At 35.7% G+C, this 51,651-nt stretch overlaps 2 protein-coding genes across 3 annotated transcripts; one reads left to right on the plus strand and one right to left on the minus strand.

Moving 5' to 3' along the window:
- Positions 1–4,599: 4,599 nt before the first annotated feature.
- LOC128550927 (transmembrane emp24 domain-containing protein 7-like) lies at positions 4,600–28,860 on the minus strand. Of its 2 annotated transcripts, none has more exons than XM_053530996.1 (3): positions 28,586–28,860; positions 19,822–20,082; positions 4,600–6,215 (listed from the first exon to the last, which is right to left on the minus strand). In XM_053530996.1, exons 1-3 carry the CDS (start codon positions 28,733–28,735, stop codon positions 5,979–5,981), a joined length of 648 nt encoding a protein of 215 aa, XP_053386971.1. In that variant the 5' UTR covers positions 28,736–28,860; the 3' UTR covers positions 4,600–5,978. The 2 variants fall into 2 exon arrangements, with proteins under 2 accessions (XP_053386971.1, XP_053386972.1); XM_053530997.1 differs by lacking the exon at positions 4,600–6,215 and adding an exon at positions 11,644–16,087 and having other exon boundaries at positions 28,586–28,858.
- Positions 28,861–34,094: 5,234 nt separating this feature from the next.
- Positions 34,095–47,354, plus strand: LOC128551153 (myoneurin-like). Its single transcript, XM_053531631.1, has 7 exons — positions 34,095–34,251; positions 37,050–37,203; positions 37,855–38,011; positions 39,157–39,246; positions 40,934–41,155; positions 41,698–42,440; positions 43,267–47,354. The coding sequence occupies exons 2-7, from the start codon at positions 37,123–37,125 to the stop codon at positions 44,230–44,232; spliced, it is 2,259 nt and encodes a 752-aa protein (XP_053387606.1). The 5' UTR covers positions 34,095–34,251; positions 37,050–37,122; the 3' UTR covers positions 44,233–47,354.
- Positions 47,355–51,651: the final 4,297 nt, after the last annotated feature.

A 51,651-nucleotide genomic window follows, 5' to 3' on the forward strand; every position in this document is an offset into this window, starting at 1 on the left:
AGAAAGTCTTGTTAACAGAGTCCACAGTTTTAAGTTTGAAACTCATGAGCATTGGTCAGAATGTTTGTCTTGATGACCTCTAGTTCAAGTTCGAACCTTTGTCATGTGAGGTCAAAAACTAGGTCACCCAGTCAGATCAAAGGAAAAGCTTGTTAACGCTCTAGAGGCCACATTTATGACCCTATCTTCATGAAACTTGGTCAGAATGTTTATCTTGATCTTTAGGTCAAGTTCGAAACTGGGTCATGTAGGTTCAAAAACTAGGACACTAGGCCAGATCAAAGGAAAATCTTGTTAACAAGCTAGAGACCAAATTTTAAGTTTGAAACTCATGAGAATTTGTCAGAATGTTTGTCTTGATGGCTTCTAGATCAAGTTCGTGTGTGGGTCAAAAACTAGGTCACTTGATCAAAAATCAAAGAAAACCCTTGTGTATGCAATAGGGGCTGCACTTTTTCACTCAATCTTCATGAAATTTGATCAGAATGTTTGTCTAGATGAAATCTAGGTAAAGTTTGAATATGGGTCACCCAGTCAAATGAAAGAAAATCCTTGTGTATGCAATAGGGGCTGCATTTTTCACTGGGTGTATGTGAAATTCAATCAGAATGATCTTGATGAAATCTAGGTCAAGTTCGAATATGGGTCATCTGGAAGGATATGCAGGAAGGACTTGAAATTTTGTGTTCCTCATACTGGAGAAATATTCGAGTTAAAGTCATGAAACCATATAAAAATGTTTTTCATTAATGTGAAGTAGTGTATCAGCAGTTGAGTTGCAGATTTCGCTCGGACAACTTTTTTTGCCCCCAAATGCGAAAGCTTTGTGCTAGACACAGGTTGGGAAGTGACATACAATGATAAACATAGAACACAGAAATCAATCATTTTTTTATTACTATATTCATATATGAACAATATTACTCCAAACACCATTCAAACAATATCTCTATTACCATTATAACACGTAATGTAAAAATGAGCCGCACCATGAGAAAACCAACATAGTGCATTTGCGACCAGCATGGATCCAGACCTGAGCCTGCCCATCTGCGCAGTCTGGTCAGGATCCATGCTGGTCGCAAATGCACTATGTTGGTTTTCTCATGGTGCGGCTCATATGAATACAGCTGAGATGTAGAACAAACTACAGTTGAACTTGCTTTAGCGGTCACCTATATTTAGCAGGCACTTGTCTTAAGCAACCAGTCTGCTAACTTTCAAAACTGACCTTTTGTTCAAATTTCAACTTGTAATAAGCAGCCAACTGCCATAAGCAGCCAGATTGTGTGACTCCCTTGGCATGCTGTTTAAGAAATAATTTATAGCAAAAGAGTGCTTTAACACTATTTATGCACAATGGGGGGTTATACGTCGAGCATAATAATTTCATGAGGGCGCAGCCCTCGTGAAATTATTTGTACGACGTATTACCAACTGAGTGTATAAATAGTGTTAAAACATGGTTGTGCTATAAATTATTTCAATTCAAATATGCCCTTAATCTAAAACAGTAGATAAAATATAGAAGCGCTCTTTCTTGGTTGCAACAAAAACTTTGACGTCACCGCACGTTAACGGGACGTCTTTCTAGCGCGAGTGTTTTAACAGAGACAAGCATATTAGAATACAGGTTTGACTGTATGTGTACATAGTCAAACCTGGCTTACACAGCCAGTGAAGGAAATAAGCAAAAGTGACCCTTTAAGAAAGGTTGTTGTATAATACAGGCTAATTTGCTCTGAAAGTATTGAAATGGGAATCAGCAAACATGGCTGCTTAAGACAAGTAGCTGCTTAATAGAGGTGACCACTTTAAACAGGTTTGACTAGAGAACATTTGTCAGATAGAAATATTTTTCACATGCGATTTCACAAGTAGTCCTTTCATAACTGAAAAAGAAAAACCTGTTTTCATAAGTTAACGATATAAATTCTTGCAATTTTTATTGGTATCTTTCACTTGGTTTCAGTACATTTAAATAATGAAAACAGTCACTTGCAACATCACAGTGTTAATGCTAAATCTGTCAAGATATGAGATTAACCTCCAACTGGTATAAGAATGAAATATTTTAATCCAGGTGAAAAATAATTTGCCTCTTGATATAATTTTACAAACATTAATGTTGTATGCTCTATAAATCTGTCAGGTACTGTTTGGTAAAATTTAGCGCTGTTGATTTGTACGTGTGATTTAGCACCCATTCCTCCAATTTTAGTAGAAAAGAACGACATTAGACACATTTTCCTCTTTCTCATTTTCACAGATTTCCCCCCTCATTACACTGAACTCCGGCCCTTGCATTTCTAGTCTTATGCTCTTCCTACTGCAGTAACCAGTCTGGCCCTAATATTGCACACACTTCAGCTTACCTCAAATGTCCAACCATCCCCCTGTGGTTGCTGTTCAGGGATTTGGCTGTCCTCCTCTGTATAGAAAGTAAGCGAGTGAAATCCATCAATACAAAATGACTGGTTCCTGTTCTGCTCATGCAGTTCAGAAAGGGGACAAGTAAACACTGGTTACACTGCATGGTGGGACCATGGAGTCTGTGTTACTAAATTAACAAGTGCACTTCTGTTGCTAAAAGTGTCAATAATAATCATGTTAACTTGTTAGGACCTAAATAATTAATGCTAGGTCACATTTTGTGAATAGGGTATAAAAACCTTTGTCTTGCATAAAGTGTAAATGGAAAAAGGAAGCGTTCTGGCAAAGATCTATATACAAATGTTTGAGGGATATAATTAATTAAGTCACTAGTGTATTTTATGTGAAGAAGCAAAGCTGGTGAATATATATATGCATTTAGAATTGTTTAAGGTACCTTTAGAATTGATTAGAGTACATGTGTAAAAAAAGTCCTTGTCTCAACAAATCTGTGCCATAGAAAACGACTGCAGTCCTTATATAATCAATTATAGCAGTCCAACTTGGAATGTTGGTAACAAATGATAATAAAATCCTGGAATTTTATAAGGGAAACACATTTTGGCAGATGTATTTTCTTTAATACAAAACGTAATACTCTATATTTTTTTAATAAATATACTATATAATCTTGAATGATGTGTTAACATTGACAAGATTAAATAATTGAGAAATAATTTATAGCAAAAGAGCGTTTTATCACTATTTATGCACGATGGGCGTAATAATATCACAATGGCGCAGCCCGAGTGAAATTATTTGTTCGACATATCACCGCCCGAGTGTATAAATAGTGTTAAAACACGATTTTGCTATAAATTATTTCGATTCTAATATGCCCTTAATCTAAAACAGTAGATAAGATATAGAAACGCTCTTTCTTTGTCACAACAAAAAAAAACTTTGATGTCACAGCACGTTAACATGACGTCATTATAGCGTAAGAGTGTTTTAACAGAGGCAAGCATATTAGAATACGAAATTCACCATTTCAATAAAAGTATTGCCACTCTTCATAACTAGGTCTTAGTGCACTGTTATACATTAAGAACAGAAGATCCGAGTTTCGCAAGATGGTGTAGAAATTGTCAATATTGTTCTAAAAATTTACAATATTTCTTTGGCCTAGATAAATCTAGTTTCAAGCAACAAATTAAAACATAGTATATCTGCAAATAATATAACTGATAAAAAACCTCATCATTTCCATTCTGAAGCATTTCTTTGATTTTAAGCCACATTAACATAATTTGAAGGTCATGTGGCAACCTTTCAGCCTGTAACTGTACAGCAAGACACCTCAGGTGCCCCTCCAGAATAAATTTCATGCAAAGGTAGATCCATCGACCTTCACTACGCCTTCTGCCTTCCATTAGTAAGAAAGATTCTGGTTACGTCTGGATGTATTCTGAGCAGGGTAAAATAGACGGTAAGCATGAAACAGACGGCTATGGAGTAGCTACAGGTGCAGCTCCAATACACCTAGCGAAAGGAGACATGTACATGTCTGTGTTACAGTCTCACTGGAACTCACCTTTACTACTCTTCATTTAGTGGCTTTCTTATCAGTCCTGATCCCTAAGCTTATCATATTATATATATAAATTTGTAAACAGGTCTTCCTTATGTGACACAAGCAGAGCTAAAACCCACAGAGCTAGGGTGCTGAAGGATTAAGTTACCTTTTTATAATATTATTATTATTATGGAGGAAATTATTACTACAATGTAACTCTCTAATATGGAGGGAAGTAACTCTCCTAAATGGAGGGAAGTGACTTCTACATGGAGGTAAGTTACTCTTCTACATGAAGGGAAGTAACTCTTCTATATGGAGGGAAGTAACTCTCCTATATAGAGGGAAGTAATTCTTCTACATAGAGGAAAGTAACTCTCCTATATAGAGGGAAGTTACTCTTCTATATAGAGGGAAGTAACTCTCCTATATGGAGGGAAGTAACTCTTCCACATGAAGGGAAGTAACTCTCCTACATAGAGGGAAGTAATTCTTCTACATGGAGGAAAGTAACTCTTCTATATGGAGGGAAGTAACTCTTCTACATGGAGGTAAGTAACTCTCCTATATGGAGGAAGATTATACACAGTTCAAGTATAATCATACTCCTTTTCTATAAAAGTGGGAACATAAAAATATCAAACTCACTATCTAGTCTATGTTTACAATGAAATGTTTTGGCATATAAAAAGACATAAAAAATTAATTTTTTGTAAATAAGGAAGTGTTATAAAATGTAAGCTTTAAAAGGGGAGGTTGTCTTGGAAGATTTTGCGGAATGTCATAAAACTTATTAAGTGACTTGATATATCTGAAAATATCTCAAAAAATGATAAAGTTGGTGATAATAAAAGTTAATTACTAAAAATGCAAGAATGTAAATTTTTTGCATTATTTCAGAAGTGTTGCAATGTTTTACTACCTTCTTCACATTATTTTTGGTTATTTATAAGAATTCCTTGCTAAAAATCTTTTGTCAATATGTTTGTATCACTAGTCACATTCAGAGTACTCACTTTTTTCAGTTTTTGAGAAAAAATATTTTTCTCCAAAAATATGCGGATTAGTCACTTTAAAATAGTTTTGAACTGCAGTAAATTTGGTTCAAATATTGACTGAAGACAAACAACTAAATCAACTGTCAAAAACTGAAAAATAATCTCATGATATGCACTTCATGACTGGCTTGCAGATCAATAGTCAAAACTGTTGCCCGAGGTTTGGAGAACCGTGGGCAAAGATAGTTTTGACTATTGACCAGCAAGCCATTTAATAGGTTTTATTACTTCATATCTGAAATAAAGTTCCATATTATTTTTTCTTCAAGTTTGGCTTTAGCCCAGCAAAATTTAGTGTTGATTTATAGACCAGTCAATAACACAAACTATTAACTGGTAATGTATACTGTAAAAGCAGAACTTTTTGCAAGGGTTTAAATTTCTTTATATTCGTGTCAGAGGCCCTACATATCATGAAAATTAATCCTTGCATAAATATTCACCATTAGTATAATTCAAATTCAAGCAGGATACGATTTTTACAATTGTGCAAATATTAAACCTCACGAAAATACTCAAAATTTCAAATTCACGAAATTTTGACCCAGTGAAAATAATGTGCTTTTACAGTATATAGGGTCATGTTACAAGACAACATTATTCCCCTAGACTCCTAAATAAATGTTACAAGATAGTACATACTAAATGACTAGCAGAGTATTTGCTTTTGATTACTGACAGACAAATTGTCTATGATCTGGCTATAGCTGATATTGAGCAAAGTCAAAAATTTTCTTGAACACTTAAAATTGCACTGTTCATTGAAAGTACTCCTACCATGTTTTAAATTAACAACGAATCCATATTCATTTCAATCCTAGGTTAACTTTACAATTTTTATCACTATTGCAGTTCAATATTTCTTTATCTGATTTTTAATTCAGATTTAATGACTACACCAAATTTTTTAGTACCACATTTTAAATTTCTTTAACAATTTGTTCTAAATAATTTATTCATCATTTCAGTCATCAGTGAATGTTTGGCAAGCCTGATGTTTTTTTCTCTGTGAAGAAACTTCGCAGCACAAGCACCTGTCCAATACCAATTATCAACACAATAACTGACTCGCCAATAGACCAGTACATTACACGTTGATTAAGGTCCTCCGCGAAAACACGGCCTCCTGCCTCCCGCAGCTTGAAGTGAGTTTGGTCATCCAAGACGTCACTTAGACTTTCATATATGTTCTGTCCTGTGCTCTCCATCTGAAAATAAATACATTGTACAGTAAATCTAGATCATATTACTGAAAATAAGATTATTATGAAACCATTAATATTCATTGTGGACTATGTTTTGGTGATTTTGTGATAGAGTCAGTTCATGAATTTAGACACTAACAAACAATAAATTTCCAATTCATTGTTAAAAATATGAAATCCACAAATTCCTATCCCAAAGAAAAAGCAGCTTGGGCTCGAAACAGACTTTTTTTCCCCACAGTATTAAATTTTACTGTATATGTTAAACTGGAAGCTCAGAAAAAGAGAAAAAGCCTCTTAAAGTTCGGATTCTAACTTAAGATTTCCAGTCCTGATGCTAACTGAACATTGTCCAGTCCTGATGCTAAATGAACATTGTCCTGTCCTGATGCTAACTGAACACTGTCCTGTCCTGATGCTAACTGAACACTGTCCAGCCCTGATGCTAACTGAACATTGTCCAGTCCTGATGCTAACTGAATATTGTCCTGTCCTGATGCTAACTGAACACTGTCCAGCCCTGATGCTAACTGAACATTGTCCAGTCATGATGTTAACTGAACATTGTCCAGCCCTGATGCTAACTGAATATTGTCCAGACCTGATGCTAACTGAACATTGTCCAGTCATGATGCTAACTGAATATTGTCCAGCCCTGATGCTAACTGAACATTGTCCAGCCCTGATGCTAACTGAACACTGTCCAGTCCTGATGCTAACTGAATATAATATTGTCCAGCCCTGATGCTAACTGAATATTGTCCAGTCCTGATGCTAACTGAACATTGTCCAGTCCTGATGATAACTGAATATTGTCCTGTCCTGATGCTAACTGAACACTGTCCTGTCCGGATGCTAACTGAACACTGTCCAGTCCTGATGCTAACTGAACATTGTCCAGTCCTGATGCTAACTGAACACTGTCCTGTCCGGATGCTAACTGTCAATGTCCAGTCCTGATGCTAACTGAACATTGTCCAGTCCTGATGCTAACTGAACATTGTCCAGTCCTAATGCTAACTGAACACTGTCCTTTCTGGATGCTAACTGAACACTGTCCAGTCCTGATGCTAACTGAACATTGTCCAGTCCTGATGCTAACTGAACACTGTCCTGTCCGGATGCTAACTGTCAATGTCCAGTCGTGATGCTAACTGAACATTGTCCAGTCGTGATGCTAACTGAACATTGTCCAGTCCTAATGCTAACTGAACACTGTCCTGTCTGGATGCTAACTGAACACTGTCCAGTCCTGATGCTAACTGAACATTGTCCAGTCCTAATGCTAACTGAACACTGTCCAGTCCTGATGCTAACTGAACATTGTCCAGTCCTGATGCTAACTGAACATTGTCCAGTCCTAATGCTAACTGAACACTGTCCTGTCCGGATGCTAACTGAACACTGTCCAGTCCTGATGTTAACTGAATATTGTCCAGTCCTAATGCTAACTGAACATTGTCCAGTCCTGATGCTAACTGAACATTGTCCAGTCCTAATGCTAACTGAACACTGTCCAGTCCTAATGCTAACTGAACATTGTCCAGTCCTAATGCTAACTGAACACTGTCCTGTCCGGATGCTAACTGAACACTGTCCAGTCCTAATGCTAACTGAACACTGTCCAGTCCTAATGCTAACTGAACACTGTCCTGTCTGGATGCTAACTGAACACTGTCCTGTCCGGATGCTAACTGTCAATGTCCAGCCCTGAAGCTAACTGAATATTGTCCAGCCCTGATGCTAACTGAATATTGTCCAGCTGTGATGCTAACTGAATATTGTCCAGCCCTGATGCTAACTGAACACTGTCCTGTCCGGCTGCTAACTGAACACTGTCCTGTCCGGATGCTAACTGAACACTGTCCAGTCCTAATGCTAACTGAACACTGTCCTGTCCAGATGCTAACTGAATATGTCCAGCCCTGATGCTAACTGGACACGGTCTAGTTCTGATGCTACCACATAGCACAGTTTCAGGCATAGGCTGATGCCTAGGTAGTACCATCAATTTTTTTAAACCCATCTGGATGGTTTTACTTGCACAAATAATTCTATACCCTGAGCAAGGTTTTGAACCCACGTCAGTGACGGGCAAGATTCAGAGCTGGCAGCCTTAATCAGTATCAAAATCATAACATCTAGTGGTCCTGTAATCTGCCTAGTTTAAATTTGCGGGCATAAATTTAGTAATACACAGACTAAACCTTAACCTTTACCCTGCTAGATTTAAAAACTTTTAAAGTGAACTGGTCTATCATTCAATTTGGGCAATACCATTTATTATTGGATGGGGTGTTCCCTGAAAATTTACAGACTGAATAGGAACTGTGCAGAGCAAGATGAGCCTGCACGGACATGCAGGTTGATCTTGGTCTGCACTGGTCACAAAGGCAAAATTTATTACTTGCTAGGTTAAAGTTTTGCATGCAAGTCACTATCTCAACAAGAGATCACAGAGTGATCTTGGCGCCCACCAATGTGCCATTTTTGAGTGTTCCAAATTTCAAGACTTATTGACTAGCTCAAGGTCAAATTTCATTTTCGTACATAACACAAATCTATGCATGTGGTCCAAATTTGAAGCCTGTACCTTCAAAAATGTGAAAGCAGGTCACTAGGTCAATGTCAAGGTCAAAGTTTGTTTCGGTATACAAAACTACGCATGTGGTCTTTAATTTGAAGCCTGTAGCTACAGAAATGTGAAAGTAGGTCACTAGGTCAATCTTAAGGTCAAAGTTCATTTCGGTACATAAAACTATGCAAGTGGTCCAAATTTGAAGGCTGTAGTTTGAGAAATGTAAAAGTAGGTCACTAGGTCAAAATCCAGGTCAAATTTTACTTCGGAATACAAAACTATGCATGTGGTCAAAATTTGAAGCCTGTACCTTCAAAAATGTGAAAGTAGGTCACTAGGTCAATGTAAAGGTCAAAGTTTGTTTCAGTACACAAAACTATGCATGTGGTCCAAATTTGAAGGCTGTAGCTTGAGAAATGTAAAAGTAGGTCACTAGGTCAAAATCAAGGTCAAATTTTATTTCGGAATACAAAACTATGCATGTGGTCCAAATTTGAAGCCTTACCTTAAAAATGTGAAAGTAGGTCACTAGGTCAATGTAAAGGTCAAAGGTCATTTCAGTACACAAAACTATGCATGTGGTCCAAATTTGAAGGCTGTAGCTTGAGAAAAGTAAAAGTAGGTCACCAGGTCAAAATCAAGGTCAAATTTTATTTCAGAATACAAAACTATGCAAGTGGTCCAAATTTGAAGCCTGTACCTTCAAAAATGTGAAAGTAGGTCACTAGGTCAATGTCAAAGTTTTTTTCGGTACACAAAACTATGCATGTAGTCCAAATTTGAAGGCTGTAGCTTGAGAAATGTGAAAGTAGGTCACTAGGTCAAATCAATGTCAAATTTCATTTTGAAACAAGAAACTATGCATATGGTCCAAATTTGATGCCTGTACCTTCAAAAATGTGAAAGTAGGTCACTAGGTCAAAATAAAGGTCAAAGTTTTTTCCAGTGCACAAAATTATGCATGTGGTCCAAATTTGAAGGCTGTAGCTACAGAAATGTGAAAGTAGGTCACTAGGTCAAAATCAAGGTCAACTCATGTCAAGGTTCATCTTGCCACTCAAAAATATACATGTGGTCCAAGTTTGAATGTTGTAGTTACTGACAAGAACATTTTAAAAGCTTTTCCCTATATAAGTCTATATGAACCATGTGACCCCCGGGGTGGGGCCATATTTAACCCTAGGAGGATAATTTGAACAAACTTGGTAGAGAACCACTAGATGATGCTACATTACAAGTATCAAAGCCCTAGGCTTTGTGATTTGGACAAGAAGATTTTCAAAGTTTTTCCCTATATAAGTCTATGTAAACCATATGACCCCCAGGGCGGGGCCATATTTGACCCTAGGGGTATAATTTGAACAATCTTAGTTGAAGACCACTAGATGATGTCACATACAAAATATCAAAGCCCTAGGCCCTGTGGTTTTGGACAAGAGGTTATTCAAAGTTTTTCCCTATATAAGTCTATATAAACCATTTGACCCCCAGGGCGGGGCCATATTTGACCCCAGAGAAATAATTTGAATCATCTTGGTAGAGGACCACTAGATGATGCTTCATACCAAATATCAAAGCCCTAGGCTCTGTGGTTTTGGACAAGAAGGTTTTCAAAGTTTTTCCCTATATAAATCTATATAAATTATAAAAATAAACAAAGGGCCATAACTCACTCATAAATTGTTGAACCAGTCTGATTTTCAGGGGGACACAACTAGGGTACCAATACATCATTCTGACAAAGTTTGGTCAAAATCCCCCCAGTAGTTTCTGAGGAGATGCGATAACGAGAAATTGTTAACGGACGGACTGACGGACGGACGGACGGACCACGGACGCAGAGTGATTTTAATAGCCCACCATCTGATGATGGTGGGCTAAAAACTAATGCAAATATTGAATTGAAACTTCACACATGTCTTTGGGTTTATAAAACTAGGTCCAATAACTCTGACATGTATTTTGCAAAATTATGTCCCCTTTTGAACTTACAAATAGCAAACTCTGTAGACATTTTAACATTTAGGGTAATATTACTGCTTCTGGGACAACAATTTGAATAGTCAAGCATTGGCTGTCTTACGGACAGCTCTTGTTGATAGATCAAGTGCCTTTACTGTTGTTATATAACTTTGCCTTTTCTTTCCCCATTCCTATAACCAGTGTGGTACTTGTACCAAATACATTGATATTCTGTTGTCTGAACTTTAAGGAAAAATGGTAATCAAGGAAAAATGTTACAGTATTCTTGCATTTGTACTAACTTCCTGAATGCGTAGAACCAGTGACTTAAAATGTATCGTCTCAAAAATGAGGTCACCTAGACGAAGACTCAAACTACTCTCTCTAATGAGCCAAACTGATGGAAATTCCTTTTGAAAAATTGTTTTTATAGGATTTTAATCACACTGACACTGCGTAGGTCTAACTGTCATGTTTTCAGCAGTGGAGAAAGATCCTAGGTGCTCCTATGAGCATTTTTCAGGGAAGGGCTATTGCCTTGGTAGAACAACAGGCACCAGCCTTCTCTAAGACAACTGGAAGGCTTTTCCACATGATGATATGAGCAGGTCTCAACTTACAGAAGATAGGGGAAAGTGATAGTGATAATATATTATAAAGTCAGCTAAATTTCTATAATGAACTTTTCCATCTTTCAATTTGGACAGTACCATTAACTGTTAAAAGGGGTGCTTACCAAAAAGATACTGACTGAATGGCAAACAATGCAGATCATGATCAGACTGCACGGATGATCATGATCTACACTGGTCGCAAAGGCAGAATCAATCGTGCCCAGCACGATAAGGGTAAACCACTCAGACAATTCCTTGTAAGTAAAACATAAGATGCTTGCGCTGATAGAACGACTTTACTCAGCTATGAGATATGTACAGATGGCATTTATATCAAGTTACTGAAAAAAACTGTGTAAATTTTTCACAATTACATCTAAAATCTCACACCGCACACACAAAACGTACTTAAATACACACGTATTTACAAATTCATCATTTGTACAACTATTATAATACATTCATTATCAACACAGTTCAGTATGGCATCAACTTTTTCCTGATTTTCAAAGTCAAAAATTAAATCATGAATGAGGAGTAAACAAATACAGGCAAATAAAAAAGAACATATAACCTGCCCTGGCACAATTTTGAGGGTCATTCCAGATGCAAGATTTTTTTACATTTCGGTAAAATAATTTTTTTTACTAGTAAATTTTTTTCCTAATAATTAGTTGTTACTTAATATGTAATCTTTACCTTTGCCAGTTAATATACTAAGAATCGTTGACATTTTGCTATATTTTGTTGATTATTCTAAACAAAATTATCTATAGATAGATCTATAACAGTGACAAATGCCCCCCGCAGCGCCTTGACCTTTGACCTGGTGACCCCAAAGTCAGTAGGGGTCGTGTACTCAATAAGTACTATCAGCATGTGAAGTTTGAAGGTTCTGGGTGCAGTGGTTCGCGAGTAAAGTGCCTTCATGAAAAAAGTTAACGTTGTGACGAAAGAACTAACGAACGAACAGACAGACTGTTGAAAACTAATATGCCTCCCTTCGGGGGCAAAAAAATGACAAGGGAGATAATTTGTACAATACCGGAAACCATCTACAGCATAAACTGAACTTATGTTAAAAATCTGAGCAATAATGAAAAATCTAACCGCAATTAATAATATCTGCTAAATATATCTAAAAGCAGTGGATCTATAACAATGATCGGCAATTTCTGTTCAATTGCATACATTGTGCACCAGTAAACAATATAACCAACTAGGACTGATAAAACCGGTACATGGGTGAATAACCCGTATTCCTTCTAGCACATGAACATTTTTAGAATAACGTTACATGATACAAGCAAAAGTACTTTAAAATGTTTGTCTTAAATGATATCAATAAATTAGATATAACTAAAATTGTGTCCATAGGACACGGATACCCCCACATACTGTGCCATCCTCTATATAGCAAAAACTATCAAAGGGCCATAACTGCCATAACAGTAGTCAAAGAAAAATTCATTCCTTTTTGGTCATCTGCACATCAAGCTTGTTCATCTGTGAAAGTTTGAAGCAAAACAGTTGGAAACACAAAACTTTTCTCTATATTCTAAATAACAAAACTATCAAAGGGCCACAACTGCGGTAAAAATAGTCACAGAAAAAATTCGTTTCTTCATTAACATCTGCAACTGTAAAAGTTTGAAGCAAATCAAGCTAATAGTGTGGGAGGAGTTGGACACACAAGATTTCAGGACGTACGTATGTATGTATCATGTATGTAAAAACGTACAAACAGACAGCAGTAACGCAATATGTCCCCCATAACAAAGCTAGACATAAGCCAACAAACATTAAGTGTATGGAATGCTTAAACATTGAAAGAGTATCAACATCTGGTTTAGGAAAAAGTTCAACTACTTTGTTAGAAACTAAGCTCCTTAATAATGTATACTATTCTAAGTTTAAGCAAAGCAGTAAACATAAAGAAACACTGCTAAAAAAAATTACCGTACTTATAGTAGTTCTCCATTTCAATAATGGCGTAACTCAAAGAGCAAATTTATTTAAACTGCAAAATAACTATCTTTCTAATGTTAAAATTCCCCTACTGTAAATAGTTCCAAATAAAGTCTTCAATCAGCTGGAAATGTGCGAATATCTTTAATCAAAGGTAAATACCTCGAAAACAAGCAAGATACATTTTATCTCATCACATTTCTGAACATCTATAGGTTTCTTTATGATCATGAGAAGTTTCAATATAATTTACATTGTATTAAAATTTTTAATGCTAACAAAACTTCATCAAAATAATTATTAATGTGATTTTTCCAGGGACTTCAATGATGAAAACTTGCATAAGGACAAAAGTTTTTAATTCAATCTGGTACAGTCAAACATGCAAACCTATTTTTTTTATTTGCCAGATTTTCTAACTATATTCAAAAGTTTTGAAAAGTCAGTGATCAATCAATTTCTAAACTGTATAAAAAAAAAAATTGATTTATACTTGCAGAACTACCTTAAAGGCTCATAATGGATTTGCTTGTAATGTGACTGCCATATATTTTTGTTACAAAAATAAAATAAGGTTTTGTTAAATCTTTCATTCAATAGTTGTTTTCTCATATATCTGTCAAAAGTTTGAATATCTGGTTCAGTTAGTTGGAAGTTTTATTCAGTTAGTAGCAAGTATTTCTGAATCTTTTCTTTTTGATTATCTCCCTTTATTGCACTGATTGTATCAGATTATGTGCAATATTGAAAGTAGTGCTTTTCTAACCATGTTATTATGCATACTGTGTATTTGGACAGCCGATTTATTCACCTTTAACACAAAATTAAAAACCATATGGGACTTTAAAAGTAAGGAACGAAAACAAGCCGCTTCAACTTGAAAAAACACTTAATCATTGCAGAAGAAACACAAAATCAAATAACTAGTCTATGAAACAAATCATCTGGATTTTTTCCTGGGAAAAACATCAAAACTTTCACACTCTGATTATAATTTGCATTCAAGAAATACTTAATTTCAGTACATAATAAAAATTCACTTAATGGGACATTCTGGGCCCAGTTGTTCAAAACTTTAACAGGAGATTAAGCTAACGGCTGATTAACTTTATGGGATAGTTTTCAACATTTTAGAAGACTTAGAAAAACAAATGGACGAGTTAAGAATTGTGAAATTTGAAAATTCTTTACAATAAAATCAAAACATCATACTAGTGTTTCCCACCAAGACTAGTGTTTTGAATCAAAATTTAAACAGCGATCAGTTTAACAGCCGGTTAAAGTTTCGAACAACTGGCCCCTGGTATTCTTACATATCAGTAACTGGTTTGTTTGGATTTGCCCAGTTAATTTATGGAAATAAGATAAAAGTTAGTTAATCAAATAAAATTTTGTTGTCACAATCGCTTTTTAATAGTAAACTATGAAAGGGCACTAAATTTCTGACAAAATCCCTGCGGCAAATTACTCCTGCAGACAAATACAAATGCTTCACACATAATAACCCGTTTTGCGACTTTTTGTGACTTTACCACGTTTACTGTATTCTTTTGTTAAATAAATACTCTTCATTATTTTAAAATATTTCAACTTGTTAAGTACTTTTTCTTTTAACATTTACAACACAAAAACTGCTGAAATTCATGTTACACAAATGCAACATTCTGAATAGTATCTGAAACAGTAGTTAAATTATCAAATAACAAAGGTCTTCACATTTTATATCAACTGATTATCCATGGTTCAGTGTTCAGATGTGTATGGGCGTTAGCCTCAGTGGTTATACATCCAAACATCTGAAAAACGAACTGTGGTTAATCAGGTGATAAAGCACAAGGAGGCATTGTTTATTTTCATTCTAACATCCTAACTGAAATCATGATGACCTTCATTTGTAAAAGAAGTTATGGACATAACCTAATAATGTTCTCTCAGTGATCTGTTCATCAACCATTGTTTATTGCAGAATTTACAATGCTTGAATTAATTCTGTGTTTAATAGTGAGACAAATCAAACCATGTAATAATGATATTTTAACACGCTGGTACAAGCACATTTAATCTTATCCTATACCTGCAGAATCCTGTCTATGATGAACACAGTTCATAATTCATTAAAGCACACACTTTTGATATGATAATCAAATAACTCCAATTCTTGAAGTCTTTCAGGTGTCCATTACACCTTCTGGGCAAAATTTATCTTCTTCACTTTTCAACTAATCCCTTAATATTTTGTCTATTGTCAAAGTTGTTGCAAGTCACACGGAATTTTTCACAACTGAATTTTTGTGAGCGATACCTTTCCTTTTTTTCAACACACAACTAAGTTTCATTTCCTTTCCCTAAACATTAAAATTTTTAATATTCCAACATGTCTCTGCATAGATATTCGATGTAAATAAATACAAAACATTCCGCTACATTTTCTACAATCTCGTTCGTAATTTGTTAGTTTCGATTAAATTAATTTCATCAATCCCTATTATCTTTCTTAATAAACATTTATTAAACTAATATTTCCTAAATGTTCACGGTCCTCGCCTTTTATCAGTGAAAAAGCTCCTTAAGACTAAAACCTGTCCGATTCCGATAATCAGTATAACAACAGTTTGTCCTAATGACCAGAATAAAACCCGTTCGTTAAGGTTCTCGGCGTGCACCCGACCTTGCGCCTCTCGTAGTTTATGATGGGTCTGTAGATCTAAAATCGTCTCCAGCTGATCATGAGTGTTCACCGCACTTGATTCGAGCTACAAAAGAGAACATGGATTATAGAAATTGTCAGTATTTCGAAGTTAGATTTCGTGTAAAACCAAAATAATTATATGCTGTAATGAACATGCATCCTGTAATCTTATAAATATTTATTCATCTTACAGAACCAGTCTGTTTCTTCACTTTGGGTTAAGCATAGTTTTTCAGCAGTATTTCAGTAATGTTACAACAGAAACATTCATATGACCAAGAAGACCCTCTAACAAAATGGACATACATACTGTTTGAGGAAGGTTTAGACAAACAACTTGATTTAGGTAAGTTAGATAGGAGACACAAAATCATATTAATTTATGTACAGAGAACAAATGTTCACTTCAGCATTGTTGAATCTAGTACAAGACATCAGCAACTTATTTGGTACCCCTGCAGACTTTCACACATGTTCTATATTAAGATCACACAAAACCTTTGGCAACACTGGCGATTTACTCATCCCACTGTGACTTCAAGCCATCAGTATCATACTGTACAATCTAATTAGCATGAATTCCTCTAAATAAAAGGGTCAAGATGACCCCATATTGCGCACCTGTTAAACCTGACCTTGGAATCATCAAGATAAGACATTCTGACCAAGTTTCATGAAGATAGTCACAGGGTCATAAATGTGGCCTCTACAGTGTTAATAAGCTTTTCCTTTGATTAGAGTGGTGACCTAGTTTTTGACCCCACATGACCTAGTTTCAAACTTAAGATTTGAATCATCAAGATAAACATTCTTACTAAGTTTCATGAAGATAGGGTCATAAATATGGCCTCTAGAGTGTTAACAATGTTGGTACTCTTGGGAAGTTATTTTACTAGGAATTTGAAATAAAGGGAAATAAGATTTTTGTTTCATGATGAAGTACTGAAGGAGAAAAAAATTGCAAAATATAGTGGGGTCCTCCCATCTGCAAGAGGAAAAGTAGCCACGGCTTGAGACCACTACAGCAGGGGGACATCCCCACATCCAAACCCTTAATGAAACCCCAGGCAGCGAGGCTTTGCAGAGGAGTTTGTAGTTTGGATTGTGGTTACGAGAGGTTTTACTCATAAAATGAATTTATCTGTTAACTCTTAACAGGATCCAGTATGTTTTCCTATTAAACACAGAAGATTGAAGGTGTGACATTATTATGAGATAAAACCATTGTTTGAATGTGACAGATATTATACAAATATTTGGAAGATGCTGTCAAGGATGTAGATAAAAATCCTTGATGTATCACATTACAACTAAAGTAATACATCTCAACCAGCGATTTTCTCTTTACTTAATATATTTGTTTGTCAATTTGTTTGTATAATATATCACTGATTTATTGTCTGAAGCTGTTGTGGTATAATTCCTTCACAATATGGTTTTATTCAACAATAAAATCACTGTTTTGATTATATTATACTTTAAACAAGAGCTTGTAGAACATGAAATGCCATGCCCCCACCCCCACTGTGCACTGGACATTTCACATACTGACCTCAAGTCCATGATTATAGGTGATTTGCCCGTCATAAGCAGGGGTTTTTTTGGGCCGTTTTTATAGCCGTTATTCGGCTATATTCCCAATGCCAAAAAGTATGTATTTTTCCCAAAATAAGTGGGAAAATTCCCAATCTTCATTCTGAAAAAAATTTCATCAAAATTGCACAACTATTGACCAAATTATGGACAATTTTGTAATGGAACTATGTTAAATAGGTTGTACAATGTGAAACAAGTGTATGAGAAAGTGCTTAAACACATCCTTTCTATATCTTATGTCTATGTCTATGTTATACTGCTTAACAATCGTTATCGATTATAACTGGGACTAAATATTTCCCAATTTGGAACATTTAAGGGTCAAAATTCCCAATTTTGGGGGTATAGGCTATGTTCCCAAATTAGCTAGAAAAAACCCTGATAAGTGACCTCCGTATCAAATATGATCTTAGACTAAAGCATTCTCTAGTTATTTGGCGAAAACAGTTCTACTGTTCTGGGTCAATGTGACCTTGACCTTTGACCTACTGATTTCAAAATCAATAGGGTCATCTGCTTGTCATGGCCAACCTTCCTATTAACTTTTATGATCCTAGGCCCAAGTATTCTTGAGTAATCATCCGGAAACCAATAGGTCTACGGACAGACTGACCGACACCTCACAACAATATACCCCTCCTTCTTTGAAAGGGGGGCATAATAAGAGGTCTGCATGTCGTTTCTGTGGTGATTTTGATATTGAAAGTTCACTAAATCTACAGAATGTACCTTTCATACTGACAAAGACATAATCCATGTTCTATTTTGTAACATGACAATAGAATATTCTTAAATACTAGCATTCATAAATATTTATCATAAATAGTAAATATTTCTAAATAAATTTGTTCAAGAAAACACAACACCAATAAGCAGTCAAAGTTCAAACTTCACCCTTTAAGGCCTTACCCAGCTAATAATAATACACATATGGTGTAAAAAACATACAACCTGTCAAACCAATTTTTAAATGTTACACCTATTCTATAAATAGTAACACTTGCATATAAGAAAAAAAAAGGATTTCAGACTTTGCATATGAATACAAATTCTGCTTATTTGTTGGGAATTTTGGGGATTTCCTCAAGCACAGAATCCACAAAATTTAGCACCCCAAGAATAACATTCACAGTATGTGCATTAATTAAACTTGGTCTTTACCAAGTTACGAATGTACTGAAGCAATTAAAACCGTCTAAAAATTCAACTGAAATTATCAAATTTCTTGCTAAAATAAACTACTTTTTAAGTACGTATTATCCAACCAGGTTAAACTTCCTTGCTTAAATAACATGTCTTTAAGAAATATCTTAAGCAATACACATGATGAAACAAAGCTAAAATCACTTTTTCTTTTAATTTAAAGCCACGCATTTATTTTAACACAGTTCAATACAGTAAAAGCAGAGGAAAAGCTTGTCATCAATAAATGACCATCACCACATCAATACAAAAACCACCACAGAAAAAGGCATGCATGCAATTATACAGGACAATACGGTAGCTCTACATACTGTCTGAAGGCCTCAAAGCGGATTTATTGTAAACCTCTTTTTCGTATATTTCAAATCAATGGTGCCTGACATGTCAGCGGCTTGACTTGAAGCCCACACTATCCACCTCCAATACTACTATTTAATATTTGATAATAATTACTACTCCAATAGTTATGAATACTGTGAAATCATTTAATTTCGTGGGCACGAAATTTCGTGGTTTTGGTCAAAACGGCAATTTTGTGGCGATATGAATTCGTGGATTTCTACTTTTGAACATAAAATGAATGGGAATTTTACTTGTTCGTTGGGATTAAATTTTGTGGATTGACTCAACCACGAAATCCACGAAAATTAGTCCCCCACGGATATTAATGATTTCACAGTAGCAGCAATGTGGCCGTATATAGTTCAGGCTCTCAGGGCACTAAAATAAGTCATTTTAACACAGTCCACCCAAATGAAAAACCCAACTGACACGAAAAAAACCCACAAGAAACTTGCCCTATCCCACAGACATACTGACAGAAGAGTGAAAAATATGAAATAAATACGGTACCAGGCTCTCAGGGTACTAAAATAAGTCATTTTAACACAGTCCACCCAAATGAAAAACCCAACCGACACGAAAAAAAAACACAAAAAACTTGCCCTATCCCACAGACATATTGACAGAGGAGTGAAAAATATGAAATAAATACGATACCATCGTCATTGCTGTAGCTTGGGCATCTCCTGTCCCTTTTTTAGCAACACTCAGTGGATCGTCATCCCCAACCTCCAAGTCGAAATACACCACTTTATGCGTAAACGTTGAGAACTCATTACTAAAACAGAACTTGTGGACACCCTTTGACTCTGCTGTCCAAGTGAAACTGTCGTACTGTTTTTTGACATCTTTGTATAACGACTTTCCATTTGGATCTGTCAGCTCCATGTCCACATCATAATGTCCTCCAGTAATTACCTATAGGATAGTACAAGATAATATAAAATAGGATTCATTCCCTTGCCAAAATAAACCTTACCTTCTTAGTTCTAAATAATACTAACTGTACAGCAGTCAGTCGTCATTGCAATAAGGTTGTTCCCTATATGAGCCGTTAACGTTAACAATTTCTCAGAGAGACTCTAATTGCAATAGGGTTTGAAACTGAACAGTATGGATCCTGACCAGACTGCACAGTTTATTATTAAGTTGATTATTTTTATTTATCAGTCCCGAGAACAAGAGCTGTCTGATGACAGCGCGCTCGACTATTCGAAGAATTGATTGAAGAATGGGGTCAAAATATTTCCACGGAAATTCAGACAAAAGAAATAAATAAGATTAGACAAACAATGTTCCTGTATTACTTTGATTTCGGTAAGTCTTGCACTAAATGGCAATATATGAGCCAATTTCAAAGTCCAAAAAGGGCCATAATTCAGTCAAAATAGTTATGTACTCTTGCCTACAGATGGAAATCATAATGATAAACAAGTGTTCAAAGTTTAAAAGCCATATGTCAAATAGTTTTGACAAAACATGGATTTGTATGAAAACAGAACCAATTTTAAAGTCCAAAAAGGGCCATAATTCAGCCAAAATAGATGAAGAGTTATGTTCTCTTTCCTACAGATAGAGACTATTATACTAAACAAGTGATAAAAGTTTCAAAGCCATATGTCAAACACTTTACAAAAAATATGAACTGGTACGAAAAACTTAACCAAGATTTCTAAGTCAAAAGGGGTCATAATTCAGCCAAAATCCTTGATGGAGTTATGTACTCTTGCCTATAACTGGACATGGTGATGGTAAACAGGTGCTGAAAGTTTCAAAGCTTTATCTCAAAAGACTTTGTCAAAATATGAACTGGTACGAAATATTAGCCCAGATTTCTAAGTCAAAAAGGGCCATAATTCATAATCCTTGATGGAGTTATGTGCTCTTGCCTATAACTGGACATGGTGATGGTAAACAAGTGTTGAAAGTTTCAAAGCTTTATCTCAAAAGACTTTGTCTAAATATGAACTGGTACGAAAAACTTAACCAAGATTTTTAAGTCAAAAAGGGCCATAATTCTGCCAAAATCCCTGATGGAGTTATGTACTCTTGCCTATAACTGGCCATGGTGATGGTAAACAAGTGTTGAAAGTTTCAAAGCTTTATCTTAAAAGACTTTTCAAAATATGAACTGGTACGAAAAACTTAACCATGATTTCTAAGTCAAAAGGGGCCATAATTCAGCCAAAATCCTTGATGGAGTTATGTGCTCTTGCCTATAACTGGCCATCATGATGGTAGTTTCAAAGCTTTATCTCAAAAGACTTTGTCAAAATGTGGACTGGTACGAAAAACTTAACCAAGGTGTGACGCCGACGCCGACGCCGTGGTGAGTAGGATAGCTCTACTTATTCTTCGAATAGTCGAGCTAAAAATCAGAATTTGATAAAAGCTTCCGATTACAGGGTACAAATTGGTATTTGTTATTTATCGAATATGGTGTCCTATTTTTCCAGGGACTCAAGAATTACAAAAACTTCTGTTTCCTGTCACTTACATTTGTATATAAAAGTAAACCAAGAAAAATACGATAGCAAACTTTCTAAATAATCTCCAGTTCTTAAAGATGAAATATAGTCTCCTCTTTGTAAAAAGCATTCTCAGTATTCATACTGATTACTGGATCTCTTGACAGCTCTGTATAGGTTGTCAAGAGATCCGGTTACCGTTACTGGACCCCTAGTCCAAATTATTTGAGGTAAGAACTGATTCCGAGATATTTTCGTGACAGGGCAGAATCCCTCTCTTTACGTCAAAACCAGTAAAGACCTTTTCTGTGGTGAAAATAGATTTAGGTAAAAACACGATCAGGCAATATGCTTAAATGATGAAATCGTAAAACAAAATAAAATTGAATCATATTATGGTTTAAACATAACAGTAAAACTGCAACTTCGCTGTATTTATATGTCCCCCATTATACTCAGTAGCTGCTGAGTCAGTACAACTGACAGTGCGGTGCGGCATTATCCAATGTGATACAAGGCGGAGCCATGTTTTACATGTGTAAACTTTCAGGGCTAGACACTAACTTTTTTGCAGTGGTGGTCCGAAGGACCAGCAGCTTTTGCAAACTGATGGTCCGACAGAATTTCAGGTGGTCCTACCTAGATATGTATTTTTTTAAGTTAACGCAACCAGTAACAACTAACATACGAGACCCCCTCTTTTTCCATGGAGTACTTTTTACAAACACTGCAAAACATATGATTTTTATATTATTATTTTGATAAAAATCTGCCATTTAATTATTAAAAATAATTTTGAAAATCAAATTTAAAATAAAGAAGATTCTTTTCAGCAATTCATATTTTAAGTTGTCTTATTTTACACATTGCCTAAAAGTGGGTGTGGTTCGGTGCCTTTTCTCGAAAAATACTTCAGAATAAGAGCTTTTTTTTGCAACAGTTGTCATTGTTTCTTTAATGCAGACATTTTATTGACTTTTCATTAAGACTGCACTAGAAAATCTCGTTAACAAGAGGACCATGATGGTCCTGAATCGCTCACCTCTTCCCACATGATCCAGTTTTGAGTATGACGTCGTTTTTTCTATTATTTGACATAGTGACCTAGTTTTTGAGCTCATGTGACCCAGTTTTGAACTTGACCTAGATATTATCAAGATAAAAATACTGACCAATTTTCATGAAGATCCATTGAAAAATATGGTCTCTAGAGAGGTCACAAGGTTTTTCTATTATTTGACCTATTGCCCTAGTTTTTTAAGGCACGTGACCCAGTTTCAAACTTGACCTAGATATCATCAAGGTGAACATTCTGACCAACTTTCATGAAGATCCATTCAAGGGTATGGCCTCTAGAGAGGTCACAAGGTTTTTCTATTTCAAGACCTACTGACCTAGTTTTTGATCGCAGTTGACCCAGTTTCAAACTTGACCTAGATATCAAGATAAACATTCAGACCAACTTTCATACAGATCCCATGAAAAATATGGCCTCTAGAGAGGTCACAACGTTTTTTCATTATTTGACCTACTGACCTACTTTTTGAGGGCACGTGACCAACTTTCGAATTTGATCTAGATATCATCAAGATGAACATTCTGACCAATTTTTATGGAGATCCATTCACAAGTATGGCCTCTAGAGAGGTCACAAGGTTTTTCTATTTTTAGACCTACTGATCTAGTTTTTGACCGCACATGACCCTGTTTCGAACTTGACCTAGATATCATCAAGATGAACATTCAGACCAACTTTCATGCAGATCCCATGGAAAATATGGCCTCTAGAGAGGTCACAAGGTTTTTCTATTATTTGACCTACTGACCTAGTTTTTGATGGCACGTGACCCACTTTCAAACTTGACTCAGATATCATCAAGGTGAACATTCTGACCAATTTTCATGAAGATTTCATGAAATATATGGCCTCTAGAGAGGTCACAAGGTTTTTCTATTTTTAGATCTACTGACCTAGATTTTGAAGGCACGTGACCCAGTTTCGAACTTGACCTAGATATCATCAAGATGAACATTCAGACCAACTTTCATACAGATCCCATGAAAAATATGGCCTTTAGAGAGGTCACAAGGTTTTTCTATTATTTGACCTACTGACCTAGTTTTTGATGGCACGTGACCCAGTTTCGAACTTGACCTAGATATCATCAAGGTGAACGTTCTGACAAATTTTCATGAAGATCTTGTGAAATATATGGCCTCTAGAAAGGTCACAAGGTTTTTCTATTTTTAGACCTACTGACCTAGTTTTTGACCGCAGGTGACCCAGTTTCGAACTTGGCCTAGATATCATCAAGGTGAACATTCTGACCAATTTTCATGAAGATCTTGTGAAACATATGGCCTCTAGAGAGGTCACAAGGTTTTTCTATTTTTAGACCTACTGACCTAGTTTTTGACCGCACGTAACCCAGTTTCGAACTTGACCTAGATATCATCAAGGTGAACATTCTGACCAATTTTCATGAAGATCCATTGAAAATTATGGCCTCTAGAGAGGTCACAAGGTTTTTCTATTTTTAGACCTACTGACCTAGTTTTTGATGGCACGTGACCCAGTTTCGAACTTGACCTAGAATTTACCAAGATGAACATTCTGACCCATTTTCATAAAGATCCCATGAAAAATGTGACCTCTAGAGATGTCACAAGGAAAAGTTTACGCACGCACGGACGGACGCACGGACGACGGACACCGCGCGATCACAAAAGCTCACCTTGTCACTTTGTGACAGGTGAGCTAAAAATGTCCCAAAATCATGGCCGTGATAACGGGTGACAAATATGGAAAACGACAATAACATTAAATTCTTGATAAAATACGTGTTATAAATTTCTTTTTTTTTCCATTATACCTATTGAATACTTATAATTTCTGCTTATTTAAAGCATTTTATTTCTTTTTGCCCAAACAAAGCCTTGGAAATGACAATAAGTTAAATAAAATGCTATAGATCGTAACATCCGATCGGCTCATATAAACGTGTGAAGCACATAAAATAAATAATTTTAGTTATCCAATTTGCTGTTGAGTAATAATCGGCAAGACATAACAATACAGCATAAGCTGTATACCGCTAATTAACAAGTTGTACAAACACGATAATAGGCTGCTTTACGCATTGTTTATCAATTAACTTTTAACTTTTTGATCAATAAACACTTTTGATAATGACGGGCATTATAATTATACTAAATACAAACCGCGAGATGACACATGTATGTCAGTCGGCGCGTGGCGTAATTGACATATGTCAGTAGCTAATTAATATACGACGCTCCGCCTACTGCCATACTTCCACTTATGGCGGCAAACAATATTTAAATTCACTGGGATTTTGATTGGCATAGGGGCAGAACTTTCGAACTCGAGACGCATCAAAGAAAATTTCTGCGGGTCACGCCGACGCATGGGGCATTTTCTGTGCGAGTTAGATACGAGTTTTTCTCGATTTTCGTGGGTCAAAATCCGGAACCTCGGGTCTACCGAACGCTGGATACTGTACTGATACCTCAATACTTCGTAAATGAATACTTCAAGCCGATAGATAAGTTACTGTGATCCGTTCCCGGGTTTTAGTACCAGCATTACATCCGGGCATTCCAAATTTCAAGAAAAAATACACGGGGAAAACCAAATTCTATTTTAAACTGCAGTAACGTGAACAATTTAATGTTTATTGATTTAATTTAAAAATGACTTGCTTGTAATTTTCGGTGGTCCATAGGACCACACAAATTCGAGAAGTTAGTGGTCCTCCCTGAAAAGCACAGGTCTCGGACCAGCGTTAGTGTCGAGCCCTGACTTTAGGGTGCGTTGTTTAATACAGTGACAAACTCGTGTTTTGCCATTTATTAACATAAACATCAATTGAATCACAGGAGCCTGAAATTCTATCCAAATGCCACGAAAAGTCTGTATATGAAAAAAGACCCCCTTCTATATAGGAAGTGTCTAGGGGTACAGATCCGTACTTCTAGAATCTGATTCTAGAGGTACGGATCCGTACCTCTAGACAAGCCTGTTAGGGGTATTCTAGGGGTACGGACCTCCGTTTTTCTAGAAATTAAGGGTCATTTACATTTCAAATTTTGTTGAAAATGAAATAACAAATAACATTTCAACAGAATTCACCTTAAACTTGGATCTAAATGGTTTACAGATAACAACGTTCATCCGATTTGTTACATTTCTTTCGGAACGTAAATAACCGAGGAACACCAAATAAAGCACGAGGATTCGAACTGGCAGAAAAAAGATATAAAAATTAAATAAAATAAGGTTAAATATGTTGGGGAAAAAAACTATTTTTAATTGATAATTAGATAATTAGGCTAACCCTTAGTGTATTTATGTTTTTCACACATTTGGTAGCCGTTACGATCGAGATACATGGGACGTTTTTACAAACAGTTTCTTTTACTTAATATCACTTAATTGATTATTAAGCAATCAGTTCCGTGCCGATTATCATTATACCTTGTTAAATAACAAAATAAATTGGTGCATATTATTATGCCTAATTTATTTATTTTTTTGTTTTTTGTTTTTTGCTGAATTTCAAATAGAATTCATTTAAGGGATAGATTCATTCATTAATCTAGCTGTTATCAACAGTTTATTTGTGTATTCATTTGGAGTTCCTTGGTTATTTAGGTTTTGAAAGAGAATGTAAACAATCGGGTGAACGCTGGTATCTGTAAACCAATTAGATCCAAGTTTTAAGTGAAGACTGGTTAAGACTTATTTGTTATTTCATTTTCAACAAAATTTAAGATATAAATAACCCTAAATCTCTAGAAAAAGGAGGTCCGTATCCCTAGAAAACCCCTAACAGGCATGTCTAGAGGTACGAATCCGTACCTCTAGATTCAGATTCTAGAGGTACGGATCCGTACCCCTAGACACTTCCTTCTATATAATATAAAATAGAAGGGGGGTCTTTTTTCATATACAGACTTTTCGTGGCTTTTGGACAGAATTTCAGGCTCCTGTGATTGAATACAAGGAAAAAATGGATATTCTTTCCAGGTATCTTAAAATTTCACAGGGTTCCCGCTGTCGGTCGCCAATGGCGCCAAATGCGACAAAATGAAAATTCTGGCGCTAAAAATATTCAATTGGCGAATTTCATTGGCGCCTACAAGATAATCGTCGATCTGATCTTCTGATCTTTCTCAATGATGCAATAACGGATCATCCGATATTTAACACTACACGAAGACAATACACAGCGTGTCAATATCGATTTACACCTCGGGGCATAATTTAAAACTTCGCCGAGTCACTAGAGCATTCCTCCACGCAAGAACGATTATCAGTCAATCTGATTCGCCAAATTTAGCCCCGCCTACTTACACGAAAGCAAATGAAACGAAATATTAGCTGCGTGCTTCGTCTAATGCACCACCTTTTTTATGATGCAAAAAAACGCGAGATAAATTTACAGGTTATTTTAATGACAATCCGATTCGCCGAAGTAATTGAGACCAAGAAAATGCTGGAAATAAAAGCGCGATCAAAAGATACACATATATATTCTCCGATCCTAAATAGATAAATTTTGCACAAGCGTTGTTAAATAAATCTACGCGTTCGTAAATTTCAGTCGCGGTCGTATAATTTCAATCGGAGAATTTTTGAGATACAAATGAACTAAAGCAGTTCTTTTGGTTCTTTTACGTGCCCAACGTAAAGCATTGATACACGGGGGATAATTTTAAAAAGCTCAACCCCAGAGCTTCGAAACAAAGTGCTAATAATACCTGTAGGTGGTATTTTCGCTATACATTAGTATGTATGAAAGGAAATAGAAATTTAGTTATATATATAATGAAACTTAAGCATTTTAAAAAGCTTTTCAAAAGATATAAAATAATATAAAACAACACTGTTTTTGATAAATGACCTAAATTAATTTTGAAATAAAAAGTTAAAAGAATAAAGAGATAAACATTCATGTTTTAAAAACATCTATTTAGTGAAAATGACCATTAAAGGGAGATAATTAAAAATGGCAAACTATATAAAGGGATAATTTTATAGATCGAGCAATTACTTTTGTTTAGAAAATGTTCTTGAAAATGGTTGAGAAGATTAAAAACTTTTTTTGATTCAGTGTGACATTAGGATAAATATTCATGTTTTAAAAACATCTATTTTGTGAAAATGACCCTTAAAGGGAGATAATTAAAAATGGCAAACTATATAAAGGGATAATTTTATAGATTGAGCAATTACTTTTGTTTAGAAAATGTTTTTGAAAATGGTTGAGAAGATTAAAAGCTATTTTTGATTTAATGTGATATTAGGATAGACTGGTTCAAGAGCAAATTGCATGGTTACTGTAAAGAATCAAATGAAAAAGAGATTGAAAAAGAAAATGGTATGTCGCCCATCACAGACTATTGGCTCCAACTTGAGAGCCACTGGCGCAAACTTTTCCTGATTGGCGAATTTGTTGGCGCAAAATGAAATTGACCCAGAGGAAACCCTGTTTCACTAATCTTGTTTTTTAAATAGTTAAAATGCAATTTAAAAATCACCGCGTAGAATCGTTACTAAAGGTTCACCACAGATCTAAAAGGTCCTTCCTATCTATCTATCTATCCATAAATACTGCATGACACCCTTGCGAGTATTTTATGCAGGTGCGCATCAGACTTATGTTGTACATGGAAGAGAGATATAGACCTGTGCAACAATTATCACAATATCACGACTCACGTATAATTAGATGGACTACCAGATCCCTAGCCGCTGTCAAAAAAGTAGCGGCAAAAAATCAGCAGAAATAACATCAGCAAAAAACATTGACATCTAGACTTGTCTACTGTTCGACCATTGAATTACACTTTCCCCCAGCAGTGGATCTGGTAAACCCAGGTATAGACCTTTTTATGTCTGAGTTAGTAAAAAAGTAACTAGTTTGTACCTGATATTCAAGGGTACTTTCAACACCCTTGTCTATCTCCTCGAAAAAACACTGTTTTTCATTATCCGGAAGTTCAAATGTCATTTCTCCGGCATATGAAACGCTCACACAAATCGTGATCAATGAAAATATATAAAATATATGCCCCATAACTATTTTCCCTAGAGTATTCTGCTATAAAACTAAAAAATACGGTTTGTTTTTGTTAGAAACCAATATTGCCGGTTTGTTTTCTTCCAAGATGGCGGCCTCCAGCGTGGCAAACGGTGTTCATGTAGTTTGTACCTCGTCACTTTTGTAATGCTACGTGGCCTGAAAAGTATAAATAAAACACGGATCGGAAGAAAAAACTGTTGATGCGGCAGCGGAGCCTGTTTTTTTTTTTTTTTTTTTTTTTTTTTGCTTTTTTTGTTGTTGCTTTTTTTTGTGTGTTTTTTTAAAGCACGTACCGAATACTCAAAGACTTCCATTTGATCAAATCAGATTTTAAAAAAGTAGCAGCCCTTGTGCTTAAGGTAGTTCTGCACGTTCGGATCGAAAAAAAAATTCTACAAAGTAGAATTTGATTAAACTCTGATTTTTCAAACCTTCAGAATATACTTAGAAAATTCAACAAATAAAAAAGATAGGGTGGTAAAAGTGGAGGAATTGATTGTTTAATCACTGAGATGTTTATTGAATGTTTCGCCATTATTGTGTAAACTGTTTAACCAAATATACTTCTTTGATTTTACTATATGTTTTCTTATTGTATATATCCTGAGAGTTGGACTAAGGGTGTTATTGTTCCTGTTCCTAAAAAACGTGATCTAAGTAATGTCAATAACTATAGAGGTATTACTTTAAGTAGCATTTCTGCAAATATTTTCTGAACAATACTAGATTCAAGACTGCGAAAGTGGGCGGAGGAAAGCAGTATGTTAAGTGACTTTCAGTTTAGATTTCGTAAAGATAAAAGCACCATTGACTGTACTTTTGTTTTAGCTTCAATAACTGATAAAGTAATTTCGCAAGAAAATAAGAAATCATAATGTGCATGTGTTGATTTTCGAAAGGTGTTTGATGTAGAATACAGGAATGGTATATGGTATAAATTATTAGAATGCGGAGCTTCCACAACATTTGTTAAAATGATACAGAAAATTTACGAAAATGTTAAAACATGTGTGCGGGCTAATGGAAAACTGAGCGAAAGTTTTGACAGTTTAAAAGGTGTTAAACAAGACGAACCATTGTCGCCTTTGTTGTTTTTATTGTTTATAAATGATATATATCAATCTTTATATGACGAATCTATTGACTCGTTTAGTGTTTTTACTTCTTTTTGCTGACGATGTCTTATACAAAAGAAGGGTTACAAAAATTGTTGAATAATTTGCATTTGTATTGTAGCAATTGAGGTATCAGTGCAAATAATGATAAAACTATTGGGATGGTTTGTAAGATGGTAATAGGCCGGAAAATATTGATTTATATTATGTTAACCATAAGCTTAATATAGTTACGAAGTTTACTTATTTAGGCGTTACATTGTCAGCTAATGGCGCAAAAGTCACTACCTCAGCAAGCTATGAAAGCACTTTTTTCATTAAATTCACTGTTTGAAACGATATCCTTGGAAACAAAGAATAAACCTAAGTTATTTGATTCTGAGATTACATCGATTTTAAATTATGGATGTGAAATATGGGGTTTTCATAGGGCACCCGATATAGAAAGAATACATATAGAAAGAATACATCTAAAGTTTTTTAAACATATTTTAAAAGTTCGCCAACAGATAGCCAGCGCCAAAATTTACGGAGAATCTGGACGAGTTCCATTACATATAATTCGTAAAATAAAACTGATTAAATATTGGTTCAGAACTATTAAAACCTCAGATTCTTTAGTTTATAAGTTATTTGATCAACGTAATGATCACGGAAGTTTTGTTAATAAATGGGCCAAAAGTATTAAACAACTACTCGACAATTCACGATTTTCTTATCTGTGTTAGCAGTTTCGAATATGCAAATTCAAAGTGCAAGTAGAAGTAATTTTAACATGTCTAAAACATTGCGGAATGATACTAATTTCACCTGGGCATTGCTTACATTCTACTCGGACTTTATCATAGACTCCCTGTGTAAAATATCCTACTTTGAACTAAAATAAAGGTATTAAATCGATATAATATTTCAGTGAAACTTCAAAGTTTTGTTGTATGTAGCATCATCTGGGGCATGTGCAGTGAAAAATCTTAATTTGATTTCTAAAATAGTGTGACATTTATTTCTAAAGTCACTATATGTTCATTGTAAATATACTTCGTTATACCAAAGTGGAAACTGGCAGGTACTCGAAAATGCAGCTCTCTGATTGGTCAGTTAGAACTCCTCATGTATCGTGATGTCATGATAAAGTTATGACCAATATTTACAGCAGTGGTGTTCAGAAATTAGAGATTTGCCTATAGTCCGAACTTATTGCATATTTAAGATTAGTTTTGAAACTGAAAAGTATTTGAGTTGTGTTAAGAATGATTATTATAGAATTGCTTTATCTAGGCTTAAATGTTCTGCACATAATTTACTTGTTGAAGAAGGAAGATTCAGAAATATAGAGAAACCAAAGAATATGCACTAAATGTAATATGAACTGCATCAAAAATGAATATCATTTTCTCTTAGTATGCCCTTTGTATAGACAGCTTAAACTTAACTATTTACCAAAATTTTACTGCCACTGGCCAAATTTTGTCAAATTAAAATCACTTTTAAATTGTTCACAGAGTAGTCTGATTAATAAATTAGCTAAATATGTCTACGAAGCAAACATTCTATGAGGATAATACTTCCCTAGAATATAGAAAACTTTTCATATACATGTATAAATTATGATTTGAATATTGTATAATTTTGTATTGTACATGTCTTTCCTTTATGTTGTAAAGTTGCAATAACTTCATATTTTGCTCATACAATTGTGTTTATACATTATATCTAATTTCATTCATTTCTCTTTTGTAACCATTGTGATGTATCGTGTTGTACGCCACTGTATTGGCGATGAACATTCATTTATCTAAATTCAGCATAGGTGAATTATCACCTCGTTAACATCGCTAACATAGAACAGTGATTGAATTAAATTGTGGTCAAAGACAGGTTTGTCACACCTTTAAACACATGAAAAGGCCAATATAATTGAAATTTAGCAGTTAAATATGGTTAATAAAGATAAACATTGAAAAAATAAGGTTACAATAAAAGAGCTTCAATATAAATACATATTGAATGATGGTCTACATAGGTCGTCCGCGGTATAGTCCAGGTCGTGCATAACATTTATCGGTAACAGAAGTTTGTTGACAATGAATATTATTCATCTATGACACTACTGGTAATTCTAAGACATCAAAATAATATATATTTCGAAGTAAATAGTTTCCTAGAACTTTCAGAAATATGGTCCGGGTCATCCTAAAACGTGGTCCGGGTTGTCCCTAATATACCTACCTACCTTTTGTTGACAGGGGAATTTTCGATGCCCTGGAATGGCGTATATTCCCAATTCAATTTCTGTTATTTCCCGCGTCGACGGTTCCGGTCTGTGTCGATTATCTATTTATAGAGTTGATAACTGGTGTGCTGAAACTTTTCCTTAGTATATATGCTTCTTATATTAATTTTATTGTGTATTTTTGCACCTGGTCAGAAACATTATTTAAAGTTCAAAACTTCTCTCAGCAGGTAAATTGTTCCATAGTGTTACAACTCGATGAGCGAATGAATTTAACCTGATGGGTTTCTTTGCTCTTGGTTTCTGGTCCGGGTTGTCTGGTCCGGGTTGCCCCTAATTTTAGAATTTTGAGATCGCTCCTACGCCAATGTGATATTCAATGGCGTTGTACATAATAATAATGATAATAATAACAATATTAATAACGACAATAATAACAATAATAATAAAAAAAGAAAAAAATATCATCTTTCCATATAAATTACATAATCAAGAACTAAAAACCACAGAAAATGCTAAATATCTTGGGATTACTATTAGTGATGACTTTAGTTGGAAAAAACATATTGAATTTACATCTTCAAAAGCTAGTAACACCCTCAGATTTATAAAAAGAAATGTACAATGTAATAACCGTAATATCAAAGAAACTGCCTACAAAACATACGTTCGCCCACAATTAGAATACTGTAACACCATATGGCATCCATGGCAGAAAAACTTAACATATGAGATAGAAAAGGTACAAAGAGCTGCAGCCAGATATGTCATGAATGACTACTCCTACCAAAACAGCGTAACATCAATGCTTGAAACATTTAAATGGCAGACATTAGAACAAAGAAGAATACATGCATCTTTGATTAAAATTTGTATAAAATATCACACAACCTCGTCTCTGTAGATCATAACCACCTGACAACCTCTAGAAATTTAAACTTTATCATTCCATCTTCAAGAACACAATATCATATTAACTCCTTCCCCCCCCCCCCCCCCCCCCCCCCCCCCCGCACAATCAGATACTGGAACGCCTTACCTTATAACATCAAGGACAGTGTGAACCTTCAGTGCTTCACATCTGACCTAGACTCGTATATGTACTAATGTCATCATCCTGTTTTTATTTTTAACAAACTGTATATATTACTGCTCTTACTCTCTTAACAACATGAATATCATGTATAATGTAACATAGCAACATGCTTTTAAACAACTGCCCCGACCTCCCAGTTATGATCGGAAATTGATTGTTGGGAGTATCTCCGTAGATGTAGATGTAGATAACAGCCTTATTTTAACAAACAGTCATGACCGCACCCCTCCCATTGAGGTCATTTTACCCCTATTGCGAATACCAGTGCTTAAAGGATTACATAGTACGCCCAGACGGGCTGCATATAGAGGTTCAAACCCCCCGGTTAATCGTGCCATCATATACTATTTAAAAAAGAAATACTACACACTACCCTACCCATTGAGCCTGTACCTACAAGTGCGTTTAATTAAACAAACCTTGGAAATATAAATGTTGAAATGTAAAACCTTTTACAAAAATTTAAGAACTATCAGCTGCTGTTATCGCATAATAAGCAGTTATCAAAAAATTTAAAACAATGCCACGAAATCTCTGAAATATAGTGTCTTCAGATTTTTTTTTGAATGTGTCAAGTGATTCACTTTTGCGTAATTCTAAGGGCAGTTCTTTTCAAAGTTTAAATGTTTTGCACTTGTTGTATAGAATAACATAACGACATTCAGAATTTTCTGACGATCTCATACCTTGTCTACTAGGAATATACTCTGTAAGCAATTCTGTTATATAGTGCTCTGCCAGTGTGACAGCTATATACATGAAAGAAAGTATCTTGAACTCAATTTTTGCTTTTACCGGCAACCAATGTCATTGCTACAATGCTTGTTTAGAACTGAAACTGTGAGTAGTAAGCAAAGCAAAACTAGGACAGTATATTATTGATTAATACAAACACAGATAACATAGATGTTTGTGTTGGACTATAATACTGTCTGTAAGCTGATACAATGACTGCCAGATGTAGAGTACAGTAAACCTTTTAATGTAAACGTATGGTATAGCTTTTGTATAGTTGGGGAGATTTACTTCCGGTCAAAATTAGTCCCAACAAATAAAAACTTTCATGGTAATTCTCCTTTTATCCTTAGCATGTTTTGAAAATTCGTATATATTTAAGAGTTGATAGAAACCTATAGTATTGAATGATATTGTCCATAATTGTTCAATTCGTCACTTGTACAAAAATGAAAAGCTAAGAACATTGTTACAACATATCAACATGTAGCCTACAGTACAAGGCATAATTTGGGCCAATTCGTTTCACTCAACCCGGGGCACGCCAGTCACGTGGGCGGCAAGATAAAAAATCTCGCCGATTTATTGATAAACCAACGTTTCGGTGTACGCCGGCCACATGAGCTGCAAATACAAAAAAAAAAAAATACAATTTATTATGATTTTCTCTGCGGCATGTTCTAAATAAGTTAATTAGCAAATAGTTCTTGCAATATGTTTCTACATCTACTGGTACTAACCCAAATTTCCAAATGTGTACCCGATTTTATATTGCGAAAATGTATGATTTGCCGCTTTGCCTATCTCGCAAGATCGGCGTACGCTGGACGAACACCTAGCCGATTGCACGTGGCGAAACGGCGTACGCCGCCAATGTTTTATTTTCAGCTGTTTTTATAGCCGTTATTCAGCTATATTCCCAATGCCAAAAACTGTTTTTCCTAGTGACTGCAAAAATTCCCAATCTACATTCTGAAAAAAATTTCATCAAAATTGCACAAACATTGACCAAATTATGGACAATTTTGTAATGGAAGTATGTTAAAGAGGTTGTACAATGTGAAACAAGTGTATTAGAAAGTGCTTAAACACATCCTTACTATATGCTATGCGACTAAATATTTCCCAATACGCGTCAAAATTCCCAATTTTGAGGGTATAGACTATGTTCCCAAATCAGCTAGAAAAAACCCTGGCCGCAAAAGTGAAACGAATTGGCCCAATGGCATGGGGTTCCATGGTCAGATGGTTCGGTAATTTTGCCCTCGTTCCTTTTTGTGGTATTAAATATACAGTATTGCAAGTGACAACACACAGAGGTATTTTTGTTATTTGGACGGTGATCATGCCTGTAACTACAGTGAAACACCGCTCGCTCGAGCATCGATGACTTGAGTACCCAGGCTCGCTCGAGCAGTTCATGTGGTCCCGGCCGATTTCCTTCTATTTTCTATGTGAAATTACCATGGCTGGGTCGAGCATCGATAACTTGATCGCTCGAGCATGACATCTGGTCCCTATGTATTAATTTACTCTTTGTTGCTTCTGGCAAACTCGAGCAGAGGTGTCGAAATTTTTCACACCTTCGTTGGTCAGAATATATCGGGTTAATTAAAAATTTTCACACACCGTGAGAATTGCGTAGTCTATTCCACGACTATCCTAAATGTTTGTTTGTCAGTATATTTGATCTGATAATGGGAATAATTATTGATAAAAGATTGAAGAAAAGTTTTATTGATCAGAGATGAAATACTAATTACTTAAATCTTCTCTTCTGCGGGATCGAGAAGATTGTCATGAGATCTTAGTATTTAATCCAGAAATTTTTTAAGGCTGATTTTGGGACCAAATTTCAGCCCCATCCCAATTACAGAAATTTGCTTATTTTCCCAATTTTGAGGTTTAAATTTCCCAAAAACCTGCCAAAAAGTACCAATTTTGCTGTAATCTCAATTTTCAGGTTTCCAATTTTTCATTTTGATTCTTGTTCCTTATATTTTTTCGAGTTAGCGCTGTTCCTGTTTTAATGGAATAACCGCTCAGGTACCGATTCGATTAAATCTTGCGAACTGTTCTATGTTCCATACATGCGACCGCGATCAAGCTCGCTAATTTTTACCAGAAATAAAAATATGTTGATTAATAAATAGTAAATATTATACAAATGTAGGCATAAAAAAGTATGCTGCTGACAACAAAAAGCTGTCAAGCTTTGGCTTTGTCAATAAAACAAGTGCTGAGAAACATACTACTATGATAAAGTCCCAGGATTCGTTAAGATAAGCAAACGCTGATGACGAATTAAACACATCCTCGGATCAAGCCTGTTTATAAAACATAGGATAAAACACTGTACACAAGTGACCCACTGAATACTGAAGGTTTTTGCTGACCCTTCTTTGTCCTAAGAGTTTTTTGTGACTTTCATTGTGCAAATTTATAGACACTTTCAAGAGACAAAAAACAACCGAAAAATTGACTTGTAAATTTGTAATGTGACATACAATGCTGAATTAAATTTCATGGAAGTGACTGTGACCTTGAAAGTTGTTCATATCAGCTTAAGGTTTCCTCACCAGGGAGCTGAAGTGAATTAGAACTTTTTGTTTAGTTTACAATGATTTGAGCCACACCATGAGAAAACCAACATAGTGCGTTTGCAACCAGCATGGATCCAGACCAGCCTGCATATCCGTGTTATCTTGTCAAGCTCCATGCAGTTTGCTAATGGTTTCTCTAATTGCAATAGACTTTGAAAGCGAACAGCATGGATCCTGACCAGACTGCGAGGATGTGCAGGCTTGTCTGGATGCATGCTGGTCGCAAACACACTATGTTGATTTTCTCATGGCGCGGCTTATTTATGTTGGCTCGATTGTGATGAAAACTTAACCTTATTGTCAACTTCCTGGAAAGTCAAGTACTGGTGTCATATAATATTAGGAAGTGTGGTTGTAATCCCAGTGGGGCTCGAATCCACAATCGCAAGGTTGAGCCGCTGACACCTTTACAGTTTACCACTAGTTAGAACACAACTCCCATAATTAGAACCTTTTTAACACAGGTTAGTACATATACTGGTGCTGGATTGTATTTCTTATTATTCTGACAATCGTATATTTTCAGTTAAAGGCCGAGCGCTAGCAGTGATGATATCAGTTCAAGACAGGAGCTAGCGTACTGCAAGGGTGGCGGAAGGATGAGCTTGAATCCCGACTGGGGAAATGATGAGAGTCACACCTCTCTGAAGACAGTTCTAAAATGGGAAATACAACATTTGGTAAAAACTGTTTAGTTATTAATTTCTCAACTCAATGGGTGGTGCATTGTTACTTGGAAACAATGTTTTTGAATTCACTTGTCAAGTTGAGTCAAAGGCTAGACGAGAGCTGTCAAAAAGTTTTTTAAGTTTATGAAAGGAGAACAGCTGATTTCAAAATTTTTAGGGAAAAAGAAAGTGTTTTCATTTGTACTTGTGATTAATTGATACAATCAAAATTTGTTTGCTGGAACTCGGGATAGCTCATTAAATAACATCCTTCACTTGAAATCACCGTCAGGTCACAGCAAAATTCCTGTGTAAAGTTAATTGTTTGATAATTCAAACTACCGATAACTCGAACAAATTTTGTCAGTTCTGACAACTTCGAGTTAACGAAGTTGGACTGTATATTTCTATCTGAACCACTTAGTGCTTGTCTTGTTGGACATGACAGATTCTACCTCTGCGACTAGTGCAGACCAAGATCAGCCAGCTGCCTGCACATTTGTGCAGTCTGATCTTGGTCTGCACTGTTTGCCATTCAGTCAGTAACTTTTTGGTATGCACACCTTTTATCAGTTAATGGTTCTGTCGAAATTGAAAGATGGACAAGTCCATTATAGGAATTTAGCAGGGTAATGGTTAAAAAACAACTTCATTTTCCTTTAGCTGCAGAGATTGGCAGAAGTGGGAGAGGAGGCTTTCTTATTTACTGTCTGTTTGAAAGATGGCGGAACAACAGAAATGGGGTCACCAAGGGGACAGGGGTTCCTGTCCATGTCGGATCTACAAAATGTGAAGTCACAGTTTCAGTCTTATTGCCAGGGTAAGTGTCTAGAATTTGTACAAGTTAAAGTTGTCTTGTTAGCGCTTTTTTTAGTCCAGCTAATTTTACGCAATTCTAGGAAATACTGAGATATTATTCTTATGGGCAGTATCTCCAGTCGCATCAAACACTCAAAAGACCAAAATAGATTAGTGTAGAAAATTTTCGATAAAATTGTAATTGCTGCCGATTTGGGTTTAAATGCTGATTATGTTGCGAATATGAGATCAATTCAAATAAAACTTGCATGTAACAAAAGGGGATTCACTTCCTTCTTGATTTATGAGTATATATATAAAAATTATCAAATTATTTCCAAAATTACGAGTTTTTTGGTGATTTAAACCTATGTATGTACTGTACACGTTGCCTGTTTAATATAACATCTACACAAGATAAAACCAGTAACTGGACGTAACGGTGTACTGTGATTATCCTCCATTATTTTGGTGCTTCTAAGTTTGGACAGTTAGATTGCCTGTCAAATATGGAACATTCTAATATGCTTTTCTCTGTTAAAACACTCTTACGCTAGAATGACGTCACATTAACGTGCAGTGACATCAATCTTTTGGTTGTGCTACTATATTTTATCTACTGTTTTAGATTAAGGGCATATTAGAATTGAAATAATTTATGCCAAAACCATATTTTAACATTATTTATACACTTGGTTGGTAATACATCATACAAATAATTTCATTTGGGCTGCGCCCTCGTGAAATTGTTACGCCTGGCGTATAACCCTCTCATCATACATAAATAAGTTTTAAAACACTCTTTTGCTATAAATTATTTCTTAAATCTTTTAATCAAATTATTTTGACTAGGCTTTTTTTTATCCCATCAAATTGGGAATAGGTCAGGGCCTTTCAGTTTGGAAAAAATATCCTTTGATGGCCAAAAACATAAGTAAACATAATTAGAACTAGAAAACTTGCATAGCGCTCAGCATTGAGAAGATATTTCTAGGGAATGTCAGCCCAGTGTCGGTATAATGTGACACAGTGGGGTATCATGTCATGTGTCTCAGTGTGCTCACAGCAAAAAATGGACTAAAATTTTTGTATGACATAAAAATTGTTCGAAAAAAAAGATGTTTAACCTGAATGAACATCAAAAAATCCATTTTATTACAATTTCAGGTTTCTCAGAGATATGTGAGCAAATGGAAATTTACAGAGATTTATCCTCAGGGCAACTTTCTCTCGGACCTAAGTCTTCCATTGATTCTAGTAAGTTCTTTTCCCACATTGTCCTCAGTATTAATAAACATGTGCATTGCTTTGGATACTGCAAATACCCATGATTAAATCTTTGCACTGTCAGTTTTATGCCATGTACATTTGTATGTGTCGTAGCAACACATGGGCACCTGCAAGTACCTTAGCAACACATGGGCACCTGCAAGTACCTTAGCAACACATGGGCACCTGCAAGTACCTTAGCAACACATGGGCACCTGCAAGTACATTAGCAACACATGGGCACCTGCAAGTACCTTAGCAACACATGGGCACCTGCAAGTACCTTAGCAACACATGGGCACCTGCAAGTACATTAGCAACACATGGGCACCTGCAAGTACATATACAGACTTGCTTTGGATACATGATACAAGCGGCTTTGTTAATAATAGGCAATAAAATATGACATTACAGAAGCCTTGTGTGATTATTTTATCCTAGATGGTCAAATTAATTGATACATACTGTGAAATCATTAGTACTTGTGGGGGACTAATTTTCATGGATTTCATGGTTAAGTCAATCCACGAAATTTAATCCTGACAAACAAGTAAAATTCCCACTAATCTTATGTTGAAAAGTTAAAATCCATGAATTCATATCCCACGAAATTGCTGCTTTGACCAAAACCACGAATTTCATGCCCACGAAATTAAATGAATTTACAATAGATGGACTTTCTGGTTTCTCCCAGTAAAAAATGAAATTATCATTGCAAAACATCCAAACGGAAAATTCCCTCTGCTCTTTCTACTCGTAATTAAGAGCGGGGGACAAGCAATAGCGGACAAGTGGAATTTTTATGCCCCCGGCATCTACTGATCCGGAGGCATATAGTGATCGTCATGTCCGTCCGTCCGTCCGTACGAGGTTAACCAAATGGGACCGTTTCGTCTAGCATCAATACCCCTTACTAGAATGACTTGATACTAATGCAGATGTAACATGTGACCATTCCTCATCTTCAGACATCACCTGACCTCAGTTTGACCTTGACCTTGACCTCATTTTGGACTTAGGTTGCTTTATATGGGCCAACTCTTGGTTAACCAAATGGGCCCGTTTCGTCTAGCATCAATACCACTTACAAGAATTGATTGATACTAATACAGATGTAACCAGTGACCATTCCTCATCTTCAAACATCACTTGACTTCAGTTTGACCTTGACCTCGTTTTGGACTTAGGTTGCTTTGTATCGACAAGGATGCCACTGGGGGCATCAAGCGTTTATTGAACGCAGCTCCTTGTTTGTCCATTGCTTTTCTTTTCTGATTCGTTGGAGAGTTTGAACATTATTATATTGACCACTCAAAGATTTTTAGCTTGTCTGATTTTTTGAAAAAAATCTGCGAGGTATTGTCACTTAATCGTTGGCATTGGCATCTGTTAAAATTTTGTTTAGGTCCACCTTTTCTCAAAAAAACGTAACAGCTACAGCTTTGAAACTTTGCACACTTCTTAATCATCATTAGTTGACAATGTAGGCCAAGAACCATAACTCTAACCTGCATTTTGTCAGAATTATGGCCCTTCTTGTATTTAGAAATTCTGAACTATAACACTTTTCTTACATACTGACCAGCACTTGCAGACGAGCGATGGCACCCATAGGCGGTGCTCTTATTATAACGTAGAAAGACTTCTGTTTAAATGAGAATCATTAACATTGCAGGTCACAGAAGAAAGCGCAGAAAGAAGACGTATTTACAACAACCCAAAATTCCCCGTCTTGATGTTGACCAACAAGTGAACTTCAAGCAAGAACTGTCTTCAACATCGGATGAAAACTCGGAAGGAAATATAATTAACTTTGACCCAGGAATGGAACAGGATAGATTTGAGTCAACAGCTGATACAGATGCTAGTGTTAAGTTGTCATTGCCAATGCTGTCAAGTAAGATGTTATTGTCAGTACTGTCAAATACGTTATTTGAAATAATCTGTCTTTCCACTGCTGTCAAATATAATAGCATTATCTATCCAGTCAAGTATGATTTTTGAAATAATTTAAGTTTTAATTGTTCTCAGGAATGTTACAAATGTATTTCAAATGTTGGGGAGCAGTTATCTTACGGTTAAGAAGTTGTTTGCTCATTGCAAAGGTCACGGGTTCAAGCCCCACTGGCGTTATGGCCATACATTCTCATATGACAATAGTACTGGTATTTCCAGGAAGTAGACTCAAAGAGTGCTTGGAATAAGTTTCAGGCTTCCATCACAGTCAAGCTAAAATCAATTAGCATTAAACTAAATTAGCTTATATTGGCACATGTATGCTTCTGTAAGTACGTGTGTACTGAGATTTGAATTAAAATGCCACTGCTATGGAAAATGATTTTTGAATTTTTGTTGCCACCACTGTTACATGTATGTTATTTAGATATTTGAAATAATGTAAATTATTGTTAAAGCTTCATGATAAACTTGCTTTTTCAGTGAGATCCAGGCGAAAAAGAACTCCAAAGAAAGTTGTCACAAAAAATAATATTGGCGGTGATGATAACGATCAAAGTTTTCTTTCTGAAACTTTTTACCATACCAAAGATTTATGTATTGATAACCAGTCTGAGAATTTAGAATCAACTGGTTCTCTGTATGAAGATTTTTATGTGAAGAAATCACATTCTATGGAACAGCTATGTGATTACCAGTCCGAAAATCTTGAACTCACAAGCCATTCTGAAGATTTCAGTATTAATACTTTACCGTACAATCAAGATGTTTACAGCAAAGGAGTAGACTGTGATATTTCCCTTAAGCCCTTCCAAGAGCCACAGAATGAAAACAATGAACTCTCAGTTCTGTTGCGAAAGACAAAAGAAACTTTATCAAAAACGCCCAAATCGTCTCCACGAAAATCCATAAATATGAATTCCACAGCAAGTTTTGAAACTGATATAAAGCCCACATTTGACTCTGATCAATCCATGCCAGTGTTTCCAAACTTTGCGAATCTGAAGAAGGGATCTCTCTATGCAAATTCAGTGGGCATGGCAAACAGTGTGGGAGGAGCTGAGGATATATGTTTACCAATAACATTGTTAGGAGAGGATGGACATATGAGAATGACGGGCAAGAGTGAAGTGGGTGGTAATAATCCAGTGTTAACAAATGAGAAAAGTATGTTGCTAGGCAACCTGTCCAAGTCAGCTGACAATAGTCCCAAAATAGAAACACAGGTAAAGTGACCATTGGAAGGGCAAGTATACACTGTCACACAGAATGACCTTAAGCACTGTACTGTAAAATCATTTAGTTGAACCATTTTAAAATTTTGTTGGGTTCTGGTTGAAATGGACTTAATTACGAAAATACCACTTTTAAAAAATACTGTATAAAATGTTTTTCAATTTTATTTGTTAATTAGTGTTTGAACATAACCTCCAGTCTTTGGATACAGTTTGAAATTCTTTATTTCATAGTTGTCCAATAAATAAGTAGCAATGATAGATTTATCAAGAAAAAGAGTGATTAACCACAGCTTCCAGATGCTTGAGCTTTGAAGAACTTACTTTATCAGTCTGAATGCAGAACTTACTTTATCAGTCTGAATGCAGGACTTACTTTATCACTCTGAATGCAGGACTTACTTTATCAGTCTGAATGCAGGACTTACTTTATCAGTCTGAATGAAGAACTTACTTTATCAGTCTGAATGCAGGACTTACTTTGTCAGTCTGAGTGCAGAACTAACTTGGTTAGTCTGAGTGCAGGACCTACTTGGTCAGTCTGAATGCAGAACTTACTTTATCAGTCTGAAAGCAGAACTTACTTTATCAGTCTGAATGCAGAACTTACTTTATCAGTCTGAATGCAGAACTTACTTTATCAGTCTGAATGCAGAACTTACTTTATCAGTCTGAATGCAGAACTTACTTTTGTCAGTCTGAAAGCAGAACTTACTTTATCAGTCTGAATGCAGAACTTACTTAGTCTGTCTGAATGCATATGATCTAATATATAATATTGTGTTTATAGAAATATATTGATGTTGTTTATTTCTAGGTTTCTGATAGTAGTCCACTGCACACCCCATCTAGGAAGAAAGGGTTCAAGCCAGTACCTCACGACGAGAATCCAGCAGAAACAGCTCTTCTTGATGCATCGAAACTCGGCGTGGGGCGGTACAAATGTCCAATGTGTGGCCAAACCACTCGTGATCGACACGACCTGAAGCGCCACCTACGCACTCATACAAAAGAGAAGCCGTACAAATGTTCGCTCTGCGGCAAAAAATTTACGCGTAAATGGGATCTGGAAAACCATTATACGAGACATAATAAGACCGAAAGAGACGAAGCAAATGCTAAAATTGGAAAGCAGTTCAATAAAGCAATAGAAGCTACCAACAGTGAAGTATTAACATACGAAAAATTAGTTTCGAAATTACTCCAGGAAAAAAATATCACTGTAAGTGGCTCTGCTGATACAGATATACAGCCAGCAGAAGAGGAAAGGGTATTGTCAGAGGTTAATGACCAACTCATCAATACAAGAAGCGTTTTGGAGAATGTAAATCAAGTTGGTGCTAAATGTCGTAGAGAAGTGTCAGCGGACAAAGAATTGTCGGGGAAAAGAATCGCGATTAAATCCAAAGGAAAATGCTCAAATGAAGGTGCTAGTTTATTATATGAAAATGACGTAGAGAAGGCGGAAATGAACAGTAATGAAATGAAAGGAGAGCATTCCATTGAAGAAAACACTGATGATAAACCTGCTCTTTGTGAAACTGATCATGATAACATGGCCGTTAAGTTTGTGAATGACACGTCAAGAACAGTTAATGCAGAAGAAGGGACTGATGTAAATGATGAAGGAGGAAGTGGAAGTGGTATAAGTAATGAAATAGGATTTGGAAATGGTGTGAAAAGTGAGCCAGAAATTGGAATAGATATAAATTATGATACCAAAACTGACTTAATTGAGTCTGGATTATATCCAAAACTTGAAAATGAGGAAAACGTGTCTTAGCATTCAGATATTGCAAAACAACTGACTGCGTAGACATCATCAGCTCTACACATTTTTTATAAGTAGCTGATAAGAAAGAAGACAGTAGCGCCTTAAATTTTGAGTTAAATCTGTAGCTGATGTGTGGAAGTTGTTGTTTGTTGAGAAATAATTTGTACTTTAAACAGAATGGAGAATTAATTGGAAGGTTAAATGACTAACATAACTTGATAACAGCACAATATAATTCCGTTGAAGAATGGGAACATAATTGAGCCGCGCCATGAGAAAACCAACATAGTGCGTTTGCGACCAGTATGGATCCAGACCAGCCTGCACATCTGCGCAGTCTGGTCAGGATCCATGCTGTTCGCTTTCAAAGCCTATTGCAATTAGAGAAACCATTAGCGAAATGCACTATGTTGGTTTTCTCATGATGTGGCTCATTTATTGATACGAAAAGCTGTGTAAACAAGTAATGTAAGAAAATTGTCATTTACTTACCTGTAGAAGAGTGTAGGTTTAGAATTAAGGAAAACACTGTTTAGGTTATGTGATTATGGTTATGAAATAAATAAATGTATTAACTTAAGTGCTGCTGAAAACTGCATTCAGTCCAATGAAATGTACTTTAGTGCCAAATTTCTGGTGTAAAATGTTGAAGAATATTTTGGTCTAACAGTAACAAATTACTGTGAAAGCATTAAATTCTGTGGGCTTACTTTCACGGTTGAAGAATATTTCGTCTAACAATAATGAGTCACTGTGAAAGCATTAATTTTCTTGGGCATATTTTCACATTTGAATCAATCCACGAAATTCAGATCGTAAACATTCCCACTTATTATATGTTTAAACAGTCAAAATCCACAAAGTTATATCCCCAGAAAATAGCTATTTTGGCCCAAACCATCAAATTTTGTACCCACAAAATTATTGTACGGTATAGGGTTGTTTCTGATTTTCCATGCTATATTCCATATATATTCCATGCTTGTGTTTGCAATTCTTTTCTGATGTTATACTGTGAAATCATTTAAATTCGCTGGCATGAAATTTCGCGCAAACGTGAAAAAGGACTGTTTTGCGCGGGCTTTAATTCGCGCATTTTCAATTTATAAATGAAAAAATAAAATTAAAAAATAATACTAGCGCGGTCTTAAATTCGCGCATCGGTTCTAGCGCGAAATACGCGAAAATTCGTCCTACGCGAATAAAAATGATTTCACAGTACATGGGGGTCAAAGGCTTATGGGTTTGTAGCATTTACTAGCATAGAGGACAAAGTATGTGGGAGCAGTTTTAAAATTGGAGTTGCACATATTTGTCAGTTAGTTGGGCTGTACATGTATAATTTCTAACTCAATATAAGAATTTTAATAAAAGTGTTATCATTTGTTAATCTCATCAATATGACTTGCAGACTGCACATCCTAATTCACTAGGTCAAAGGTCGAGGTCACAACATTCTACTTTCCCTGTATCAAAGCGGCATCTTATGGTATTAATCACTTTTGGTGATAGCTCCAGTTTTGGAAGTTGGTTAATTAAACAGTTACGTCTCCCCACCCCTTCTTTTTCAGAATTTCATTTTAGATTAGCGAAATTAACAACTAATGCCTTGAGAGCATAGTGGTAGAGCATCCGCTTTGAGTGCGGAAGGTTGTGGGTTCAATCCCTGGCTGCGTCATACCAAAGACGTGAAAAATGGTACCAGTAGCTTCCTTGCTTGACGCTCAGCATTAGAAGGAGAAACTGGCCTCTTCTCTCATACCCTCGTGGCGATGGATTCCATCAGGAATGAGGTGTCGACAGTGATTAATATAAGTTGTAGAACTTGTTTCACAATCGACCTAAAATAAATTAGTATAAACTAACAAGGACAGTGTATTTGCAGAATAAGTCCCAAACTGTAGCTAGCCAAATATTACAGTGTATTGTACATTTCGACGGTGTTGATCAAAAATCCCGAATAACGAAAATGCTTGTTTTTTTCTTTGCCGAATAATATTCAGCATTTTGCCGCGCCCATGCTCTCCAAATCTGGGGTCAATTAGCCAATGGGAAAGGGGTGAAACATGAAAAAATAAAATACCAAATAATGAGATAGATGGAAAATGCCGAATGAATTCGCTGAATGGAAAAAAGCCGAATAGTGAATTTCAACATTTTCTTAAGTTAAAAGGGTCTTTCCAATAGTCAAGCATGTAGCACATCCAAATATCAATCAGCATTGCAATTTTGGATTTTCTATGTTGTTTACTCTTTTCAGAAATTGATCTGAAAAAAAATCATTATTCGGTATTTTATGTTTGCTTTGGAAAATGCGTGAAACACTAAAAATTAGTTTTTTGCCTCTCCTGAAAACCACATTTTTATTTTTCAGGAATTTCGATCGACACCGTCGATTTGTATTACTGGTTGTCACAAGTAATATTATTGATAGTTGTGAAATTGCAAATCCATAGAAAAACGTTACATGTAGCCTTTGCTGACAATACTAGGGTTACAGTAGTATATGGTTAATAAAGATTTGCAGATTTTTGATAAATCTAATACAGTATTTTGACTGTTACCAGTTACAGTTGACTTGAATTGATGTTTCGTATAGGAAAAATTACTAATGACTTAAAATAAAAAATAAAAAAAGAACACAAGCAGTTTCAAAACACACGTACATTTTCTGTTATACATTGAAGATACATGCATGATTTACACCATTTTGCAGAATGGTTTAGGTTATGCTGTAAAATCATTTAATTTCGTGGGCATGAAATTTCGTGGTTTTGGTCAGAACGGCAATTTCGTGGGGATATGTATTGGTGGAGTTCAACTTTTAAACATAAAATGAATGGGAATTTTACTTGTTCATTGGGATTACATTTCGTTGATTGACTCAACCACGAAAATTAGTCCCCCACGAATATTAATGATTCCACAGTAAACTACATGTATAGTGTATTTTTGCTGTTTTGAAGATAAAAGAAATACACAATTGGTGAAGTGGTATACAGTTATAGTATAGCTGCACATGTGGTTGTTAAATATTGAATTTGATGAATTTTGTGTAACTTGATTGTTTCTGTTTTCGAAATCCTGTAACTGTATTTAATTAAACAGCGAAGTTATTGAAATTGATCAAACATCTTTTGTTTTACCTGCCACTACATTCTAGCCTTGTCATTGCTACATTTCTATAATGGACTGGTCTATCATTCAGTTTGAGCAATACCATTTGTTATTCGAAGGGGTGTTCCCTGAAAATTTACTTAACTGAAAAGCGAACAGTGCAGACCATGATCTTGGTCTGCATTGGTCGCAAAGGCAGAACCATTTGCCGCCAGCAGACTAAAGGTTAAAGGTGGTCACACGGGGACTGTATAATCAGGTCAGGGATTTTTGTCAGGACTCGTCTTGATATCAGGCTTTTGACTGCAAGAGTTTCCTGATAAAACTATGGGGGAAAAATGTTTCAATCTTGAAAATAAAGACTTTCTGGCTTTTGGTCCAGGCCTATATATTATTGTAGAGGGTCATTAGATTTTCAAGTAAGTTTAAGCTGTAAATAAGTGGTACATAAAGTTTTTTTAGCAACTTCACGTAAGGTCTATTAAAAGATTGTTTCCGGTAGCATGCGCAAAAAAACTAGGGTAGGTAGGTTGGTAATTTTTTTTTTGATTTTCTTTTATTAAGTGGGGCATCAGTAAGTTGATTTCTAACATCACTGACCATGTTTAAAGCATAAAAAGTGCAGTTTTGCAACTTTTTGTTTAAAAGTTTAAAACAAATTTCTGCAACGTCATAAAAACATTTAGGGTCGGGCCAAAAATTTAGGGTAGGTCGGTATACCGGAAACAATTTTTTTCTGGGCCTAAGCTGACAGGTCTTCATAAAACTTGTTCTGTTGCATCATTATTACGTCCTTTATCAATATTGTTCAAATGAGGGTGCTTGGCCCCTTTTATGGGCAGCTAGAGTTACAGATAGGAAAAAAACAACTCTAAAAGACTTCTTTCCTATGAAATGCTTGATTGATCTTCATCAAACTTGGTCTGCAGCATCATTATAAGGTCCTGCCCAAGATTCATTCAAATTTGGGCACTTGGCCCCTTTAAGGGCTGCTTTTTCTATAAATAGAAAAACAAATTAAACAACTCCTGAACTGCTTGATGGATCTGGTCTGTATCATCACTGTAAGGTCCTCTCCCAGTTTTATTCAAACAGGCGAACCTGGCCCAGTTCAGGGGCCGCTAAAGTCATTAAAAGGTCTAGTCCCAATTATGTTCACGACGGTGGGCTTGGCCTGTGGTAGGGGCCACTATATCTAAAATTGAACAGCTTGATGGATCGTCATCAAACTTGGTATATATCATCATTGAAAGGTCCTCCCAAGATATGGCTCCTTTGATGGGCTAAGTGTAGAAAAAAAACCCCGCTTACTGGGTCTTCATGAAATCTGGTCTTATTATAATTATTATACTCTTTCTTATTTTTCAAATAGGAGTATTTAACCCAATTTTGGGCCACTACAGCTAAAACAGAAATACCATATAACTATTTAATGCTTGATGGGCCTTCATCAAACTTGGTCTGTGGCATTCTTATGGAGTCCTCGCATTTCATTAAAGGACAATAATTTGAATACCATTGTCAATGTAGAATCTGATTGCCAATGTTGTAAAGGGCAATAACTCGAATATAACGTAGATTCGTGCCAGTGTATTTAAACGGTATAGTCCCGACAGTCTTGTTATCAATTTCAAAATACGGTACGAGGATCTGAATGCAATAAATCAAAGTTTATCCTGGGTTGTATGTCGTTTTTCAACAGTATTTAAGTGTTGTGCAACGCTGGGCAGTCATCCTGGATTCTGTACCAGTACTAAGCCGTTCTCCGCAAGTGCGTGCGAACTTCTCCTCAGAGCCAGAGGTCGAGGACGAATGATTCTGCGCATGATGTCTTCTATCAAAGAACATACGCCTTGTCCGGGGATGAAACTCACAACCTCGCGACCCGTAGATCCGCACTGTCCCTCTTAAGCTAAGTGGGGTTGTGCTATGAGTATTTTCTGTAAACTCTATAGTGTACACAGAACAACGCTGTAAGTTGTTAAAACATAAAACCAGAGAGATCTGTTTATCATATGCTGATCTGATAATCGCCGTTATCTTTTCAAAAGAAATGTGCAAAAAATATAAACTCATAAAAAGAATACGTTGCAAGTGAAAACCTGTGTTTGTTTGTTTGTTTTGGGTTTAACGCCGTTTTTCAACAGTATTTCAGTCATATAACGGCGGGCAGTTAACCTAACCAGTGTTCCTGGATTCTGTACCAGTACAAACCTGTTCTCCGCAAGTAACTGCCAACTTTCCCACACGGATGAAAAACTTACATGCCAGGTCTCAAAAATGCGCACTGTATTAATTTATCCCATGTCACTATGTCTAGCCGCAAGTAAAACGAGAAAATAGTAATTTAGTAGGAATACAATTTAAACGGGCTGGACAGGCATCTTTAATTACTAGTATCCTAAAATTTCGAATCGGGACCCAAGTGCATATAAACGTTATCCGCTCGACATTCCCTTCCTTCTAAATTGGGGCGTCCGTGGCCGCTTTCTTGGAATCACTTGTCCCCTTACCGATGTGGGCTCGAGTAGGTTCGCTTAGGTCTAGAGTTCTACATATTCCACTTGAGAGGAAGCCATAAGCATACAGGAAGTCAGTGGTTCTACCCGGGGTCCCCCAACACCGGGAATAATGCCTGACAGGGCACCTGGGTTATTCCTCCACCATCGAAAGCTGGAAATGCTTACATATGACCTACATAGTGTCGCCGGTGTGACTCTAAACTCGACAAAAATAAAAAGTGATTTTTTTAATTTTTTTTACGTTAATCATTCTATTTCTAACAATAACGAATTTTCAGCAATTTTCCATCTCGTATTACTCGTACGCCAATTTTTCATGTATGAATTTTCAGGTATTTTCCATTTCAGACCACGAAAGGTAAATGATTTTAATAATCTAGTATTACATTTTTTTTTCACTTACTTTTAAATTCCACTCCGCAGATTTTAAACTCGGAATTGCACTCTTTATTCATAGGAAAAAAAACAGATGTTTTTTTTTTTATTATCGCAAGAAATTAGCTCACATTATAGAGAAGCGGATTTCTGGAGAAATTTCGTTAACCAGTGTAAAACAGTCAAATAACAACAAGGATTTCTGCTTAATGTTTTCGTAGTAACAGCATTTCTTACTACATCCGTGACTTGTACTGCAGTTTAACCTATAAACATGTAAATTATGTAACTTAGGCCACAGTTCATTCATCTTTCGTTTCTCTCGTCAAATTTTTACAAACAGTATTGAATTTTACAGAAGTTTCTGATGTTATGATTTTTATGATTCTGCCATGGAGAATTTTGGTATGTTATCCTGAGATTTATGAAACTCGCCATTTTTCATTTTCTGTAACATTTTAAATAAAAATTTAAAGTCTTAAGAAATAAAAAATAAAACAAAAATGGCCTTGCTGGCTACTTTAGCGTACCAAAACAGAAATTTGTGTCCAAGTCCACACTATAACTGCTTTTTACTCTTTTTTTTTTTTTTCATCGTCGACCTTTTTCTTAAAAAAAAAAATGAATTTTCGAAACTGGCCACACACTCTTTATATTCCTTAAATTTTGATGCATTTTTTTAAAACTTTGAAAAGTACTCTTGACGCTGTAATATTAAAGTTTAACCTGCTTTAGCGACCGCCTGTAGCTGAAAATAGCCACTAAGTCTTGTCTGAAGCACCCAGATAGCTGATGTTCCAAATTACCTTTTTGATCGAATTACAACTTGTTTTAAGAAGTCACCTATCTTAAGCTGCCAGGTTATGTCGCAGTCTCGACTGATCGCGTAAGATAGTAGACCAGTAATTGTATTTCGGCAATTTCCGAGCGATTTCGTATTTTTGTCTGTTATTTCGGCATTTTTCGCTCGTAAATGTAATATGTATCAGCAATGGTTTCAGTGACCACCGGAAAACGCCGAGATCACATACGGAAAAATACGTAATGGAACGGAAATTGCCGATTGACATTACGTGTCCACTGCCTACACGTATGACTATATTTCAATAAGGACAACCGAATTAACAATCTTATGCAAATCTGGCATGCAAATGTCAGATTTGCATAATAGTTTATTTCTTAACAAAAATCTGTATAAAATGAAAAGAAAGTCGTCAGCCTACCTAGATCTATATAAAACGAAAAGCAGAACGTTTTTTTCATAATTCTGGTGTTTGGTAACATAACATAACAAAAAAAAAACAACAAAAAAAAAATGTAAACTATATCTCAGACTATGACTGACGAAAAATGATAATCCGAAATAATTACATATAGAAAGTATCTTATTCGTACTATGGCGAGACTTACGTAA

Source organism: Mercenaria mercenaria, chromosome 19, assembly GCF_021730395.1.
Source record: "Mercenaria mercenaria strain notata chromosome 19, MADL_Memer_1, whole genome shotgun sequence".
Lineage (NCBI taxonomy): Eukaryota > Metazoa > Mollusca > Bivalvia > Venerida > Veneridae > Mercenaria > Mercenaria mercenaria.

Excerpts from the sequence above, each read along its gene's own strand:
- LOC128550927 (XM_053530996.1), bottom strand. The coding sequence starts at position 28,735 with ATGGGGCATATATTTTATATATTTTCATTGATCACGATTTGTGTGAGC. Across the intron at positions 20,083-28,585 it reads AAAGTACCCTTGAATATCAG|GTAATTACTGGAGGACATTA; the intron begins GTACAAACTAGT and ends ACTATCCTATAG. Across the intron at positions 6,216-19,821 it reads AAGCTACAGCAATGACGATG|ATGGAGAGCACAGGACAGAA; the intron begins GTATCGTATTTA and ends ATTTATTTTCAG.
- LOC128551153 (XM_053531631.1), top strand. The coding sequence starts at position 37,123 with ATGAGCTTGAATCCCGACTGGGGAAATGATGAGAGTCACACCTCTCTG. Across the intron at positions 37,204-37,854 it reads AATGGGAAATACAACATTTG|CTGCAGAGATTGGCAGAAGT; the intron begins GTAAAAACTGTT and ends ATTTTCCTTTAG. Across the intron at positions 39,247-40,933 it reads TAAGTCTTCCATTGATTCTA|GTCACAGAAGAAAGCGCAGA; the intron begins GTAAGTTCTTTT and ends TTAACATTGCAG.